Source organism: Pteronotus mesoamericanus, unplaced genomic scaffold (genome assembly GCF_021234165.1).
Source record: "Pteronotus mesoamericanus isolate MK-2021 breed Mesoamerican mustached bat unplaced genomic scaffold, CSHL_Meso_final scaffold_1186, whole genome shotgun sequence".
Taxonomy (NCBI): Eukaryota; Metazoa; Chordata; class Mammalia; order Chiroptera; family Mormoopidae; genus Pteronotus; species Pteronotus mesoamericanus.
In genome coordinates this window covers 3,943,292-4,015,380 of record NW_026555302.1, presented here as the reverse complement: position 1 = coordinate 4,015,380, position 72,089 = coordinate 3,943,292, and the positions used below count along the sequence as shown (strand labels likewise).

At 39.8% G+C, this 72,089-nt stretch overlaps 1 protein-coding gene and 1 non-coding gene across 7 annotated transcripts; both read right to left on the bottom strand.

The window, feature by feature from the left end:
* Window positions 1-16,232: 16,232 nt before the first annotated feature.
* EDEM3 (ER degradation enhancing alpha-mannosidase like protein 3) lies at window positions 16,233-69,306 on the bottom strand. 6 transcript variants are annotated; one of them, XM_054587664.1, is made up of 21 exons: window positions 68,939-69,306; window positions 64,724-64,769; window positions 54,872-54,972; window positions 54,326-54,365; window positions 53,699-53,811; window positions 52,554-52,707; window positions 49,568-49,702; window positions 47,006-47,111; window positions 43,400-43,497; window positions 41,727-41,852; window positions 41,455-41,538; window positions 40,050-40,133; window positions 39,378-39,502; window positions 35,244-35,409; window positions 34,827-34,981; window positions 33,848-33,947; window positions 31,601-31,792; window positions 29,977-30,142; window positions 26,435-26,620; window positions 25,154-25,168; window positions 16,233-19,963 (listed from the first exon to the last, which is right to left on the bottom strand). In XM_054587664.1, the coding sequence occupies exons 1-21, from the start codon at window positions 69,097-69,099 to the stop codon at window positions 19,554-19,556; spliced, it is 2,763 nt and encodes a 920-aa protein (XP_054443639.1). In that variant the 5' UTR covers window positions 69,100-69,306; the 3' UTR covers window positions 16,233-19,553. The 6 variants fall into 6 exon arrangements, with proteins under 6 accessions (XP_054443639.1, XP_054443636.1, XP_054443640.1 ...); XM_054587661.1 differs by having other exon boundaries at window positions 33,791-33,944; XM_054587665.1 differs by having other exon boundaries at window positions 33,848-33,944.
* Window positions 63,300-63,432, bottom strand: LOC129082118 (U11 spliceosomal RNA). The gene has a single exon (XR_008530380.1). It is a non-coding gene; the product is annotated as a U11 spliceosomal RNA (small nuclear RNA).
* Window positions 69,307-72,089: the final 2,783 nt, after the last annotated feature.

Genomic DNA, 72,089 nt, shown 5'->3' with positions numbered 1-72,089 from the left:
TGAGCACCCACAGGCGCTGGCACCAGAGCATCACGGACAGGGCTGTGCCCCCACTCTCCAGGGCACCCCCGGTCAACAGCACCTTGCTCTCACGTTGTCACTGACTGACACAATTTTGTCACTACTGCGCGCTCACCATGGCCCACGCTCTCCTGAGGACATCGCATACCCGATCTCATTTAATCCTCACAAAATCGACGGTCGCTACAGGGGGATTGTCACCCTTCACTGGGCCTCAATGAGACATAAAACACAGGCCACCACACCTGTTGGACGAAGCAGTGTGCCCCTCTCACAGATGTATTTTAACACAATGCAGTTCTTTTTAGCATAATTTCTTTCCATTACAAAAATAATAAACCACTTTGCAAAGACAATTGGAAAGCAACCATTACTTCTTACATGACTTAAGAACTATTTGATGTCATGGTTAACGTCCGTGATGCATTGCATTTTAAAAGTGGGGTATAGTGCCCTGGCTGGGTGGCTCAGTTGGTTGGAGCATCGTTCCATACATCAAAAGTTTGCATGTTCAATCCCTGGTCAGGGCACATACCTAGGGTGCGGGTTTGGTCCCCAGTAGGGATGTATACAGGAGGCAACCAATTGATGTTTCTCTCTCATATCGGCCTCTCTCTCTCTCAAATCAATAAAACATACCCTCAAATGAGGATTTTAAAAAAGTGGGGTATAGTACAGTAGCATGCAATCTGGCACCAACTCTGTTAAAAAGAAAGCAAAAATATTAGGGAAACGCTGGAAATTTAAAAATAATGTTTTGACAACAGTCATCTTTGAACAATGGGAAGTAAAGATTTTCCTTAATTTCTATTTTACATCTTCTGTATTTTCCATAATTAGTGCCTCAACATGTTTTGCAACCATAACAAGAAAAATATAACACACATGATTTTAATTTGGAAAATATAAAAATGAAAACCAAGCCCATGGCCTCATCCTTCAAACTCAACAATTGTTTGATTCAGACTTAAGGTAACATTTTTGAAAGAAATTTAATTTGAGAAAAATAGCACCAATAAGCACGGGCCCAGCGGCCCTCCGTCCACAGAGGAATGGGGGACCCCCTGCTCCGGCGCCCTCCAAGACCTCCCCTGGGGGCCTTCATGTTCTCTCACCTTCACAAAAACCCTGCACATTTAATCCCATGTCAGAGATGCTGAAACTAAGAAACCCATTCTCTGTGCATATGAGGACAGGCACTGTCTCGCGTGTCACGTCCCCACACAAAGCATCCTTCCATGGGAGGCCCAATGGCCAAGGGCTTGGACTGTGGGCGGACAGAATCGAGTTTGAAGCCCAGCGCCGGTGTTCTCTGGGTCTGTCTCCCTGGGCAGGGGTTGAACTAAGCTCCCATTAATTATAAAATAAAGATTAAGGATAATTTTCCTTACAGCGTTGCTGTGAGCATTAAATGACACCATATTTTCCAAGGACCCTAGCTCGAGGCACGGTAACGGTAGCTACAGTCAGCTGCGGAGTGGAGCTTTGAACGTAGGTCTGTCTGGCTACAGAGTCCACACTGTCTCCACACGCAGACGTCTCATTCCACCAGGGCTCCTCTTCTCTGTCCGGGTCAACAGGTTCTCTCCTCAGTGGCAGCACAGGGCCCCCAACAGCCACCAGGCCCATAAACATTTCTGTCTTCCGGAGGTAATGGCCTCCTCTTCAGCAGTGGTGTCTCCCAGGAACCTGCGGCCTCGGGCTCCTTGGGTCCGGCAGGTGCACAGAAGGCCAGGAAAAGCTCTGCCTGTCCCTGCAGGGACTGTTCCCTCTTCACAGGTGAGTCCCCTCCTTGCCGACCCAGCAGCGTGAGCAGCGGGACTTCAGCCTCGTCCCTTCCTCTGGGGGTTATTGCCACCAAGCTGTCAGGACCTGCTTTTCCCTGTTACACCTTCCTCAGGCCCCCACACAGCTTCAGAGCGCAAGCTGGCGACGCAGCCCTCCTGTTGGGGACCAGGCAGCGCCGTGTTCTTTTGTGTGCGGAGCGGCCATGCCAATTAGCTTGCACTCTGCCACCTGCCCGGGGCTCGGAGGGAAAGAGGGAAGCAGGCCAGGCCTACAGAACTAGACAACAGGCTCCCAGAACCCTGAGGGGGCAGCAGCACCTGCCGTTCTCTCCTGTCTGGGCCGAAACTGGGGGTGGAGGGGGAGAGGGAGGGCTTGCAGGGAGGGGTCGAGCTGTGCACTTGCTGCGGGAAGTTCTCCCTCCGAATGCCAGCTGGGGCTCCCGGGGGTGGCCCAGCGGGAAGGCCGAGCTGCGCGGCTGGAGGCCCTCCAGGCCCACAGAGCGCTGGCGTGGACCCCTGGCTGGAGGCTCACTTCTTTCAGGCCAGGACGAATGTCTCCAGGGCGGGGCTGTGGCTCCTCCGTGTTTGTGTCCTGCATCACTTGGCCGCTGTGCTGGCCGCCGGACACGCTTGTGGAGGGCGGTATGGTGCCGGGGTTGAGGAGGACGATTTCTGGAGAGAGGACGACGTGCGTCCTTGTCCCCGCTCCCTGACGCACCCACTCTGTTGATCTCAGCCACTGGGCTTCTCAGTTAGGGTTTCTTTCTCCGAAAGGCAGAGAGAATAAGCATTTCTTCTGCAGAGTGGTCCTGTGAGGGTGAAAGGAAAAGAAATGTTGAGAGACTTGGCACAGAGAAAGCACTCAACACACTTTGGCCATTATTACTCACAGAATCCATACAGCCTGTGTTTACAGAATGACTGGACTCTCTTCTGCGATGAAGAAAATCATAAGCCTGACAAAGGCACTATTTCCTCTCTGGGGTTACCGAGAGCACCAGGCGGTCAGAGGGCAAAGACGACCAGGAGAATGTAAGGAACGTTTCCCAAAGCCCCCAGGTGCCGCACCGGGCTGGACGCCTCGCCCGTGTTAGCTCGTTTTGCATTGAGGGAACATTTCTGAAAGATCAGGCAGTTAGGTTACACAGCTTGCTGGCACGTTAAGGAAACAAAAGAAATGTTCAAGACTGGGATGCCTGCTGCGTCAAGGCTCCTAATTAGAAAACAACGTCATCGTGAATTAGTGGAGCCAAACTCCAGCCCTGCCACAGGGGCTAAGATAGAAGTGCCAACAGGCAAACCACAAAGCAAAGTCGATTAACATCCTGGGGAATCCACGGGCTCCACACACGCGACTCAGATCTGACAGGACTGAGCATGTGTTATGTCTTCATGCCATGCTAACCGGTAGTGCGGCCAGACACGCTTGTCGTATCACCAGGAGAATCCTGTTCCGATGTGAGATTTTCATGTCAGTTGAATTTGTGTTATAATGAGGAAATAGCAAGGTAACTCCAACTACCAAAATAAAATACATTTGGGGATGATGATTAAGCAGCAACAGGGTTGTAGGTTTATATAGAGTTTCCTCAACTCGACAAGACATCTCAAGAAGGAAAACTATAGATTATCTTCAACTTCCATATTGGGGCTGAGCTGTCCGTTGTTACAGTCAGTGCTGTTATCACTCATTCGTTCCTTTATTCATTGGCCCTCTCCCTTATTTTTTCATTCATTCAGCCACATGAGTTGAGTGCTGCATCACCATGGGTAGATACAGGTGCGGTGACATAAAATGCCAAGTAAGAAATGGTACATTCCTTTAAGGGACAGTGTCTGATTGGGAATAATCCAGTGACAAAGACTGGCCGTGATGCAAATACCTGTAACCGAGATTTGGACTAGGAGGGGGCATCTGCACTGGGAAGTTTGGCACGTATCGTGCAGGTGACAATGGCGTTATGGAAGAATTTTGAGCCTGGGGGCGTGTCCTCTAGGAGCAGGTGGTATGCGGGATGGAGTAGAGGCAAGGGAGCCAGTGAGGAGGTGACGGCGATCATCCTTCGTGGAGCCTGGAGCCTATTATCACTGTCCTTGCTACTTCGTTGCCCGTGTCCCCCTCCACCCATGGCATCCAGGCTCCGTCTCCGCCTCTTGGCTGAAACCATTCTTTCCTATGTCATGAATGAACTTCTACCGGCCAAAGCCCAAGAAACACTTCCTAAGTTCAGCTTATCCGACCCCTCTCTTCCACTTGCACGGTTAGCCACTAACGCGAGTTGGCGGCTTTTCCCTGAAATACAACCTCTTGCTGTTTAATCGTCTACTTCCCTGGCGGCTGATGTGCTCTGACCCAGGCTTGTCATGGCCTGCGCACCAATAAATCCTGTGTTCAAAAGGCATGCCTTTAGCCCGGTTCTAACCCTAAACTCTCTCTGAGAAAGGTCTTGCTTACTTGCACCTTGTATAGAAAAAAAAAAAAAAAACCCTCCTCCATAGAAAATCTTTCCATAAAGATAATCGAAAATGAGGACTATGGGGGAAATTTTATCACTGCAGTTTATATCTGCATCATATTATAATAAGCCCATCATTACCTAGCTTAGCGTGAAGATTGGGGGTCAAACAATGTCCCCCTCCTCTCTGCCCTTGTTATAGCTGAGCCAGGGCCTAACTGTGCCCACCCTTGGACTAGTGGGTTGAGTGGTTAAGAAGGACAAGATTCAGAAAGAGGCTGTGTCATCCTCTGTGTGACTTTCTGCCGAATGAAGGTTTGGAAAAACACCATCTCTGGTTCCTCACGCGATGCTCTGCCTGTCTCATCTCCATCAGTAAATGGCCGACCAGCAGGAGAAAGGGGCTCCACGGGGGGGCCGGACTTGGCTGTGCTCATTGCTGTTTCCCCAGGACCCAGCAGGCCGCCTGCTGGCACAGATGAGGCACTGGGTGTGACACTGAATGGGGGGCTCTGTCTGTTTTATGTTCAACGGATGCAGGTTGTACCCACATGTTCCTGTTTTGCTGAAGCAGGAAAAGTAACAGTAACAAACGCTTTAGCTAAACTGTGGAGACTATGGATTAATAGTACGGATTAATAGAATTTGGAAGAGATCACTTTAGTATTTGTTGCTTTTGCATCTTATATACACTTACTACTGCATCCAAAAGACTCAAACGTTGGTGGGAGGCCAAAGGTTTGGTGGTTACAGCTACGACTGGGGTAAGGTTTGGGGACGTAGTCCCCTGGGCATGACGAGTTGGCCACATGTGACGCCGGAGCCCGGATCCAGGCTGGCGCCTTTCCTTTCCTTGGCCTTTGACCTCAGCACAAATGCCGTAACATTCATAGATCGCAGGCTCCTCTCTGATTGCGTTTTGGTCCTGTCTTTTCCTAGAGTTTCCTTTATTTTAAAACCTCCAAAAAATTTGTCATCTAATGATACTTTTTCCCTGAAAGGCTGTTTGGGGGTCTTCTCTGACTGGTAGGGCCCAATGCAACAAACTTACCAATTTGAACCCACTGGAAAGTACAATGAAGGTAGTTACTTCTGTCAGATGAATGTCCGATCAGTTTATTAAAGGTATTTCCTCAGTGCTGTGCGTCTTTCCCTGCTGCAGCGGGCCAGCCTGCGGTGGCCAGGGCCCCTTGGCCTGAGTAGCCTGCACTTCCATCGTCGACTTGGACAGGACTCTCTCTGGACATAGGTACGGTCATCTGCAGTATCTCGGTTGAGCTTTCTTCAACCTTTTATTCTGTGGATTGAAACCAGGTTTTAGATTTAGCCGGGTACATTCAACATCGAAGCTCGACACCTGACCCTTGTAATGAACCAGCATCCTACACCGCCTTCAGAGTTGCAGTCAGCAACGCACGGTTTCTCGAAAACACATGCGGTTTTCTTTTTTTAGTCAAAGAATGGTGCCCAATGGAGCGATGTTTTATGCCCTTTGTTTAATATATGTGCTGATTTATGGCCTCTTTTTGATCCTTACAAAGAGTGCCTGCATGCCCACCTGCTCAGCCCTGGCCGCTGTTGAAAGCAGAGAGGAGAAGTATTGATGTATCAATACCTCTCCATCTTCAGAAAGAATGGTTCATAATCAATGACCGCTAAGCCCAAATCCTTTTTTGGCACATGTTCTTAAAGATGTAATTTATCTATTTACAACTCCAGGTAGCAGGGAAGCTCATTAAATTTCTTAGGGGTTCATTTCACAGCCAATTTTTACTGAAGAGGTCAAAGGAACCAATGCCTTTTAAAATGACATTTGTCACTGGTCTGTTGTTAGGATTTTTCTGTAGATGAAGTACATGTTTGCTACCAGTTCTTCTGGATTTTTCTTCATTGTGCTCTCTGCTGAAAATAGGTAAAGTTGTGTGTGTGTTTCTTTATCTTTTGGAAAAGAGAACAGTTTTACAAAGGCTCTCTTGGCCCCGCCCACACGACGAGCCTCCCTCCATCTTCCTTCTTCTTTCTCCTTATGAAATATTTTTTAACAGCCTATATGAACCAGGCGCTGTGCTAGGCCCAGGAATACAAGAGTGAACAAAATCGGCACTGTTTCCTTCCCCTGGTTAGCCCTCCTCATATTGGAGTGAGAGCCGTGGGTTTGGCTCCTTAATCTGTATCAAAAGATTCGAGCCTGCCTTCCTCCTCGGCTGGTTTTGAGAAGACTCACACCTGCCATCTGCAACGCAGCGTCCACATCTAACCTGACGGCATGTGCTCTCCGTTCCCAAGGCCGTTTCAGACCTACACCTGTTACCCTGAGGCCCGATGGTTCAAACGCTATCAGCGGTTTCTATTTTCTTTAAAATAAAGGACTTCTTTTTTTAATCAGAAAACTGGTCTTGGAGCCAAATACATTGGATTATTTTAAAGCCCCTCGATCTCTATCTAAAATAGTGCGGGATGGTAACTGCCTCGCGGCCTCTCCTACTTCCCCCGGAGCCCTGAGAAGACCCTACGCCCCTGGTCGGACACTGCGGGCCGGCGGCAGGTCGGCTGCCTGGGTGGATCGGCCCTGCAGCGCCGCCCCGCGGCCGCCCTCTCGCCTGAGTCACAATCCCAGGCCTGGAAGCATTTGGCCCTCAGGCTTATTCTGGTTGTTTTCAAGCGGGCTGCCCACCTTTCTCAGAATCAGTGGGCAAAATCACACATCCCCGTGCCCATCTGGCGCCCTGTGTCACGTCCCAGGCTCCCAAAAGTGATGGAACCTGGGACTCCGTTTTGAAAGGAGAGGTGAGCAGAGTGCCACTACTGAACAGGCTTTGGTTCCAATTTCTTTTGCTTTGAGGTGTTTCTGCAGGGAACTCCTTACCCCACTGAGTGTAACTGGTAGGTTCTCACTCCATAGTCAAGAAAAAAGAAAGCACTGGATAAGCAGGCCAGTTCTCTGACATTTGCAAAGAGAGTGTCTTGGGAACATATTGCAGAGAATAAAAAGGATGTGTCTGGTCCAGTGTTTGTATTTCAGGGGGCGGGAGAAGGGGGGAGAGAGAGAGAGAGAGAGAGAGAATAGGAAAGCTTCCTAATTTAGACCTGCAGCACAATTTCACCATCTGCAAGAAAGAGTCCCCAAGTGCCCATGACACAAAATCTGCATCACGCCCCCGCAATGTTCCCGCTGCATCGCTAGGAGAGGTTCCTAGACTCGGAGGCTTTGAAAGCTCTTGGTGGAGTAGTTTTATGTTTTATGCACTACCTCTGGGGCCCCAAACCTTTCCCAGAATTTGGGGGAAAGGAGGGCATGTGCATTTTGGTTTTTGTTCTTGTTTGTTTTAGAAACAGCCTTCTTTTTCCTGAATATAAAAATGATGCATCTGACAATACCCAATGCTGGTCAGGCTACTGAGCCACAGGATCTCCAGTGGTGGGAATTTGAATTATGGAAGATATATGACTGAGGCAGCCACGACGGAAAGCCAGTTTGACACTATCTTTGAAAGTTAAACTTCCTATGCCCTGTGACAAGCATTTCCACCCCCAGGTTTACATCCAGGAGAAATGATTATCCAGGGGCACTGGGAAGATGGACAAGAATGTTCACAGCAGCACTGATCATACAGGAAAAGCCTGGAAACAGTTTCAGTAAAGAATAAACAATAATATAGTCACCATGAAATATTACATAGTTGTCAAAATAAATGAGCCCCAGAGGCATAAATCAATATGGAGAAATCTTAGCAGTACAACATTAAGTTAAAAAAAAAATCCTAGAATATGATATAGAGCATGCTATCCTCTGAAAAAAATTAAAGCCACTAAAGTGAATACACACACACACACACACACACACACACACACCCCTGTTAGGGCTATATGCCAAATTAGATACAGCACTATTAAAGGGAAAACAAGGGAATTATGAGATTACAGAAAGTTGTTACCTTAGGTAGGAAAAAAAGCGACGAATGGCATAGGAGAAGATACACACATTGATGTAAAATTTTGTGGGAATCCTAGCTTTTACATCAAGCATTCGGTTTATAAGTACTTATTACATTATAATAAGCAAACAAATCAATAAATAATGGCCATGCATGGACAAACAAGGAGAGTATGTACTGAACTGAAGACTATGATTAACCCGCTTCAGAGCACGTCTGGGTTCCAAAGGGAAAACCGAAAGCAAAGGTCATACATTCCTTGTGAACAATGTGGAACCCGGCAAAGCATGTGGAGAATCATCCCTCATTGTTATCGCCCGAGATACTCAGTACGAACACTTCGGTATACCCGCTTCCAGCTAATTTTTTCTACCTCATGTTTTTGAATAAAATAATAATCCTGATGTTCTTGTTCTTTACACTTCATATTATATAATGTGATAAAAAAAATCTCTGAATATATGTTTTTAACAGCTGACTGGTATGACATTTTATGCATGCATCACAATTTGTTTGGCAAATCCTTTATGCACATTTATTTTGATTGTTCCAAATTTTTTGTTATTATGAATAAGGCTGCATTATGCATTTTGCACACAAACCTGGTTGCCATCTCTGATGGTTCCTTAGGATAAAAACTGAAGTGTGGAATAAAGGTGTGAAAAAAATGTTTGTAATTGTTACATATTGATAAATTAGAAGGCACCTTTTTATGTAAGAAATAAATCGAATAAGATAGTGCACATAAACGTGCCTAATACATGAGAGGCACTTAATCAATATCAGTTGAATATGAAGCTGCATATTGCAAGGTTAGAGTACCTTGGAAGAGGGTAAAGGACTCTCTGTCTCGTTTGCCGGACTATGAAAATTAGATGACCTGGTATTGTGTCTTAACTTTCAGTAGGAATACAAATGCATGCCATGGGAGTAATTCTTTTTTGTTGCATTAATGATAATAAGTATAATTTAGATATCATGATATTCTTTCAAAATGTTTCCACATGCATTATTTCATATGCTTTCCATGAAAACAACCTTCTAAGGTATATGTTAGCATATTACCCCTAAATTACAGATACGGAAATTGCCACTTGGGTTAGAATACTTAAGATTATAAAGTTTAAAACTGAATTGCAGTTCCAATATTGGTGGAATGGGCTTATATTAGAACACTCTGCAGGTAACACATAAACTATAGACAAAATATTTTACCCAGCTATTTGAAAGACACCTGAGAACAACCGAAAGCAGGCAGGAACAGGAAGGGAAATGTTAAATCCAATAAGCTTAGTTTTCACCAGAAGAAACTAGAAAAATATAAGCAAATTAAACCCAAAAGGTGTATGAGAGATAATAAAAATAAGGAAAAAAATCAATGAAAGAGAAAAAAACTGTAAAAAATTTAACAAATTCCAAAATTTGTTCATGAAAAAAATAAAATAAAATTGCTAAGCCCCTAGTTAGACTGATAAGAAAAAACAAGGGAAACACAGTTCCCCGACATTGAGAATGAGAGAGAGATCACTACAGATTTTATAGACAATAGAAGGATAATAAGGGAGTATTGTTAAAAAAATTATGTCAGTAAATTCAGCAACATAAGTGAACTGTACAAATTCCTTGGAAAACATATTACCAAACACATTACCAAAGGTGCTAAAAGAAGAAATGGAAAATCTGAATATTCATCTTTTTTAGATTGAATTTTTTATCAAAACATTCACACAAAAAGAATGTCATGTCTAAATGGTTTCACTAGTAAATTCTGTCGAACAGTAAGAAGAAATAAACACAAGTCTTCAGTTCTCCCCCAAAATACGGAAAGGGATATTTCCTAGCTTGTGCTGGAATCAGCATAACCCGAATACCAAAGCCTGAAAGTGACATTATAAGAAAATGGAATAACACATATTCCTCATGCATAGCAATGTAAAAATTCTTACCAAAATATTAGTGAGTCAAAGTCAGCAATAGAGAAAACCACATGGGTTTATCCCAGGGGCATAAGATTAGCTTAATTTGAAAATCAATCAGTATAATTTACCATTCGAAATATAAAGGAGAAAAACAACAGAATAATTTCATTTCAAGAGATGCATTAAAAGCATTTTACAAAACTCAATAGATATTTACAATAAAATTGTCAGCAAATTAGAACTAGAAGGGAAGTTACTCAACCTGAAAAAGGGCGTCTCTTAAAAACACAGCTATAACAAAGATATAACAGTGAAAGGTTGAATACTCTCCCTCTGATTTCATGAATAAGGCAGGAATATTACCTCACATCTCCTCCTTCCTGGAGGCTTCAGCCAGCTTTATGTGGCCCAAAAAGTGACAGAAAGGCATCGAGATTAAAAAGGAGTTAAACTATTGTTTATTCACAGACAGCATGACTGTTTACATAAAAAATTGTATAAAATCTATAAAAAAAACTCACTAGAACAAATAAGTGACTCTGACAATGCTGTAATATATAAGAGCAACATACAAAAATCAATGATATGCTAATATATTAGCACCAATAAAATTTTTAAACAATTTCTTATCATCATAAACACAAAACAGTTAAAAAAATTTAAAAACATTAAAAAACTACACTAAAAACTATAAAATATTGCTGAGAGAAATTAAATAAGACCTAATTAAATGAGTAGATTTACCATGTTTATGGAACCAGATGACTCAATGTTGTTAAAAATGTCTATTCTCCCAAATTTGGTCTCTAAATTCAATGCAATCCCAATTAAAATCTTGTCTGACTTTCATGAAGTAATTGGCAAGTCATTCTAAAATTTATATGGAAATGAAAAGGGCCTAGGATAGCCAAAATAATCTTGAAAATAACCAATCAGAAGACTCACACTTCCTGAGTTCAACACTTCCTAAAAAGTTAAAGATAAAGAGAAGGCAAAATTTGCCTAATTGCCCAGAGGTGGCTGTATAAATATTGTCTAAGGTCATCTTCATAAAAACAGAGGCCATATGGCATAACACAGTATTCTCACAGTAAAACTCACATACCCCTGATCTGAAGATAATTTTAAATGCTGCATGGGCAAATGAGTTTGGTTTTTAATAATTGCGTATTTAAGGATTACCCATGCTTAAAGTTACAAAACCCCTTTTCCATGAAACATGATCATATAAAGTTTGCTTCTGAAGTAAATTGAGATTTTAAGATCAGATGGATTGGGGGACTAACGAAAGGATGCTAATGCCTCATTCTGGAAGGAGGCGCACTTGCCTGCCTGGCCTGGCAGAGCGGGGAAACCCAGCCTTCCCTCCATCCACACACTCCTCTTCAGGGGCTGGCCCCCAGCCCACCAAACTGTTTCCACCGGTGAGATACTCCATGTCCACCTCCACTCGGACCAGTAAGAAGCTGAAGGGTGAATCGCTCGGCCAGTGCGGCCACTAGTGATGACCAGAGCTTATTCCCACAGTTAGAATTCATAGATGAAGCTTAAGGATTGCAATCCGCGTGTGGGGGGTACGGGTGGGCTCGAAAGCCCAGCTACATGGCGTTTCAGCTAATGATGGCTATTGTGTTGGGTCCCCACGATGAGTGTGGTGCTGAGCTCCCTGCTTAGACCACAGTCATTCTTTGAGATGGGTTCTATTATTATCCCCACTTTCCAGATGAGGGAACAGAGGGACCCAGGTGAAGGTCACATAAAATAAGTGACGCCAGGATTCTAATCTCATCTCTCAGGCTCCAGAGTCTGTACCCTTAACTTGCACTTTATATGTAATAAAGAAAAAGGTTGGGAAAATAATGCCATCCCCAAGATCCCCCTGGCGCCACCGCTAGAACCTTCCAAGAGACTTTCTCTCCCTCCAGTATCTTCCCTGCACGCTGCTTTCCTTGGCCGGAGTGTTTCTTTGAGTTAAGAACCACAACGGTTAAGCCTTGGTTTTCTCACGGGTGAAACTGGAACAATGACAGTACATATCTCAAACGGTTTTGTAAGTTCTAAGCATATGGTAAACATCCAATAAGTAAACCTTATCATGACGAGCCATGAGGGACTTTAATATGGCCTAGAAAATACTGTCTTAAAAGGAGATGTCTCTGGCCTCATGAGCCCAGAATTCTCCGTTACTGCCTTACCAATCTAGAGATAAAATAGGTTGCCTATCACCAAAGCTCTCTTAGAATGTCAAATTTAGAAATTTCAAGTTGAGTGGTTCAGGTGTACATAGAACCATTTCTGCCATCGTCACCCAGAAAGCCGGGGAACCCTTGGGTTTGGGACCCTCAGGATGGCCCACCCAGCGAAGGATCTGTATCTTGGCCTCCCTGCTTGAGCTGTGCCCACACACGTCCATTCAGCTTAAGAACAGCACAAAAGAAAGTACACAGTGTGTTCTTTGGCTAATGGGGTTATTCACCAGGAAAGGAAGAGAAGAATAAGTGCTGCCAATGGGAATAGCCAGTTTTCAGAGAATTAAAAGACATTTTTGCTTCAATGTGCTCAAAGTCTTAATAAGGAACAATAAATTATCTAAGTCAGTAGCTTTTAAACCGTGTTCAATGGAGCCCTGGAGTTTTGTAAAGGCCCCCCGGAGGCAGCTGTGAAGTTAGTAATTACCCCACTGGCGGAACGTTAACTTGCACAGGAACGGCTGTGCTGTAAGGAATGGCTATCAGGTGCGGGGGCAATGGCTTTGAAACAGAGGCACCAGAACCTCCATGCTCCCAAAGGCATAGTCAATCCTGCATATGTGTGACCTCGGTCAAGTCACTTTCCACCTTGGCTTCTGATTTCTTTTCTATCCAATGAGAGAAGCAGTGATGTGGTGATCACAAAAATCTTTTGCCTCTAAGACACTGAGACCAGTACACGAGTTGCATTCTTTTTAGTGTTTACTTCCAACAAAGACAAAAATATTTCTTAGGATTATCTTCACAGAACAGCGTTTAGGGCTGGTCCATCGTTTCTTTGACTTTCATCAGTGATTACAAATCCTAGGTCTTTCAGGGTACATGTGATTTTTTCAATGTCTGCCTTCTGCATTTGGCTGTAGAAGCCATGAGAACAAGTCCTGGAACTACGGTAAAAATCGTATATCCCAGAACCTGGTTCAGTGCAGGGCGGCAGGAGGGCAGCCTGTCTTTGCTCAATTAATCAGAATTAAAGAGCACGCTCTTAGATATTAAACTTTTTAGAAGCATCATTTTAATGTGCACACTTTTTTTTTTTACTGTGCTATACTTTTCTTAACCATTACCCCATAGACATCTAAATTCTGTCCACATTTTTCCTATTATTTACAACATTAGGATGGAAATCCAAGTCTGTCCCTCTAGTTATTTCTTTAGATTCCTAGTAGTAGGTGACCGAGTTCAAAGTAATTATTTTAAGGTTTTGATGTGTACTGATGAATTGATTTCTACAAGGATTGCACCAATGTATTCTTACTACTAACAGTAGAAACAAAACAAAAATAAACAAATACAAAAGCATAAGGAAAAGAACTTATTACATGAAATTCAGTGAATATTTCATTGCCCAATTTCTCTGAAAGGAACAGAGTGTAAGTCAGTGTGCCTCACAGGTTTGCAGAGACCTAGGTTACCAGATCTTCGATGAGGCATGCGGTACCATTTATTTTTACACCTTCCAGTCATGGAGATAATTTGATGCTCCCTCCAGGGTTAGAATATGCACAATGGCGGGGGGGGGGGGGGAAGGGGTGCGGTCAGGGGGAGGTGTAGTGGATTTTAAGTTTTCAGCTGGATTCTCCTATTTTTCAATCTGTGGGTTCCGCTCTCCAATATCAAGGTTTAAAAAAAAAAGTGGAGGATTGTCTTAGAATACATGCAGGGAAATTTCTATTGTGATAAATGCAAATACAAGCCATGTGGCTTCAGCACAGATAGGTTGGTCGTTGAAGTCGTTATCTGCATCCATTTTTTTTTTTTTGCAATATGGGGTGAAGTCATCAGGCAAGTGCAGGGGAGGATCTGGGGTATTTGAAAAGAAAAATGGTATGAAAGCTGTCTCAGAGTGGGAAAATAAATTAGCTAGAGAAATGTGCTTAGAATTTGGGGAAGTACTGAACCTCACTTGAGATCTATAGTCATGATTTAAATTGAGGCCAGTCAGCAGTAGTGATGGGGGCTATGATTTCATCCGGTCCCAACAGGTATTTAAATTTAGATGCTGAATCAGTGAGTGGTTGGGTTTAATAAGATTTAACGTTTTGCCAAGTTAGTTCAACGGAGAAAGAAAGGTGAATTAACGGTGGCCAAGTTGGGAAGCGAGGCCACCGGAAAGGGTGGTGAATTCGGACAAACTAGGATCAGCGGATCGGATGGAGGGACTGAAACGTGTGAGTGGACAGAGTTGAGAGAACAGGAAGTAATGATTAGAGACTGAGATCACAGAACCTTAGTAGTGTTTTTTTATTGATGCATTAAAACAATGGGGGCTGGAAGACAATTACCATAATGCCTCAGGTGAGGTAGGAGAGTGGCTGGAAGAACAGATAAGCCCTTCTGGGGGAGCAGCTGTCCGGGATTGACTGAGAACTCGGTTTACTCTGCAAACAGAAGGCCTGGAGAAGTAGGAAAGGTGGTGGAAAGACAAGCAAGCTAGCAGTGGCTGTCAGATTGCCTCTTGGGCCTGAGGCCAATGGATTTTCTAAGATGTTCGGAGGAGAGAGAGGCAGGGATTCCTGTGTAAGATGTACCTCATGCTGCTGCGAAACCCCAGCTCCAGCGGGGTGGTGATGTTGGCGGTGAGGGTAGGAGCCAGCTCCTTGGTATTGAGTTCCTCTATCTTTGACTAATCTTTTTAGGTACTTTGGTTCTCTCCTCAGCCATGTGAGGGATGTTTTCACTCTTGTTGATTTAAGAAAACCCTTCTTATTACATCCAGAGTATTTTTTCAGCATTGCCTACTGCTCTTAGTGTCACCAAGACTGAACCAAGGGTAGAAATGTGCTGTATGACACACCATAGGACTTTTAAACTTAAGCATTTCTTGTTATTTGGGAGGGTGAGTGCGTTCTTCGGGGCCTTAAAGACAGCCCCCAAGGGTCTGTCAGAGGCCTCCCAGCCACTTCACTGAGGGCAGATAAAGACTCCAGACCTCCAGGCTCCTTCTGAGGCTCTGAGAAGCGTAAGCCTTCCTAGCAGGCAGCTGCAGACACCTCCTTTTCAATTAACCCTTAGCTTCTCTTAGACACACCTCAAGTGTGCTTCACTCAGAAAAGCAACCTCCTCTTCGAAATCCTCCAAGAGATACTAATGGATCCTTTAACTCTTCCTGAAACAGCGCTCTGCCCTAGGGGACCGAAGGCTCGCTGCCCAGAGAACCTAAGAATGAATGCTATCGTTTCTAAAGGTCAATCCCCGCTGGGAAGGCAGTGGCTGAGCCAAAAAATGGTGAGTAGAAACCGAAACAAAAGCGAAAGGGGTGAGGACTGAAAAAGGAGGGAGAGAACGCCGCCCTGGATGGAGCAAGGGCTCCCGTTCCGTTGCCCAGTCACCAGTTTGCTCGTCTTTAAAGAAAGCAGTTATCCATGAGTAACGGTGACATGCTGAAGTCTTTCAAGAGAGCTGAGCTCAGAAAGGCTGGACAGGGCCGACGAAAAGCAGGGCATCTCAGGATCTGGAAGTGGCTGCTGACAGAGAATGACCTCCCTGGGCCTAACGGGAGAGGTTCGTGCTACTTTTGGTGACAACATTGAAAGGACAACTGATTTAATTAAACACAAGTAAGCTCCAAACATAAACACGCTGGCAACACGACGCTGGATCACTAACTCCACTCTGAGGGTCGCTGGCCCTGGCCGAGGTGTAACGCTGTCGAGCGTATGTCTGCGTGTCTATACCCCAAGACGGCCCCCCATCTGCTCCCCTGGTGTAGAGTGGACTCTAAAGGGAAGATGTGAGAAAATTTCTACCAAAGTATAAACATATGCAAAGTGATGTTAAAAATTCAAATTAAAACTAGACCAGAATATTTACATGTTTTATTAAATCTTTACAATCAGTAATTATAATCAAATACACAATTATATACAAGGATTATATACATTTTGCCCAGACTTTTACATCACAGTACATATCTTCCCCTTAGAAATATTGTTTACATTTATCACCAAACAATAAAATCCAACAACAGTAGTGTTACAGCACCTGTTAGTACAGACATCTTTTTCATAAATTACATCATAAGAAAATATACGGCTGTAAATTGGGCTTTTAAAAATGTCTTTTATAAAATCTGAACATACAATATTTCATTCACAGAATGTTTTTTTCTATGTTCTGACTGAAGCCTTGTGCATAAAACGACCGGTTGGAATATTTACTAAGTCCCCCCACGACACCTCTACATTTTAAGCGCTATTTGAATTACTTATGCCGAGCTTTCCTTACGATGAATTTGGCATGGGGTCTGGTGAGAGAACAAATGCTGGTTTTACTATAACAACAACTGTATTCTTGTCGGAAGCCTAGTAAAGTTGAAAGGAAAAAAGAAAACCTGCCCAACAAAATATCCTACCCCAAACACGCCTAGTAATTACAATTCTTTCACACCTAAAACTTTATGGGAAAAGTGTTGCCAATTAGGGTATATCTTTTCAAAGGACTTTGATAAGCAGAAAAACTACAGCTATTTTTAGTTGGTAAACAAGATTAAGTTTTAAAACTTGAAAATACCTGAATTAAATACTTGTTCTAATATCTCACTTTTAGCTTTCAGATAAAACCCTCCCTTGATTCCAGGTTTGTAAACATTGTATAGATCCTTCTTAGTCAAACAGTTTTATGGCTGTGGTGATCACTTCAGCTCTATTTCTATGCAGTCGACATTTAACTGAGGTAGACCAGATGTTTCTAAAATCCAGGGTAGAAGCCCCTGAATCTTTAGCAAGTAAATAAAAGCCCCCATAGATGGTATTAAAAACAAACAAACAAACAAAAAAAAACTTAAAAAACTCCTAGTGCTGTTGGAATTTTTTAATGATCTCAAAAACAACTTCATGGCAGTATGTCAAATAAGAAATGTAGAGTCAATCACAATGTTGGAGTTTTGAAGCCAAACCTTGTACCTTCTTTTCTTAAATGGGGGAAAAATCAAGTATAATTCCTCCGGGGTGTTGAGTATAATTTGTTAATTTTTTATTCCTTTTTTAAAATATTTAAAAAATATATATATTTTTTTAAGGATTCACTTTTCTAAACAAGTGAGCAATTTGCTTCTAGACCTCAATGAATGGCAACAGCTCCCCCTAATGGCCAGAGGGAGGGAGAGCGGCAGTAAGCTGGCTTTACCTTACATGCCACAAAACCTTTGCTGGAAAAAAAAATTGTTTTGTAACTTTAGAAAAGTGAGATTTAGACAACAATGGCTCTGCACTATAAACAGAAACAAATCACTAAATATAAGGCTTCTGTAATGAAAGTCTCTTAGAGAAACATTTGCTCCTTTTCTCCAAGCCCCAGTCCTATAAATCAAGGCAAGTCAAGTAATTAAGCTTCAGCTATTTTGGCAGCTTTGCAATTAAGGTGAACAAAGCACTATGTCTACCCTTTGTATACTCTGTGTATTATAGTTCTATCTTCTTACACCAGATTTCACATGCAGTGACTAAAAATATCCATTTTGGTGTCAGGTTTAATTGAGGGCCAATGGGGGTCTCGTGTACTACTCTGTCCCCCGCCATCCCCCCACCAAAGTGAATTCTCTATTAGATTGATTACTCACTGACCCAATTAAGTTGAGCTGGATTTCTGAAAGCAGCTATTTATCCCCTTATAAAAGAATATGTTTACCTGGATCTAAGACATACTGTACATGAATATACATAACTACAAGACAGCACTGCCGTTCCTTAACAGCTCCGCACCCACTTGCAGGCCATCAGTACCTCACAGCTGTTTTAGGAGGAGGTCACCATGTATTGTCACGGTGAAGAGGGAGAAAATGAAGTCTCACAAATACTCCTTTAGAACTGATTCAGGTTCAGTCTTTCAAAATAAATAAACTGAATAAAGCCATTATTTCGACTACAGGGCTGCTTACAGATATCAACAACAAAAAATTAAAACTTCAATGTGGCCAGCACCAGACTGCCACCAAAAAAAAAAAAAAAAATTTATTAAACAATATGGCTATATGTTAGTTGCTACTGTGTAAGTTTTTTACACAGGTTACCATAGACTAATTTTCAAGTCCACATCAGAAGACATATTTGTTTCAAAAAAAAAAAAAGGCAAACTTAAAAACCATGATTCAACAGAACATGTGACAGATCCCTTAGGTACAACTTTAGAAACCATAGTTTCAAAAGAGAAAAAATATATATATTACCCCAGAATTTTTAGATCATTACCACAGTTTTAAGATAGCTTCCTAAGATGAAAAATGGAACAAAATGTATTTAGCTTTCAGCTCTATGGGCCTTGCGGCTCAAACTGCACACTAAACGTGGGATGGAGTAAGGCTGAGGACCAGAGGTAATCACCTCTAGGAGAAATGAACTGGACAGATTTACCATTTACCCTACAAGGACATATAACATTAAGTTCCTTCTCAGAGTAGTCACAGCTTTCCCTGTGGAAGGCCCAGTGGCAAGTTCATATTGCAACATTATAGTTTCTCCCTTGCTCCATTTTTCAAAGGTATTAAGTAACCAGTTTCCACAATATATTATATGATCTTTTTACCTGGTCTGAATAATGATTACTCGTTATGCAGAGAGCTCACTGAGGAAGTTCAATGGCTTCACCTTTGGTTTAAATGAAAAGGACCTTGTTAAGAGGGAAAAAAATCAAGTCATCTTGATCTGTTATACAATGAAGCGAGTGAGAGAGAAGAGCAAAGGCTGTTTTCACTGTGAACACATTTGCTTCACAACCGCTTAGGCCACTTCGAGTGTTTTTGTGAAGGCAGCACGACCAGAAGGCCCACAATACACACGTGTTTCCCAAAGGAAGCTGTAAGCCCCAGCCCAAGAAAGCAGAGCTTCCTTTAGTCAGAGAGCAATACAAATTCCTAGTCCCCACGCCACTACCAACCGAATTTGTTTCTCGTCTATCCAGAGCCCGCAGAAACCTGGCTCCTAGGCGAGTCCAGCAGTCTTCTCCCGGCCTGGGGTGCTGCCGTCGGAGGGGGCTGTGAGTCTCCATTTCTCATGGGCCAGTCTCAAACAAGGTCAATTCTAACACAGCGAGCTCCAGGCTCCTCTGATAACCCGCTCTCCCAGCCAGGACGTGGGTGCTCGTCACCATACTCAAAGCCTCCCACTGGAGAGCCTGCTCAGTATGAGGGGTCTGTGAACCACAGTTTACCTTTCCTTTTAAAATACCTACCACCTGATTCTTCAGTGAGTCATAGTTCATCTTTCTCCATCATTTCAAATGCTTCTATATCTTCATTCCAGTCTGCTAATATGGAGTCTATGGGCTGGTCCTTTTTCCCCCAGCTAACGTTGGGATTGGAATCTTCCTCAGTTTCTGATTGTTCTTGAAGTTGGTTATCTAAATCTGTACATTCACCATCAAGACTTGCAGGTTCATGGTTTTCCGGGGGGTTAGAGTTCTGTTCAGAAGGAGACACGCTTGCAGCATCGTCTGCAGCTGCTGCAGATAAGGATTCCGGGTGCGAGTTCAGAGAGCTTTCCTCAGGAGACTCTTGATCACCCAAGTCCACCTCCTGAGAGCCTGAAGTAAGCTGATCAGTGCTCTGATTCTGGGAATCATTTTCAGAGAACGGCTGTTCTTCGCTTTCCATTTCAGGATCTGTATACAAAAGAAACAAGCTTCATGAAACTTTTCCCCTTAAAAATATGTATCACATTCTCAAAAGCACACTGGTTCTTACAATCAAATGAGGAAATAAAAGTTAAATGCAATCACATTTTTCTGTCCATTTATTTTGCAAAATGGGGCATTAGAAAATAAATATTCTTCCAAACTGAAAGGAATGTCTAATAAGTGGTAAGACTGCCTTCAATGGATATTAGTAAGTGCCAAGAAATACACTAAACAGTAATACTATTAAAATGCATATAAATTTGCATTATATGTCAAAAAGTTATTAAATATCTAAATTCTGGGAAGCCTGCACATGAGAACATTAAATAGAATTTTAAATAGCACATACCATTGCTGTATTTTAAGATAATAGTCTTTTGGAAAGTGAAATTCCCCCTCAGTAAGCCATAAAAATGTAGATAATACAAAATTCTGGATGACTTAAGAGCATTAATGTGATTGATTAAATAAAGTATTTACATAAAGATAATAACTGAGATTATTTATAAAACTATTTCATTACTGTTGGTCTATGAATTATTAGCTATAATCATTCAAAAACCCGCTGAAAGGCTGAATAGTAAGTTAAACCCTCTTATAAGGAGTGTACAATAAAACCACTAGAGGCATTTTATGCACAGTTCCAACAAGAAAGTGCTTCCCAAGCATCCACGCCCACATGCTGCATCCTCTACAGTCTCTGAGTCAGTCCGCAAACATCACTTGAGTGTCCACTGTGGGGTATTTGGGATTCAAACGAGGCAAAAACAAACACCAGACCTGCCTCTCTGGGTCTGTAGCCCAGCTGGAGAAAACGACATTGACAAAGGATCACAAAACAAACAGAGGGCTCTGTGACAGTGTTCTGGGGTTAGAAAAGAATAGTAAGGAGAGTGGAGGGTTCCTCAGAAACAGACACTTAAACTGAGATTTAAAAGATGACCGGAGGTAATCAGTCAGACGGGAGGGGAGATGGGCCTACTCTAAAACCAGAAAAAGTGAAGGAAATACAGGCGTGCAGGGAGGTGCGGGGGAGGGGGTGCATGTATGTGCCGCCCCCACATCAGGCAGGACTAGCTGACTAGGGAAGTTTAAGTTCTCAGGGTGTATGTGTTGGGGGAGGGAAAGTAAGGGGAACGAGGGGTGCCCACATATTCTCTCCTCTCAGAAGCTGTGGAAAAGGTACATTTTAGTGAGACAAGTAGGGAAACCATTTTGGGACCCAAAGACGAGAAAGCAGGCAGCTGGCCGCTTACAGCTCACTGATACCCGGGTGTGCTGAATTCAAAGGAGAACAACGACAAATAAAAACCTTCAAGTTTCTTTCTAGATTGCATTCATCTAATTTAGAAGTACAGAACAGGCGTAGTGCTATTTCATCTAGTAGTCAAGACTGTACTTAGGCCAAAAAAAAAAAAAAAAAAAAAATTCACCCTAGGGGTAACCTATTATATGACATTATTTTAGAAATCTAGCTAATACAATAGGATAACTTAAAAGTCGGTATAAATATAGAAAAAGGAAAGATCAAATTGACTTTATTTTCTGATTATGTTATGTATTTAAGCTCAAGACAACTCTTAATTTTTAAAAACACTATTAAGATCAGAAAATTTTATAAGGAAGGTAAAAATAAAATAAAAAGGCATACACCAATAACCCCTCTATAGTAGCAGTACTGGTTAGAAATAAAATTAAGTACCCTTTTCATAATAAAAACAAAAGCTATAAGACATGGAATTGAATTTATTACAAAAGATACAACAGCCATATTGCTTATTACTATAAAATCTTAATGAAAATATAAAACAAGATCTGATTACATTTACAAGTGTACGTTCCTAGATGGAAAGTCTTAACATTTAACAAAATTTTCCCATTTATATGTAAAGCTTGCATTCTAAAATAAATCCCATTTCTACTTATTTTTGTTTACTTTTGGGACCAGATAGAGTTATTTTTAAATTCCTCTGGAAGAATACACATCAAAGGGAAATCAAGAAATTCTGTAAAGAATTAGAGGAGCTGCCTTATCAAATACTTGAATTTTTTCAAAACCGCGCCATGTTCTATTATTGGCACAGGAAGAAACAAATCAGGGGGGAAAAAGAGGCAGTCCAGCCACAGACGAAGTGTATACGAATATTTGACAGGCAGCAAAGAGGCAGCAAGCAGGAAGGGAAAGGCTGCACTTGGAGAGGAAGGAAGGTGAGACAGGCGCTGCCACACGACTTCCTTCTCTGGTGCCTGTTGTCACCGGCACGGAGTTCCACAGTCCTAGGAGCACAGCGACTACTCTGTTAAGTCAGGAACGGTGTACCAGAAACACAGGCGGCAAAGGAGGAATAAAGCAAGTCTCCAGATGCAGAGAAAAGGAAACGAAGTTTTGATAATGAAAGGCCAAGGGAACCTTGGGCAAAGCCGTGGAGACCGATCTTCCATAATCATTCATTCACCTCCACAACCAGCTTTTACTGAAAGCAAGGAAGCCAGAGATGAGAAGCAGGTGGAAAAGCACAATGTAATACAAATGTCAAAGTAGGAGCTCTATCAAATAGGCACCGTTCAATTTTACCAATGAGAATGAGAGCATCTTGTAAAGAAGATGGCAGGAAACTGCATTCGGAATGGCTAAATGTTCTCCTAGAGAAAAAGAACCAAGGGCTTTAAGGGATTAAGAAGGCATTTCCAGAAAGAGCGAGGGGACTTCTGCTAACAAGAAGGATCTGGGTGCTACTTTCCTGGCAATAAGGCCATCTGCGCACACACTGGACTTTTCCCCTCCGAGTCTAATCTTCTGCAGCAGCAACCTAACTTCTACAGTTCAGCTTTGGGTCCCATGCACCCCCACCAACTTCAGGGGGCAGAATCTGAGGGCAGGTGACACCGCCAGAGCAGACCCGGGCACCAGTCTCTTCTCCCGCCATGTCCCTGTCTGCCTCGCATCAGACGACGCAAACGCAGGAGCAGCCCTGGAAACACCTGCCTGCAGCTCCTGTGGCCCCGAGGGCCCACCCTGCAAACTGCAAGCATGAAAATGTACTGAGACACTGACTTCTTTCTCCCCTTGAGAAATAATATTGAGAAAAGGAAACTGATTCTTAATTGTAAACTGTTTCAGCTTAGAGCTAAAGGTAAAAACAGTGTCCTTTGTTCACAGGCACGGGATTAGAATTAGCATTAAGTACATTTCTAAACTGCACATTTAGGGAAGATGGGACACATGAAAGCTATAGTATTAAAATTCCTGTGGATAACAACGTTTTAGAAGTGTGGCTGGTTAGATATGAAGATGCAACAGTTCCCCTTGATAAATGACTTATTCTTTGCTTCTGAAGAAGAATGTGTACAGTAGAGCATTGTTATGTACAAAGGATACATTCCAGGACCACTAGTGGGTGCTTGAAACCAAGGATGGTACCAAACCCTGTATGTGCTATGCATTTTTCCTGTACATACATACCGACAATAAAGTTTACTTTATAAATTAGGCGCAGTAAGAGATTAACAACAATAACTAATAATTAAATAGAACAATTATAACAATATACTGTAATAAAAGTTACTTGAATGTGGTTTCTTGCTCTCAAAATACCTAGTAACTAACCTGGCTACTAAGTGACTAATGGGTGGGGAGTGTAGACAGCACAAATATGCTAGTGACTCACATTCAGAACAGCAGGCCATTTAAAACCTGTCCCTCGTTCATTTCTGAAATCTTCCATTTAGTGTTTTTGGACTGTGGCTGAGCACAGGTAACTGGGGCCGTGGAGGGTGGAACTGCAGGTCAGAGGGGACAGCGGTCGCGAGACAGCCGCTCCCCTGTGGGCAGAGCGCAGGTGTTTCCACGCTGCAGCCTGGGCCTCAGCATCAGAATAGCAAGGTGGGAGTGGGGGCTTGTGCTGGGGCTCCTACTTCTGTGTTACTCTGTGGGAAGAGCTGCTCAATCAAAACTGTGTGACCTCCTCAGGGGAGTATGTATTGGAGGAGTGAGGGTTTTGCAAAGGGCAGTCTGGAGGGCACTTCGTGGTGCCGGTTGTAAGGGTGCCGTTACGTGGTGCGCTTACAACCCTACCGAGCACCCTCGCTGGTACAGCATGCCCGGATACACAGCTGGGAGATAAAAGGGGCTGCCTTCCGGGTCTTGGTCAGTGTTTCTCAAAGTGTGCAATGACCTGGGAGGCTTGTGTAAAGCTTCAGTTCTGACCCTGTGCCTTCAGAGAGTCTGGGTCAACAGGCTGTAGTCGGACTCAGGAATCTACCTGCGTAACAAGCACACCCGCTGACTTCGACGCGGGAGAGAGACAGGGTGCGCACAGCAATGCAGGACCAGTTAACAGGGACCCCTGCAGACCGTAACGTCTTAGTACATTTTCCTGACTGAATAAAGCACTTGGTTTCATAAAACTATTACCACTGATTTTTTTACATTGATAAATATTAACAATTATACTGTAACCTGTTGCTGATTTAGTTACTATAGCTCTACGGTTCTTGAAATAGCTACACAAAAGCGAGTTTTTAAAAACTTTTGGTCAAAAGATCACTCTACTACAGAATCACAGTTCAATAAATTTATAGACCAGCAAAACTTTAAAATATATACTATAGTTTAAATAAAGGCCCTTTACTACCAGGGTCTTAAAGGAACACTATTCAGGTCACTTTTTTTGGTAGTAAAATTTATGTCTTCTTTATACCCTGTCTCTGGTATAGGAAGCACACGCTTTTACATAATCTCATAGTCCTAACCCCATGCACTCTTACAGACATAGGCGGTTTTAAAACAAGTCAATATTTTAAATATTTTACACTGGTTCAAATAAACAGTGATCAAAGTAATACATGCCAAAACAACATCTTTGTTAGTGACTCTTGCATGAACACTGACTAGTGAATTCCTATTATATGGGATATTTAATATAGAGGATTTGTTTTAACAGGATCGATAAAGAATTATTACAGCACACCTGACTAGTCATGAAAATAATCTGATTACATAAAACCAGATACTATCATGGTATCTGCTGAAACAAAATTATATATATATGTACATGTACATGTGCATATATATGTATGCATATTTATACACATATACACATACATATAATAATTTAAGGCTTATTAATGTGAGATACTTACTACTATTAATAATGTAGCTTGGAATCATTTTACCTTTTAATATTGCTGCTGAAATTCCAATGGTAGCACAAAATAGGAGGGGAAAAGCAAAGGCATTAAAGAATTATATGGAATAATAATTTGCCTGTTTGATGTGCCTAAATGTACACATGCAGGAAATAAGATTTGAGTTTAGAAAAAGGGCTCATAACAAACATCAGGTACATAGGAGGATTAAAGAAGATTAGAAATCTTTTCTATTCTGTTTCCATGTATAATATCCTTACATACATATATCCTATTCATTCCACTGATCTTAAACAGCTGACATTTGAAAGGCTCTTAGAGAAGAATAAAGCAATACAGAAAGTCAAGACAAAACACTGGTTCGGATAGCAACGGATTATTGCTAAACTTTCGTTTTTTCTTTTTTTTACTGTTCCACTTGGAAGTTACAATGAACTGAATCAGTTTCCTACATATCTGTCAAACAAACCTCCCACGGGATTCACCCGCCCTGCACAGATTACACGCCTCTACCCACTTCGGAGGGAGGGGAAGCACCGCCCTCTCGCAGGCGTCTCTGCTGGGTCGCACGGACTGCTGCGGGGGCGGGGGGCGGGGGCGCAGTCCGTGTCTGGCGGTCCACTTTCCCTCGTGTCTCCCCTGTTCCTGGGGGCGGAACTACCAAAAACTACTAGTAAGACCTTGCATTTACCCAGTAATTTGGGTTTCGAAGATCTTTCAAATTCCTCACACACACTGCGGCCTAGAGAGGACGATGCGCCCGCCTGAGTACGGCCGGCTGTCTCGCTCTTCAGACAGCAGCCACTGGCGACTCCGGTCACCTACGACCAGACCTCGGCGGAGAGGAGCCGCTGGCTTTCTGCTGCCTCCACCACGACAGTGGTCATTTGGTTACAGGCCGCCAATTTCTATTATACTGTAGACAGCACCGTTCTATACAACCTTTTTACTCCTTATAAAAGAAATGTAAGGTGCACTATCAGTGAAACTGAATGGTGAACGTCCGTGGATGGTAAAATGCCTCTACTGAGGTAATCTCTTGTATTTTTATCACCAGGCAGAATCAAAGCAAAAATGACAAATTAGACATTAAAATAGAATTCTAAAAACATCCTGAGTTGGCAAACAAAGCCAAATAAATATTATTACTCTTATTTCCAAATGAATAATGTATTTTGAAACCATCTTCTAAAAACTGTACTTATTTTACCAGGAAGCCAAATATAAGCTTTTGTCACTCACTTGTGTTACAAAACTAATCAAATTAACGTTAAACTGCATTAAGAAAAGGAATGACTCTACGCTCACCTCGATCTTTTGCTTTGTCAGAAAGAAGCACTTCCACCTCCTCATACTCCCGGATAGCATCCAATATGATACTTCCTTCTTTGCTGAATAAGAACAGCATGGGGATCTTGATGTCATCTGTGTCCTTTCCATCCCCTGCCATCTGGAACAGAGGGGCCGTGTCACTGCTGCTCCCCTCATTGTCATCTAGCCAGGAAAATGAAGACAGCAAGCTCAGTGGAAACAGTCGTCCGTCAGAAAGCTCTCCCCGCCAGCGCCACTGCCCCGTGCCCCGGCAGCACACACCCGGTGCGCCCAGGGCCATGGGAACACGCTGTGGGCTCACTCATGCTATTCCTGGGAATCTATCCTAAGAAAATAATTCGAAAGCAGCAAGATGACCTATGCCCACAGAAGGTTACTCAAGTGCCTGCTGTCTATACTTGTGAAGAACTGTCAACTGTTATACATACATTATAGTGAACTACTTGATGGAACACAGAAAAACAAAATATTACATGAAAAAAGTAGAACATCAAAGTCTACGATTATGACTGTAAAAATTTCATATGCTGATGAAAAGACTAGAAATGGAAAAATTCAAAGACTTGGTTGGATGACAAAGATAGAACTATGAATGAAATTTTATTTTTTAAGATTTCCTCTAATGGCATAGTATTTTTACAAAATTCCAAATTGATAACTGTTTTTTAAATACCATTCACAAAGGATAATTATGACTCCAGAGGCTTTACCTGTGTAAGCAGGATGACGCCCCTGTGTCATCTCGCACCGCCTGAGAGCAGTGGGCCGGGCCTGGTGTGGCTCAGCTGGCTGGGCGTTGTCCCGCAGAGTCAAGGGTCACTGCCTGACTCCCAGTCAGGGCACATGCCTGGGCTGCAGGTTCATCCCCAGATGGGGCACATATGAGAGGCAACGGAGAGATGTTTCTCTCTCACATCAATGTTCCTCTCCCTCTTTCTCCCTCCCTTCCCCTGTGTCTGAAAATAAATCTTTGAAAAAAAAAATAGTAGTAGGACATCTAAATACTGTGGTTTTTTTTTTTGTTTTCTATTTTTAAGATTTTATTTATTTATTTTCAGAGAGAGGGGAAGGAGGGAGAGAGAGAGAGAGAGAAACATCAATGTGTGGTTGCCCCTCACACGCCCCCCAACCAGGAAGTTGGCCCGCAACCCAGGCATGTGCCCTGACTGGGAATTGAACTGGAGACCTTTTGGTTCACAGGCTGGTGCTCAATCCACTGAGCCACACCAGCCAGGGCACTAAATACTGTTTTACTGGTGACACCAGTCATGTCCACCCTTAATCTCACGTGCCAGTCTCCCTGGAGAACCTGCCTGTCCCTTCTCAGAGGGCTTGCTGTGATAGTCCCTCCTAAGTGGAAAACATCATGTAGGATCCACCCGTTAGCGATCTGTGATTAGCAATCACTGATTAGACAAAGGATGGCTCCTGGCCCTCAGTCTCTCCAGGGGACAGGCAAGTGCCACGGAGAAAGGCTGTTCCGGCTGGCAGAGGGAATGGCAATTTGGGGACTGACGAGCAGAGGGAGCAGGCTGGTGAGAAGCTGGAGGATAAAGCAGAACTGCAAAGAGACGCAGACGCAGAGTTCTGCCCCTGTGTCACAGCGAGGACCCAGAGATACAGACAGACATGGGAAAAACATGAGCTCCCATGGTTCCTGATGATTTGTAGTGCCCAATTCCACTTCGTTAGAATGTTTAATTCCATTTCTTACTCTTGGGTTCAATGAAAATTGAAATCTAAATTGTAAACAAACCTCTCTTCCTAAACCAGCTTAAATAAATTGATTCTTGCAGCCAGATGATTTCTAAGATAATTCGCACTTCTGGTACTTGCAATAAAAAACAAGCCTTAATTTGCTCATTTATATACAATTAAAACCACTAAAAACCAAACAAAATACCTTATCAGAAACAAAAAAATACTTAGAGAAAAGAAGTTACAATACAAGAAAGTTCCCCTTCAAAAATTAAATTTTCTGAGAATAAGGATCACTGACTCTTATTTACTCACAGAATTCAGTATAGGATTCTGTAATTAATAAAAAATGTTTGACTTGACAAACCTTACAGAGAATATGTGAGAATTAGAGCCAAAATAGGGGAACTCAAAAACCTTCTACATATGTTCCAGACTTTATTTTTAATACAGTTTTACTCTCAGGAAGAGATGTTCAAAATGATCGTGTTGTCAAGCTATTAAATTCCTCAGTAAAAAAATCTCAGTGTGGAAAACAGCCAAGGATAAGAGAATGAATTAGGTCAGGCACCAGCAAACGTTTCATGTAGTCTGTCAGACGGTGAGTATTTGAGGCTTCTCTTCAGTTCTCTGCTGCAGCCGCCCCAGCGCTGTGGCACGAAAGCAGTCACAGACATGACGTACACCCACGGGCATGGTGTGTTCCAACACACCTTCCTCTCAGAAGCAGGCAGTGAGCCAGCGCTGGCCCGCAGGCTGTCGTTTGTCAACCACCGATTTAAGTTATGAAGCAGAATTCTCCTAATACTTGCTTGACTACTGACATTTATGCATTCATGAAATTACCAACATGGGAGTATCCATATGTGATAAGCAAAAGGAGTAGTAAATACATTTTCGCTGAAATAAATCCTCATGTTTTAAATGTCATAACTTCAATTTACCCTAAATTCAAAAAGGAAATCTATCTCAAACCAAAAAAAATTCAAAATGGATTTCCCCTGTGAGAGAAGCTATGCAAAAGAGCCAAATCTGCAATTAGGATGTAATGTCAGGTCTTAGTTCTTTCTAACTGTAAACTCCTCCCTGCTTAAAGCATAGAAAAATTTCTACTTTCCCTGCTGGTCATGATAAAAGTGATTTTCTATGAAAAATAAAATTAAAGCACTCTGGTTAAAACACATGAGTGAAATGATTTGAAGTTTGTAATTTCAGCAGAAAAAGACCCAAGGAGATAAAAATTTACTAGCAACTAGCGCTTATACCTATGATATGTCAGTTATTATGGTAAGAAATTTTATATATCATCTTCAAACCTTATAACCCCCTAAAAGATATTTATTACCATGTTCACTGGAGCCCGAAAAATATTCTGAATAAACGGATAAACTAAAGGCGGGCCAAGGCGACAACACGATTCCGTGGCAGGACTGGGAGGGGCCCCACCATCCGTCTGACTCCAAAGACTAAATCTTTGTGGCAGAATGGGTATCTCCCATGGCTCCCACTGGAGGTGGCAGGATGTAAGTCTTGCCCTTGGGGGGCTCTGGAGCTTGGGGAAACATTTTCTTATCCCTGATGTTGGGTATTTTTACCACTCCCCTCTACCCACCTTCACACCTGTCCCCAAGAACTTTCAAAAAAGATATAAGACCTATAGAAATTACTGAGAGAGCCACTGGATTACCTAGTCACTGTGCCATCTAGTGAAGCAAAAATATGACAAACTTTTTAGTATGATTTTGGAAAACAGAAGGAAATATCCTAAAAACTACTTCCTTCTCGTCAAGAGAAGGATGGTGATGCGGAGGATGACTTACCGATAACAATGCCGCCGATGGCCCCGGCGTTCTGGATGTTGCGAGCCTTTTCTGCAAACATGCACTGTCCTCTTTGTATCAGAGCAATTTTTCCCATCACTGCCTCAGGGTTAGTAAGCTCTGAACAACCATTGTATGGTTTACTGCTTGCAACAAATCCTCTTGTCTGTCAGAGATAAAATGGACAAATATTTTTTTATCTTCTCAAATCACTGGTCATTTAAAAAGTTCAATATCTAGAGCTTTAGGTAGGCCTCATTTTTTCACAAATGATATCATGTCCCATATACATTTAGCATAAACTTTTGTTTTGAACATTTTGCATATCATAGTACGCAACCAATGTTTCTATTGTGTTTTGAAGTTTATAAGGCATTTCACATAAATTATTAACTACCCGGCATGAAATGATACAGATAATATCTAATTTTACATATGAGGCAACTGAGACTCAGGTTACATACTTTGCTCTAAGACACAATGTTAGTAAGTGGTAAAGTTGGAACCTATAGGCAGATTTACAACATGTCCATGCCAACACAGAAGACTGATTTCAAAGGTGTTAGTGTAAAAATGTTTTAATATTCCTCTAGAAGAGCAATTTTCAACCTTTTTCATCTCATGGCACACATTAATTCCTAAAATTCTGAGGCACATCAAAAAATACATGTTTTTGCTGATCTGACAAAAAATTAGGTATAATTTTGATTCATTCACCCTGGATAGCTTTTGTTTGTGTTGGCTATTGTCACTGTCATTTTTTTATTTGACAATCCAAGGGAAGAGAGGTCAGTGCCCCTGACCAAACAGTCAGGTATTGATTGTATGTTTTAAAAATTCTTGCAGCAACCAGTTGAAAATCGCTGCTCTAGAATGTAGATTTGATGAGGGAGGACACGGATCTCCACAGGTTTTGAAAACTTGATAGACGGTAAACATCTAAAATAGTGCCTAGATATAGTAGCAACTCAGTAAAGAGTTGCTGAATGGATAAATCAACATAAACCTACCTAGCTTTAAAATACACACTGGAATTTGTCTAAATTAGAGGTAACAGAGTTCAAAAAGCAAGTCGTTAGATTATCAGGATACTTGGGTTCTGGTTCCAGCTCTGCACCAATTAGCTTGATGAAACTGTGAACTGTTCAACCATTTAGGTCTTTGTTGCCTATGTTCAAACTAGGGTGGTGAGGTAGCTGAGCGGTCTTCCAACTTGGCTCAGTAGAACCTCAGCTCCTGACACTCTCCACTCACCTGAGCACCTCGGCATCAAGCCTCCGAGTCAGGGTTTTGTCCAAAGAAAGGCTCTAGCAATTGTTAAAAAAAAAAACAAAAAAACCCTAAACACCACTTTAGATAATTAAAGGTGCTAATTTAGAGAAAAGACTGAGAATTGGACAGTATCAGAACATTTTAAGTAAATTCTGTACACTTACTGTATACACTTATGACTCATTATGACTCAGAAATTTCAAAATATGTTTTAACTTTATTTTATTCTGGGATATGGAAGATTTAGGTTTTTTAACTAAAGCTACAAGGTTAGAAAAGAGACCAAGGAGCTAGACAATATTTAACCAATAGTCTTAACTCAACTTCACGAGCGCGTTGTGCGCGCACACACCTCTTTGTGTTTGGACAGGTCCAGGCCGAACTGCGCCGGCCCGGCTGTCAGCACGACTCGGCCGAAGAACGGGTGGGACACGATCTGCACGGCTCGCGGGGGCAGCTGCTGTTCCTTCTGCTGCTGGCTCGACAGCTCGATCATCTCCTGCATGAACCTCAGCCCGTCTTCCGCGTCAATGGAGCTGGCGGCCTAGGAGAGACACCTCGCTGTGTATCCTTTCTGGAAACTTTCAACTCTCTTTATTTATTTTTTTTGGGGGGGAAACATTCAACTTTTTGATTTCTTAAACACTATTGCACTACAATCTTCTACTCCTTTTTTCCTTTCAGTTTGGTCCCTACTAAATATTTATGGACCCAATTCACCCTAAAAAATATTACTTCTAGAAATATTTTCTGAAAATTACATCTGTTTTACCAATATCTTTTACTGCTTTATAAACCACTTTTGATAAAAATTGAGAATTGGACTTCCACCCAATGATCAAATGCTCATTTTGCTTGCTTTTGCCACTGTCTTCCCTTTCAAGAAATAAACCTCATACCCGATCCATACTTCCTTTCCTTGAAATTATGATCCAACAACCAGATTAAATTCAAAGCATATTTATCATGCAACTACTCTAGTCCAGCACTTGACTGGACACTGGGGAAACAATCTTTAACTTTAAAAAGTTTATATCTAGAGGAGAGAGACATGAAAAATTTGCCATGTTAAATTTTTCAAGTGGGAAAGTAGACAAGGAAATGACCAATTCTGCCAATGTGGATCTGAGAAATACTCAGAATGGCATCTGAATGGAGTCTTCACAGAGGAAAACCTGAAGAATGCCTGACTATAGTAGAAAAAAAGATAGATTCCTGCCCCTTTACAAGGAAAGTCAGGGGGCGTGAGAGGAGAGGAAAGAGGAGGCAAGAGAGAAGCTGGGAGACAGAGGGGCTGACGCCTACCCTGAGGTGTCGTGTTTTGGTGACTCAGAGGAGGGTGGCATGTTTACTGAGATGGAGACACAGAGGAGGAGAGATGGACTGCGGAGGGGCAGGAACTGAGAATTCACGTCTGCACAGGGTGAGGCTGAGATGCATAAACATACAGCAGGGAGATTGAAGCTGGGTTTCAGAGTAAACTTAGGAATCAGGGTGGTTAGGAATAACTAAGAAATCAAGCGCACCAAGACCACAGCTGAACTGTAGGAACAGATGAGAGTGCTGAAGAAGAGTACAGGGAGGGAACAGCAGACCCAGGCTCCCTGGCTGTGCCGAGAGAGCGCCAGACATGCACGGACGGAGAAGGGGAAAGCTGTGTGCTACCCGGATTTCCTGGAGGCCAAGGAGAGGGCGTGTTGTAGAAAGGGTCGGTCAACACTTGCAGAACAGTTCAGTCGCATACGGATCAGGGGCCACTGGCTGGCAATTATGTCGTTGGTGGCCTAAATGTCATTAGAGATGCTACTCCCACTGCTCAGGAGCGAGAGGGCGAGTGACACAAGGAAGCAGGCAGAATGTTCTTTAAGAAAGGATAGATGTGGCAAGAACGGAGAGGAGAGAGATCTGAGGGGGAGGAGAGGCTGTGGGAAGTTTGAATGTGAGATTTAAGGATACCTGATTATGGTTCTAGTTGAAATCATTTAGCAAACTATGTAGTTTTCTCAGAGTTAATATACTAATAAGGTGAATAATTTAAAGACCTCATGTTATGAACACTTTTAAAGCAAAAGTCAATAAAAATTTCCCCAAAAGATGTTACCTTTTTAAATGCATAGACAAATGAATGCAAATTTTGATTTCTATAGTGAATAAAATACTTAGATTCAGTGGCTCTTTGGAAACTAAAATAATGTAAAATATAGATATAACTATTAAAATTTATTACTTTTTAAGATTATGCTGTAAATAAAAATAATGGACAGACAAGGGACTGAGAAACAGAGAACTTAGACATGAGTCCTATATTTGACTACTAACTTACGCAAATTACCCAACCTATTAGAGATTTAATTGAACCATACATGCTATGAAGGGGTTGAATTAGATGGCTTCCCAATGTATTTTCAAGTCCTAAAATTCTGGGTGTCTAACTTTAACCCATACATTAAAAGGTTTTTAAAAATCAAATGTCATTATCTTGTTAAAGCTAAAGAGACCAAAAGCAGCAGAGTTGAATCTAATTAGTACAGCAATGTCTTACTTGGATTGCGTGTTGAACCAACTGGACTCGCCCATCTTTCAGGTGAATCAAACTCACCCCCATCTTCTTCAAGATTTCTAAATGCTCGGGGTTAGTGGCCATGAAATCTCTGGCTCTCAGAGGGGGTTTAGCTCCACTCCTGAAACTCTCCTCTCTGCTAAAAGCAATTATAGGCAAGGCTTAAAAAACTACAAATCAGAACTGAGGGAAAACATAAAGCAAATAAAAATGTTAGATACTTGCAAAATTGCTAATTTTAGAAGCAGTGAAAATGGACAAACAGGAAACAGACATTTGCCTGTATATACCTTAGGGTAACAGTAAGTGATGCAGCTTTCACATATAATTATTTTACAGTTGCAAAACCATGTATATCACCCATAAGGTAGTATTAGTCAAGAGAATTATAACCATTTGAAGGCATAGAGCGAGTTGGCCTTGGGATTTGTTAATACTGATTTCTTCCTTAAAGAAACAGATTTTTCTCCCCATATTTTAAAAGAAAAAGAATAGTTGTATCAATGAATGATAAAATTCACTTAAAATTTTTATTTTTCTTTTCCTATTAATGGCCTAAAGTGCTTGAAAGAAAATGACCTCATGAAGGCCAAAATCTTAATTTAACGACTAAGAATAAGTCCCTCGTCAAAAAATAAAATCAAACAAAAGAAAAACTATATTTGAATTACACAAAAACTACAGGTAAAAGGAAAACTATTTTCTACATATACAAAAGATGTGAAATATTTGATGAAACTATTCCGTATAAAAATGAGCTATGCAAGTTGAAATTATATGCTACCCACTGACTATTAAGTTCATTCATCGAAATAGATAGAAAATGTTCATAATAATAAAAGGCACTGCAGAATAAACTCTGCTATTTAACTTTACTAATAGTTTTTATTTTAATCAGCGATAACTACATACCTCAGTATTTTTGGTCTAAGTGATCCACCCTTATATATCCCTTATTTGCTCTGTCATTTACTAAGAATAACTTTGATAGTAAGAAGTATAGAATAAGACATCTTACACTCTGATGATGCCTCTAGGACAGCTCTTATCCACCACATTTTTCAAGGGCTCGCGAATGCTCTGCGCGTACAGTGGATCATTAGGGAAGAGAATCTGAGTATTTGGACAAGTCCAATCAAAATTACTGTCATCCAGTTCTATATACTCTGAAGTCTACAATATAAAAGAATGTTATGTGAATATAAATATTTTACTTAACATTATAGCTTGTTCAAAAGATGCATTAAATAAAATGTAAGTGTATACAGGAATGCAATACAAGAAAACAAAATAAGAAAACATCAAGTGTACTTTTCCTCCTACCATACTACATTTATTGAATTCTAGTCATGGATTACTTTGCACTGGGAAAAATAAAACAAACACAGAGAAGTAAAATACAGAATAAGACATGTGATTAAAAAACATAACCTACTGTGTTCTTCTTAGAGGCGCTTTGATTTGTAGTAGAGAGCCAAAGGGGTAACAGATGAGCTTCTGTGGTGAATATGTAATCTTCTATGTCAAAAATAATATCTTCTTTATCCGCATATAACAGGTAAAGATATTTGAACATTTCAGCCAAGAAGAAAGAATCCATTCTAAAATAAGGGGTCATAGATAAATGTAAGAACATAAAAATATCCTAATGCCAACTACCAGAAAGCCCAAGTCCAGGTGAATCGATCTGTCTATACCAACTCCGATACCCACCGAACTAGAGCGTGTACCTCTCCCCTGGTGCTAACATCCTGGACGCCAAGTATTTTCCAAAGAAATGAGAAAGACCAGTGTGCCTGCCTACCACACAGGTACACTGAATCTTGCCAATACTGGAGACAAGATTTTCCTATTGACCTTCCAATGAGGGAGAGTGTTCCATTTCTTCTATAAAGAACCAATAGTTGGGAGGTAATACAGATAAATGTTACTACTAAGAGCCATATAATCTTTGATTAATATTAACTGAACGGGATGAAGTAATGTAATTTTGATCGAGTTTTATAAGGCAGCCATTTAAGTGATAAACAAAAAGGCTTTAAAAGTAAAGGAATTATTTACAAGTTGCATGAAAAAAGTATAACGCAAAATCACATAGAGTATAGCTTTGGAAATATTTAAATACCTATCAAGGGGAATACAGAAAAATAAGAGGGATAAAAATATATGACATTACAAACTATTTAATGTTATAATGTTTTAATAAACAATTTTTAAAAGCTTTAGTAAAATTAACAGTGTCAGAAGAAGAGCACAGCTGTTAGATGCAGTTACAGTTATATGAAACTTAATGAAAGGACCACCTCCCAAAGCACCCTAGTTTTTGACAGTGATAAATAATGTGCAGTTTGCTGGACGGGTTGCATAGTTTCATACCTCTGGCCAAGCACAATTCCTGGCACACAGTAGGCACTCAATAGACATTTAATAAATTGAATGCAAGTTTAAACAGCATTACTAAAGAATGAACTGGAGAGGTTGTGAAACATAGTGGTAAAGAACATGGGCTTTGTAAATAGAAAAGACCTTATACTGACTACTTGTGTAACCATGGTGGTACCATATAAGAACTGTAAACTTCGGTACATTCTTCTATAGAAAATATAATCATTACCCACCTAACATTAATGTAAAAACTAAATGAGATACTATATGTCCATTATTTAGCATAGGACCCGGCATATTATATATATATGAGCTCAAAAATCGAGCTATCGTAATTTTCCCTACATAAAAATGATGTTTTACTTTGAAATAACTCATCTGTCATGCTTCAAAATCTTTTCAAACATTTTAGATGTTAAATCTTTACAGAACAGATAAAATACTTCCCTATGCAACAAAGCTATGATGATTTAACATTTTCTGAAGGACAGTTTTTATCATGAGCAAAGGCTAGCTCGGGATCTGCAGAGTCATGAGCAGGATGTTGATTTATAACAAATTCTAGAACTGATTACGAAACAGAGAGAAACACTTGGAAAAGAATAAAGACATGGTATGGTCACTACATATGACTTGGGTATCTTATATATCTAATTTGTATTAAAACACACTAAACATGTATACACATGCAAACACACAGGCATTAAAAATGTCTATAAGACTGTTAATCAAATTTCCAATGGTGGTTATCTTAGGGTGGTCAAGTGGGGGAAGTGTCTTAGGAAAGGAAGATTTTCATACTCTTTTGACCATTTAAATTCTTCCCAGTGATCATCTACTATTAGGAAAAAATAGATACAGCCCCTTGGAAAACTGTGCCTGCGGACACTGGGGAGCCAGAGGACGGCAGGGGAGACGTGCCGGGGAGGGGGCGGCCAAGGCGGAGGGCCTGTAAGGAAGGCTCTCAAGTGCCGCGCCGTGAAGCCGTGGCGCTAGCCAACGTTCTTCCCAAAAATTTAGGTGGAGGTTTTTTAAGGCACACTTATCTAAACTGCAGATCACTAAAAACAGGAAGCTTAGCTAATATATTACATGGCTGAGATGAGATTCAAGCTCTCTTTCTGATGTAAAAACACTCCAAAAAATCAAAAAAAAAAGAGAAAGAAAACCCACGTAATTTTGCTAGGATAAGTATAAAATTTTAAGTTTACACTAAAAAAAGCCAGTTGCTCAAGAGCAGGGTGAGAAACACCCATTTGTCACCAGGCCATAGTTAAGCATCTGAGGTCAACTGGCCACAAGTTCACTGGGAGCTGAACATAATGAGGCTGCTTAAAAATCTAAAGCACATCCCGTAACACAACATGATGAAGATCAATAGCTCGCAAGCCTTCCCTGGGCCACAGGCGGCAGAGAGGGGCACACGGCCACGCATGAGTGGAGGAAGCAGCGGCCCTCACCTGCATGGAGGGCATAAGCCCACTGGCCCCTCAGAAGACGGGCAGCCTCGTGCCTGACCCGGACGGTAACAGCGCTGTTGTGGCAGGCACACCTTGAATGTGGTTAATTCTGGACGTGCAATTTTAAGAGACATTGTATGTACTGGAATATAATCAGAATGTAGCAAAGGCAGTGGGGTAAGAGGTCCAGAAACAATGTCACACAGGGAATATTCAGGGGTGGGGGGATATATTAAGTTTTGGAAATTGGAACTCGCTAGAGAGTAAATCATGTCTCCCTCTGTAATACCTCAACCTGCTCCTCCTCCTCCTCCTGCAGCACCTATCACATGTGTAATTAATTCTTTACACACCTATTTTCTTCACTGGCTACAAGTCATGAGAGGACAGGGACTGATTCTAATTTACCTTTCCATCCTCAAGTTCAAGGACAGTGCCTGGCATACAGTAAGTGATTAATTAGCATTGTAGTCAAAGGCCAATCTGCCTTTATTAGAACTGACTCAGCCTTACTAATTGTGTGACCTGAGGCAAGTTCCCTAACCTCTCTGGGCCTTGGTGTCTTCACGTGTAAAATGAAGATTATAACAGAAATTCTACTTCAGAAAGTTGTTGTAAACATCAAAAGTGCTTAGACAGACGAGAGCCTAGAACGCAGGAAGCAGTCGGTAGGCGTTACAGATGAACGCACAGGCCACCTGCTCTCATTCCCTGCTGTTCGTTATCTGTACGCCTGCTTTCAGAAACTCGTCCATTTCTCATCCGTCAGCTGTGAGCAGGGAAGGAGGCTCCGGGACTAACAACTACTACATAACACTCTGAGTGAGGGACCAAGGACAACTCTGAGGAAGGACACAGGGTCTTCCAGAAACCTTTAGGTGACTACCACATCTCAATTTGCACTTCATGTCCCTTTAATACGTTTCACAGCACTTACACAATGTTTTAAAGCCCATTTATCTGCCTGTCCTCAGCAATTCAATGACAGAAAAGACATGTTTCCATATCATTAATCCTCAAAAACTAGTGTAAGTCTGGCACATACGATGCCTTGGTAAATATTTGTGGAGTGAACATTTGCTAACCAAACGAACAAATAAGCATTACTATTCTTTCAGAGGTGCGTTGTTATGTTCTGGACAGTTAAAACAACCAGATAAGTGCTCTTGGAATAACTGAAATGCTACTGACTAACACATTAACAAAACTGTGCTTTTTATTTTTTTATGTCTTGAGTAATTCATGCCATCTTCATCTGTCTAGCATGCAGTGAAACAGAAACTGCTGATCATCTTTCCCAGCCCTCCAAATCAGCAAAAGAGTAAGAAAACAGCATTAACCACGATACTGTTTTTGAGGAATTCATGACTGAACACAAATCATAATCCAGATTATCCATCATTACCTTGATAATTGCTAACAGTTTATATAATATAAAGAAACTATTAACAAAGGAAATATAAAACCTCAGTATTCCTAATACTCCTAATATCAAAGTTCTGATATTTAACAATCATTTATGCTTCTTTTTAAAAATCATTTGAGCATCTACTATATGCCAGGCACTATGATAAAAATAAACTTTTCAAACAATTTAAAATAAGCCTATTCAAGAGAGTCTTAAGAATAAAAACAACAAACTAAGGTTTGCATCTTCACATACCCTTTGCAAAAGATTAAATCGTGCCCAAATTCTAACTGTCATATTTTTGGGAATGTTTTACCTGTCCTCATGACTTCCAGTACGAACATCCTTCATGGCAGCAAATCCGCAAGGCACTCTAGCATATTTATTTAAATTTTCAATAAGTGTTTTCCCTACTTCAAGGTAGTAAGGGTCTCCTGTAGCCTATTAAAAAGGAGAATATATATACATATATATATATAGCTTATATATTACCATACATTCATTTATCAAATATTTATTGAGTACCTACTAGGTGCCAGGCACTGTATCAGGCACTGGAACACAAGTTACATAGAACCTAGCTCTGAAAATAAGCCACGGAATCTGCTTTATGGAATTACTTAAACGCACAATTGGAAAGCCACCCAAATGTATATCTTAGCCTTTACAGTAAGTTTCTAATGCCCAAAAAGGTTTTCTGATTAAAGGAAGATGAGAGACATGCTTTAGAAAGCAGCTCTAAAATATAAAATTTCTCGTTAAAGAAATGATTACATGAATATCATGACAAAGCATAAAACTCAGGGGTCAGTTCTTGCAGCTTTCAGTAACTCTATGAGCTGGATGAATAAGAACCCTGGTATAGTCAACCATTACAGCACCGAACAAGGTCTTTGAAAACCCAACTCCTATTACAAGACAGTGAAATATACAACAGAGAATGGGGGGTGAGGGGCATAAGAGCAAAAAGGAAGGTAAACTAGCTTACTTTATACAGGAAGTAGGTACTTTCTGCAAATTCTGGTCTTAAAGGATGTTGAGCCCAATGTACCCTGAAATCTGTGGTAAATGCCTAAAGAAAAAATATTCAAATAGGCAAAAAAAGATGATTAAAACATAATAAACTAGGTCTAGACTATATAGTAGTATATAAATTAGATCATAAACATGTAAAAATAATTAGAACACTGATAAAAAATTTCCTCTATAAAATAAAAATCTTCATTGCTTAAAATCACAATTCATTTTTGCTAAGGCTATTATTACCACTTAAACAAAATTTAAGTAATCATTCCAGCTGCTCGGAAGCTTAGAAAAAACTATGAAACCGAGTAATGATACTACTTGGGTCCCACATAACTGTGTTTTCTTCTTTTTCCTTATCTTCACTTCCTCTCTTAATTAAGTCCTTAGTCCTCATAGTTCTGTTTTTGCTTATGCTTACTTTTATAACCTCAAATCCTCTGTGGAATAAGGAAGGCATTATTTAAAAATAAATCTAGTCTCGCTTGAAATGTATTCAGTAACAGACCCAGGTGATTTAAAGGCAAACAAAAACCCTTATGAGAACCAAATAAAATTTCATTTGTGATAACATGTATTTAGCTGAGGCCTTAGTTTATTCTGAGGGAAAAGGAACTTCCCACAATGCTCAGCCCTCCTCGCCTGAAGGCCAATAAAATGCTACATTCTAAAGCAAACCCCTGGGAGCACTGTGAAGCACTTGGTGCAGCACCTGGCTTTCCCACAGAGGACAGTGAGAAAGCAGGGACAGAAAAGGCCGCTCGTGAATTTGGAGACTTTTAATGGTACCTTCTGGAAAGCCAAAAAGTATGCTATTAAAATCTTGCCATTTGAAGGTAGTAAGAATATTTACTACTGATGCAATGTACAAAACCCAGGGAGACTAAGCATTCCCCATATTTCCAGGGAGCATGTGTGATCAGCAAGAGTATATTCAATGTACATCATTTTTATAAAATAAGCTTTAGAAAGTAAAAAGTATGGGTCAGCTTTAGCTCAGGCGGTTACTTTGTCATGGCAGCCACTAGAAAATAAAAAGCAAAAAGGTCTCCCTGATGTGTATATGTAAAAGTTAGAATAAAATAATATGGATGTCATGGATTAGCAAAGGCTGAGAAAATCTAATTCAGGATTTTTTTTTTTACATAAAATTAGTAAAGTATAAGAATCACCATAAACTAGACTTTTCTGAATACACGAAGAAAAGAAAAAACATATGCAATACTCTGTAAACCAAAAATAAACTGAACTATTTAATGCAGAAAAAATAAATAGAAAAAAACTGCCAGCCTTGAAGATGGACATTTTCTATCTTTCAATTAGCAATTTATAGCATATGTAAATTAGAATTCCAAAGATAATTTGCTTACCTCTGGTAGAAAATTGTGTTTTTTAATCACCTGATATAACATTTCATGAGTTTCAATAGCAGGTCTAATATCCCCCTTTAAGACCTAGAAGTCAACATAACAACAAAATTACCTGATTTTTTTAAATCTATAATCATTTTATAAACAGGAGGAAGTAGCTTGATACAATTTTAAAATGTGACTCTGGTAATTCAATTTCGGAGATCACAAATGCACTTAGTCACAATCGTTTTACTTTAATATTAGGAAAGCAGAGTTTTGGGTGTTTTTACCTGCAGGCCTGGGAAAAAGGCAAGCAAAGCATCCATCCAGGTCCGCGCGTTCAGCATCGGCTTGTGGATGTGCACGTCGAGGAGCAGCGGGGGCTGGCTGATGTATCGCATGATGGCATCATAGTGCTGAAGGGTCCCAGTGTGCGTTCAGGGAAGGAGACAGAAAGAGGTGAGCGATTCTAAACACAGTGCTTCCTTAAACAGCTCTCTAAAGAAATTAAACCTGAGTTCATATACTATACATAAATGTGTGACACCGTTATTATGTAAATATTTAAATTATTTTAGATGGAAATCTTTCTAAAATATATGGTGTGTACTCCCCTGTGTTCTTTAACTCTGATGCAGAATATGAAGGACTGCAGTTCATACAGGACCTTCCGGGGAAGTAGACCTGCATATGGCTAGCCCGTGGGATTAGCCGTGGGCAGTACACCCTTGTGGCCCAAGGGTGCTCTCATAGCCTCTTGAAATATCGTTACAGGCTTCTAGATTAACAGAATTAGTTGCCTTTCCCCCTGTGCAGGAATTCTGGGCCCTCCGTGGCTAACAATATCCTGGTGCTCATCAGTACTCAAACTACTGCCGCTAGTCTCCACTGCTGGGTCTGCCTTTTAGGCTCCTAAAAACTCTGTTTCCCCTTCTTTTACCTTCTCCTGGTTATTCCTCAGCTGTAACAACAACTTGAGCTGTTAGACTCCATGAAGGATAATGAACCAAAAAAAAAATATCTGTCCTCATTCACCTCAAGAAAGTCTTGTTATAATCCAACTGACTTACTAGTGCTCTGACTAGTTTTTCTTCCTAACTCATCTACTACTTAATCACTCCATATGCATTAACTCATTTAATCCTCCCCAAACTCTATAAATAGTACTAGTACTCACATTTTGTGGAGGTGGAACAGAGGCAAACAGTGTAAAGTTATTTGCCCAAAGTCACAAAACCAGTGATACAACCAGGACTTAAACGCAGGCAGGAAAACTGCTATACCTTTAACCACTATACCATACTGTCTCATAGTAATGTGGGTGAGCTGATCGGTAGGCAAAGAAATGGTAAATCGTTTCAAAAAGAACAGTGATGTAGCTGAGGAGATTGCCTTCTTATTTTCCATTTCTTTCAATTACAGACAAAGGTGATCTAATCCAGTTCGGGAATACTTCCCTCCTCCCCTAAAAATATGCCTGTGGCTCTGATCCAGACTTAAGACTTACAGACCTGCTTTTGAAATATATACCCAGTAGAGTCTCCAAATTTCCAAAGCCCTGCATACTTGATGTGATCGAGGACTATGCCAAACTTCCAAGATTTCAAAAAAAAAAAAGTACCCAAGGAGAAAGCTAACTAGTACCTTATTCCAATGAATTCTCCTCCTTGTACGAAATATTAGGTAAAACTGAAATCTACACATTTTATTACTTACTGGAAGATCTTGAAACCTTCTGATAAGAGATGAAAACAAAATTATTTTATAAACTAATTTTTAGGATGTATGTCACTTTTCCGCTGTCCCTGTCCCACATTATCAGGAAATACTGGCAAAAAAAGAACCCCACTGCATATTTAAAAATAATTATTTTCAGAATGTCACTCAGATAATTGGGTTTCTATCAAAATCTGGTACTCAATGAAGTTGGCTCCAGACTTAATACAAAATTGGATCCACTTACTGTATTAAATCTTTCCAGAAAACTGTCATCTCCAAGCAAGACATAGGCTTTCAATAGATATTCATAATAGGAATCAATGCCCGCTCCAACTCCACTGTCTATGGGAAATACATATAAATGTGAGTCTTTATTTAACTAGGCAAAAATTCTTTTATAGAGTACAAGTGAGGGTACTAGTACACTAAGAATGAAAAATGTGCCTAAACATAAAACTATTTTAAGTAAAAATTACACATTTACAGAAATATTAACCCTACGAGTAACAGTTCCTTTGCTAACAATTTATATATTTAAAAATGCTACTTTGAAAAGTTGCTTACAAAGCTCTCATTTAAAAGCAGGAAATACTAACTTTAAGCTCATTTTCTCAGTGAGGAATTCCAAAGAGGGAGCACTTAATTATGCATTTTTTTGATCAGACCCTTAATATGGAAGACATCGATCTTTAAAGTTGTAACAGGTATTGAAACAAGAGCACTACTATTTGGAATTGCCTGTTCTAATTGCTAAAATTAGCACTGATTGTTGGCTTCTTCCCCCAAGGTCATCACAGAGGTCCTAAGAGAGAAACCAACAAGAAAACGAAGCAGCCGGGTGGCTGGGGGCGGGGCCGGGGGAGAGGGATGCTCCGGCCTGGCGCGGAGGCAGCCAGGCATGGCAGCAACGGGTCAGAAAGCAGGGACGGCGCTGCAGCTCTGCTCCTGCTTCTCTCCTACCGTGGCCTGAGACACAGTCTCCCCCCACACCTGCTCCGGCTCAGATCTCTGCTCCGGGTATTCTCAGGAATACCCGGGTATTCAGGTATTCAGAATCAGAAGCCCTGCAGCAGCAACTGAACAAATGAAGTCGGAACCACCTTTAGACACTCTCTCCCCACCTTTTCCCCTCCAAATGCCTACAGCTGGTGAATTACAATCTAAATTTTAATTGCAGTTACAATCTTAGAAATCCCTATACCCAGGGCACATTCCAGGGCAACCAAATCAGAATCTCCAGGGTTCCAGACACCGACATTTTTTAAAACTTCTTAGAATTCATCCCTAAAATTACAGGGCTGGATAGGAATTGGAATATGACCTTGCCACAAAGTAGGTGACAAGGAAACATGAATTTACTGGCCCAAAATATTTAAGCAGCATGACTTTTAAGTATATTTTACTGATTATGCTATTACAGTTGTCTCAATTTTTTTCTCCCCTTTACCCTCCTCCTCCCTGCACCTGCCACCATCCAGCTTCCCCGCCCCCTTAGTTCATGTTCATGGGTCATACAGTTCTTTGGCTTCTCCATTTCCTATACTATTCTTAACCTCCCCCTGCTTATTTTGTGCCTACCTATTATGCTTATTTCCTGTACCTTCCCCCCCCCCATTATTCCCCTCTCCCCACTGATAACCCTCCATGTGATCTCCATTTCGGTGATTCTGTTCCTGTTCTAGTTGCTTGCTTAAGGGGTTTTTTTGTTTGTTTTTTAGGTTCAGTTGTTGATAGTTGTGAGTTTGTTGTCATTTTACTTAGAAGCATGACTTTTTAAAAAGAAAAAGAAAATACTAGAATAAGCGTTTATCAGAAAACTTAGAACAGGCATGCCAAAAAATTTAAATGGTTCTAATGGGCATATTGAAGTGGTAGGGAAGATATTAGCAATATAAAATAAGAAAAAGCAATTTTAATTGAGCAGAAATATATGGAATAAAAATATAACAGTTAAAATAACATCAAAGATGGGAGATAAAGCTTAGGAATATGTTAGCAAACTGAATGAGCACAGCAGTCTTCTTCCTGAAGGAAAATAGGGCAGGAAATGAGATATATATATAAATTTACATGGAGGGTAGAAATAGAAGTGATTTACATAATAGAAACTACAAAAAGGGAGATAAAGCAAAATGAAAAGGAGAAAATATCTAAATAATAAGGAACAACTTTTCAGCAATTAAAAAAAAGATTTTAAATAGAAAAAGTTCAGAAAATACCAAAAGAAAAAGAAAATTCTACACTTAAAATTATAATATTTTTAGAAACTTTTCTTTGGCTTTGGTACTCTTAATCTTCTAGAGAGAAAGAATAGATCGTATACAAAGGCATAAAAATCAGAATAATATGAGATTTTTAACAGGATGTAAGAAGAACAACAGAGTTGTATTTTTAAGGTGCTGAAAGAACGTAAGATTATTCCAGGCAAACTGTCACTCAAATATGAACACATAATAAAGTTGCTGTTAGGCATATAAGGCCTCAGAAACTATTAAAAGCCACCGAAACAAGTTTGAGATAAATAGTTAAATAAGAAGAGAGTCAAATCTAAGAGATGTTACAAGCAATATATAAGGTACAAGTGACCAAATACCTTGGTGAAGTTTGTTATCTTTAACGAAAGAGGGAGCAAGACCAAAAGGAAAAAGAGAAAACGTATTCAAAACGAATAAAGATGCAGTATCTATAAATCAACATACGGGGGGAGAGGGGTGAGGCCTTTGGGGGAAGGGGCAGCGGGACAAGGGGAGAGGAGAGCACACTCAAGTTCACATCTTACGAGGAGGCAAACACAGAGTTCAATTAAAAACAAATGAATCAGAGAAACAGAAAAGGTGGGACACACTGAACTAATAACGATGGTATAAGTAAGTCAAAATAGAACTGCAGAAGTAGGAAGAGTGAAGGACTATATGCAAAAGTAATAGGTGGTCAACGGGGTTGCTTCTGTAATAGATGGTTCTGTTTGTGGGTGCTTGTTACATATGAAAAATGAGTAAGTAAAATGGGCCATGCATGGGCAATGACAAGAGTGTCATAAGCCAACAATTATAATTGATTTAAAATTAATTATGATTAATTTGCACCTGAGTTTCAAAGCAAGTTAAAAAAAAAAAAGAAAGAAAGCAAAAAAGTTTGTAGAATTCTGAGGCCACGATTCAGATTAGTTTCAGAAACCATTTAGATAAAACTTAGAAAAATTGTATACAATACTGAATAGACAATAATTAAAATATGTTCACGTTAATAATTATATTTTTAATTTATTTAATAACAGGCAGTTTTTTATTTATATGTTACAACATAAGCCTTTTGGGAAATAGAAAAACACATAAGCAAGGTAATCTCACTAGGAATATCTAGTATATTTCCATTCATCTCTGCTTGTTTTATAAGGCATCTTATAAAGATAAAATCACATTCTTTATACAATCCTGTATCCTGTTTGCTCACATAACATTTTTATATGCTTTGTCTCATGATCTGAATTCATTTTAATAAGAATTGGTAATAACATTGCTAAATACAGAGTTCCACTTTATACCTTCATGCGAGTTGGCTGAGGATTCTGCTGACTGAGGACTTCAAAGTCATTAGTTCTACCGTTTCATCCATACCCTCTTTCAATAATGCTATGCCCATTAAGGTATGAAATAGAACACTAAGTGGTCTAGAAAAAGTTTGGCACACCAAGGGAAAAAAAAAGGCTAAATTAGTTATAATTCCAGCAATCTTGTGAGAAATACTGTTTGATACTGTCCCTTAGATTACTTTAACAAATGAAAATCTTTTATTTCCCAACCATTCGGAGGATGTAAAGGCGTGATTTAAAAAAGCCTGACTTACATACCTTTTCGTACCCAGTCTCCAGTATGAATATTTATGGTCACACCCACTAAATTACTACTTCGCTGTCTTTTTTCCCAGAGAAAATCAAGAGCTTTTCTTGCATATTCCTACGATTAAAAAAAAGGAAGAGCATACTTTAATAACTTCATGTCTCTGGCAAACAGGAAACAAAGAAACAAAAATGAAAGGCCCATAGAATATTTTAAGCATTAACTAAAATTTGTAAGATAACCATTAATAATATATGTTACATTTCCTTACAAGTCAAATCTTGGCTCTTTCTCAGCCAATAAAGTCCAGTTAAAAAGAATGACTCTGAAGATGCTGTTCATTGGCTATGATCCCAGTTTGAAACCATCTGGGTTCATCTACTCTTGCAGTCCAAGTTCACATTCACACACACATGTTATTAAATTATGTTAATTGCAGGCATAATTAAATGCCCTTGATAAAATAATTTCTGTCATTTAAATGCAAAGTGACAAATCCCCTTAGATACTCTTATTTAGAAAACAGGAGGAGCTTTGAAAGTTTGTATACCATTTTTGAACACAAACATGCATTTAAGATCCCACTTGTTTTGTTTTGTTTTGTTTTGTTTAGAGAGAGGGAAGGGAGGTAGAAAGAGAGGGAGAGGAACAGCAATGTGTAAGAGATATACACTGATCTGCTGCCTCTCGCATGCCCCCAGCTGGGGACCTGGCCTGCAACTCAGGCACATGCCCTGGCTGGAAAACGAACCAGTGACCTTTCGATCCACAGGCTGGCACTCAATCTCCTGAGCCAAACCAGCCAGGGCAAAGATCCCATTTTTCAACAACTCTTCTTTGTTAGAGAAAGGTCAATAAATCAACTAATATTCATTTGACAACCAAACTTTTAACCTTATGATAACAGTTTCTTTTCTCTTTTTCATTTATTTTTATCCATTAAATTGAAATAATTTCTGATCAAATTCTTGGTTTTGGGCATGTACACGAAAGTATATACATTAAAATTAAGAGCATAAATTGACAGCATTGTAGAGGTTCTAAAAAAGAAAGAAATCATCAAGTCAATGTGTCACTCTGCAGATTTTTAATTCTTGATTCAAACTATTTATGCTGATTTTTTAAAACAAGGCTGATTACAACTTTAATTACATGCTATAATTTCAGAGCTGGAAAGCTTCATAAAGATTGTTTTTTCCTACTCCTCTCCTAGAGCTAAGAAAAGAGGCCTAGTAAAATCAAAGATTTAACCCAAGTGTAAAACTAAATTACAGGACAACTAATATGAGTATTCAGATCTCTTTACAGATTAGACCAAAAGTCAAACTTTTTCTGAGAAGGGCCAGGTAGTAAGTATTTTAGGCACTGCCAGAATTTTTCAACTGTGCCACTATAGCACCAATGCAGCCACAGACAAAAATAAATAAATGAGCCTGGCTGCGTTCCAATAACATTTTATTCACAGAAACAGGCATTGGCTGAATTTGGCTGCAGACTGGAGTCTGCCAATCCTGCGTTACACTGACACTGTATCAACGGCATCAGGCTGCTTCTCTTATAATAATTTAATGACCATTCAAGAAGCTTAAAAAATCATGATTTTCAACAGATTTACTTACGAATGCAAAACAGACTAGCGGAAAGAGCGTGGGCTTTGAATTCAGATAGACATGGATTCTAATTGCACTTCCATTCATTCGCCCACTGGCTGTGCGTCTTACCCTCTTTGAGCCTCCCTTTCCTCATCCGTAAATGCATCAGTATCTCAGAGAGTTTGTAGTTCAAATTACTGCGCAAAAATGTCTTTTAATAGTTAACAAGGTATAGAATAAAAATTAAACCAAACAGGATAAATCTGTCCGTGAGACACTGTATATGCACATACACACACAATTTGTTTTATTTACACTCAGATCCAATGTCTCTAAAGCTGACACATACTCCTTCTTTTTGCTTGTTCTATGTGTACCATTTGATGAATTTTTAAAAAGCCTCCTGTCACACATACTAAAAAAGAGGATGTTCTGTGTTAATATTGCACGCCAATGCCAAGTTTAAAAATTAGATAAAATGTTCTTAAAAAGTGTGAGACATAGCTAGTCCACAGTACACCACTTGGGGGATATTAAGTCTTTTGGATAATAAATAACATTTCCCTTGAAGTAAACAAAGATAAGACTCTCAATCAAGACTTAAGTGCAAAAATTTCATGTTTTAGATTTAGCGAAGTTTTCAGAAATGCATTAGACCAACTAAAAGTCTGACAAATAAAACATGGAGACATCGTATTTCATGTAAGACATTTATGCTATCAAATTCACAGCAATATGGCTAAAAAAACTAAGAATAAACCTAAATTTTATGGTTTGTGAAAAAAATGCAAAGTTGTATTTCATATATTTACCTCTCAACAACTTCTATGTTTCTGACAAAAACTAATGGAATTTACACAACAGTTCACTAAAATAACAGTAATCCTCTGACTGATAATCCTAATAACTGACCAATGGGAAAAAAGATATAAAGTTAATTATGCCCAATACCCACGGGATCAAAGACTTTGAAAAGCAAACCTCAAATATTGTTGCTCCTGTGAATCGACTTAAAGCAGCAAACTCAAGGATCAAGGTACCTGCACACGCTGTACAGGTATCGGTCTCAGTTCCTGTCCGAGCTTCTGGTTTTCTGATACCAAACTTTAAATTAATCTAAATAAAATCAGAAGATGGTTATTAGCAATTAAAGAGATAATGACTCCTGAATGAGAATATTTTTCAGTCAAGACTTATTAGCCCTGGCTGGTGCGGCTCAGTGGATTGAGCGCCGGCCTGCGAACCAAAAGGTCGCCAGTTGTTTCCCAGTCGGGGCAGGCGTCTGGGTTGTGGGCCAGGCCCCCAGCTGGGGGCGTGCGAGAGGCAACAGTTCGCTGTATCTCTCACACGTTGCTGTTTCTCTTCCCTTCACCCTCCCTTCTCCTCTATCAAAGTAAATAAAATCTTTAAAACAAACAAAAACTTAAAAAAAAAAGACTTATTATAACGTGAAAATAATTCACAAAATAACTACTGAAATTCAATCTGATAATCTTTGTGACTTTCCAATTATTATCTAAGGACATATATTCTATGCACACAATATTCATGGAATAAATACGTTTTTATTTAGTTCCTTGATACTGAAATTCAGTATCATTATAAAAATTACATTGAGAAAATAACTTTGATAATAATTCTGTTTTCAGGACAGCTTGAACTAATTAGTACAAGAATAGGGAACTAGATAGACCAACCCTAGAAGAAATTAGGTTTAATCGAGAATTTGTGAAAAACCAGTACCACATTAAATAGTTCTTCATATAGAAAACACTGATTAAGTTATGGTATATATTTAAAAGGAAATTAAATTTTGTTCACAGGTTTAAAAAGTTTTTAAATATGAAGTACATTGCCTTGCTAACGGTCTAACAAATAACACAAAAAAATTTCTTTGAAAGGACTGTTTTGTTTTATAATTAAAAGACAGCCATACTGTCTTTTTATAATACCACAGTATAAACGTGAATTAACCAAACTGACAGAAACTGATTAAAAATAGAGTGTTTTTCTGTAGTCCAAATAAATAACCAAAAACCAAGCATATGCCAAAGATTTAGCATAAAAACAAAAACATCAAATATTAAACATCATGAGTATATTTCCAAATCATTTATTATTTAAACTCTTATAAAGAGAAGCTCAAATAAATTTATTTCTACTTATCTGCAGAAATCAATTGCTGGGTATGCCTATTACCTTAACAAGGTCAATCAACAGACTCTAGGAATATCTGAGCAAGGAGACAGGCAATATCAACAAAAAGCAATGGAAGTGAAATGTAGGTGAGACATGGGTCCCTATGCTGGCTTTGGCACTGCAAAAAATGATTCCATTTTTTCCTCCTAAACTGACAAAAGAATGAGAATACACTATAAAGGCAACAGTACAATGACACATGTTTTTATACAACACTGAGGAACTATAAATGCGGAAACTTTCTAGAGAACAACTGGGCAGTAAGTACCCGAAGTCTTAAAAAGCATTCTCTCTTTCTGTGGCTTTATTTCTTCTTCTGGTTCTATATACTAAGGAAGAAAGAAGTAAAAAGATGTGTATAAAGAAGGGCTATTTAAAATATCAGAAACTAGAAATTTAAACACGAGATTTAACACTAGTCTGTTTCAGGGAAAAAAAAAGTGTTGGTTACAATCCACTAAATAGTGGGACAAAATCAATGGGCTGTGACCTCGAATTTGAAAAGCACTGTTACCTCCAGCCAGAAATGTCCTGACCAAGGAGATGAGTCTTATCTGATTAATATTGATACAGAAGTTATTCCAGATTATAGAGGCGCATGCTTAAAGGCATAGCAATGTGGGGGAAAAAAAACTGAAACAAAAAAATAAAACGTTAGGGGGTTTGAGAGACACTAATAGATTGTTTTGAAATGGGGTGAATACTCATTTGACTGGGGTTCTGGGTATGAGAGACCATCAGAAAGGGAGTTCATTGCCAAACCATAAGGAATTCTGAAAATTAAAAGGTACTTAGGACAACAGGGAGAGTCAGGAAAATTTCTGAGGGCATTTTGATAAAAATGTTTCAGTAAGATTAATTTTTTAAGGCCCGGAACCATACACCAGAGAGCGAAGAGTAAGACAGGAATTTACAATAGCTTCCGAATGAAATTACAACGGTTTCAACTTGCGCAGTAGCAACAAGAAAAGAAAAAACTTAATAAGCGTGGTAATGGCTGAGATGTCTGACTTGGATAAGAGGGAGGGAGTTACAGTGTTAATAAAGAATGAAATAAATCACAAAAGAGAGTTCTTCCTATTTCAATGGCTTCTTTCCCTCTGCTTTAAATCTTTTTTCTTGGGGAGAAAAACACAAAACTCCCTCAAATGACTGCTGCCAACAAGTCTTTAACAGAGAAGAAATCTCCAAACGAACATTCCTACACTTTCACTGATGGAACCTTCTTTCCCCTTTGTTCTACCACATTACATCTTCAAGGCTCTCTTTGCACCTACTTCTAATGTTTTTGAGACTCTCCTGAAGCTTTCTGTTTACGATTTTCATACACTACTTTGTGGTTTTGCTCTATGTTTCTGTTCTCTCCTTCTCACGGCTCCACTTCCTCCCCGCGCCCCTCCGTCCTGGGCCCTCCCTCTAGCCTCTCCTCTGGGCAGCTCACACCTACTCGCGCTGCTTCAACTGCATCTTCTGCACCCATCACTCTGTGCCCAAGCTGTAGCCTGGCACAGCCTCTTCCTTCTGCAGCACAGTCTAACGTGCATGAGTGACATATGAAAGGTTTAAACTCACCTAAATTCTCCCACCACTCAAATCCAAATTAACTGAAGTGCCAATACAAATTTGTTATCTAGCTATGAAGCACTTTTCTCCAGCCACAGGAAGGTGAGGAACAATGGCTCCAATCACAACAGTCTATTGTTGGTTTTTATTTTAAATAGCAAAGGAAGTATATACACACACGTCTGTATTTTCCCGAATTACTTACTCTTGGATAAGGAAGGCCGCTGGTAGTATTGAAAGCTGGTAAGAGCTTGTAACCCAGCTGCTTGGCCATTTGCAGAAGCTCATCGTTGTACCACTGCATGTGCTCGCCCTTCTCTTTCAGCATGATTGCCAGTGAGTGTCCACCCAGAAGACCCCTGCCATCACAGAGACGGAACATTGTCCACATCTTACAGGTGCCCGAAGGCCACCCACTAAAAGATGCACCTTGTTAGCAACAACTTGCCACACATAAGGCAAGACCACAGAAGAACTTAATTTTTTACCTAACTCTGGCTACTCATTTATGGCACACCTTCATAATTGCATAGCCAGTTTGAAAAAGAATACAGATGTTCTACCTGTGTTAAAGTGTTTGGCGTTCTTAAAAAGGTTCTCTTAACGTAAAGAAGATCAAAGAAGTCCCTTATTTGAACAAACCTGACAAATTTAATTTTAACAAAACTTTAACTTTACTTAATTATATCATCATGAAAGCTTTAACTGTTAGTGTAATATTAAAAAAATTTAAAAAAACAACTCCCAACTCGCAATAAATGTAATAGATTAATAAACTCTGAAAAGCTACATAACTATTTCTTAAATTTTTTTAATTTTTAAAAATTATTTCTTAAATTTAATTGAAGAATACTCACTTTGACAAAAGAAAATGCATTATAACAACACGAGAATAACCTTATTAAATATAAAAATAATGTTGAAATTTGAGTTAATAAATCCTGTAATTCCATATTTTTAAATGTTCCAAGAGCACTTCAAATGGTTCAGCTGAAAGGTAACCCTACACACTTACTTTCACTTGGCGTGAGGAGGTGCTGGCAAAGGGTAGCAAACTATATTGCTCGTGAAAAACCTGTGATGCAGCTAATGGGCAAATGTCCCACCGACGGTCCTGTCTCAACGACAGACAGGGATGACCTTCGATTTGAGTCTGCAACTCTGTCCAAAGCCTGCTGCTTTGGTCCCTGATTTAATGGAAGATCCTCCACAGCCTCTGTTTCATAATATCCCAACTTTCATCTTTTAAAGGAAGAAGTGTCTTGCTTTATTAATTAGTATCAAGACAAAAACACTATACCCTAAGCTTTTCTGTTACTAAAATTATAGCCTTTGAGTCTTCAAACTTACCCCAGAACTCTGATGTTTGTTTCAAAGACTGATACAACTACATCATTATCTAAATTAACATCTCTTAAAACTTTTCTCACTGCATCTTCAAATTCTTTAGTTTTATTTAATACCTAGAAGAAAAGACAGACAATAATCCATTAAAAGTAGCTTACCTTTACTTGACCATTTAATCTTTTCATTTGACAATATTTTGTGGTGCTTTTCTGCACTTCATTTAATACTTTCACTAAAAATTCCAACTTAGAAATAATATTCCTTAAGAGTACCTGATTAAAATTCAAGTAAAATTCAGGGTAAGCCCTGAGTAAATTTTAATATGAAACCCAATTTTAAATTGACTGTTTTCCCTTTTAAAGTCGAAGTCTATGTAAATTCTGTAGCAAGAACCTCCCTGATTAAGGTGGCATCATCTAAGCTGACATATCTATAAGTTATGTGAGTACCTCCACGGTTCTCCATAATTTCATTTGGCATTCACATGACATTATTAAATCGATAGAGTGAAAGATTTACTTAGAATCAAAGATCAATACCTCTGAAATTCTGAAGGATTCTATTTTAGACTTGTTGTGTATATATTATGAAATTTATAAAATAAGTAAATTCAAGACGAGTTAAACCTACCACAAGAGTGTCCAAAGAATCGATCAGTGTCAGGGAAAACCTAAGAAACAAGTATAGTAAGATATAAAACATGAGAATTCTGAATATTTTATCAATGAATGCACGAGCAGGTGTATCTGTATCCTACTGGCAGTTTCTGTGCACTAGTACTCACGCATCAATAGTACAATGTAACCTACAAAGCACTGGAAGAACCTCAAGAGCCTTAGCATTACATTTATTTTCAGCTCCGCATCCCTCAAAATGAATAGAAATATTCATTTGCTCTTTTTAAAGCAAATAAAAATATTAAAGCATCAACACTTATATCGTGGGGGTGACTTTATACACATGTTAAAAGAGACATTCATCTTAACTTTCCACTGAGCAAAGAGCTAAACTGATGTTTTTATGAAAGATAAGGGAGGGAATAAAGAAACTTAATGTAATACTTAAAGCAGCCATTAACGTTCAAGCAATCCCCAGGAACACTACTGCCAACCGCCTCTAAGGAGCCTCAGGCTTGGGAGCCTGGCCAAGCCAGGCCACCGCTGTGTTAACACTCACTTCCCCAGGGCATCGTCGACATCACCCCGACTTGGCTCCTGGCCTCTGACACGACCTCTGCAGGTTAAAGGCATGAGTTCATCGGCTGGGTAAGCATGTTCCTGCAAGGATATCAGAGTGAGTCGCCAGGAAAATAAGTGAAAGCACACATCACTTAGGGAATGTAACCTTTCCATAGTCACTTTTTTTTTTTAAAGTAAAATAAAGGTTAGTCAAAAAATTCTAGTATTCCTATGATGTATTGAATCTTTTTTGTTTTTTAAAGTTTAGTCATAAGTGTAATACATGCTTGAAAAAAATATGTAGGAAAACACTTCTTTAAAATCTGATAATCGGCCCTGGTTGGTTTGGGTTCAGTTGGTGGGAACATCATACCATGCACTGAAGGATCATAGGTTCAATTCCCAGTCAGGGCACATACCCAGGTTGCAGGTTTGATCCCTAGTGGGGGCACATATGAGAAGGCAGCCACTTGATGTTTCTCTCCCACATCAATGTCTCTGTCTCCCCCCTTCCTATTGGAATTTTATAGATGTCTTATTCCTCGGTACTCATCGGCTTCAGAACTTGTTAAACGCTGTACTCGTTGCATTTTGACAACAAAAAAACGTTTTGCACTCAGCGCCTGCTTGGGACTCGTCACACTTTCTATGAGCCACGACACCACCCCGCACGAGAAAATGCTCCATCATTTGGCACGCGTCCAGAGTTCCGGAGCGAACCGACGAGTACTGAGGTACACTGGAAGTGCAAAGCCATACTTTCACATAGGCTGATGTTACAGAGTACGTACGTTGTAAGCACTGTTCTTTACTCTTCAGTTCATTTAACTGTCACACAGCCCTCCGAAATCGACCCAATTACCTCTATTCCGAAGATCAGAAAACCGAGGCCCAGCAGAATTAAGTGAGCCCATGTGGTGCAACGGGCAACCGGCAGATGCAGAATTCAAGCCTGACCGCCTGACTGCAGGGCCTCCGGGCCTCGCAGTGCCTTCTCCTCCCTGTATTCCTCAGTACAGACATGCTCAAGTCTGTTTGTTCTTCTGCTGATAAACACATAAGCTGAACTCGATTTTTCACTACATCAGCAACGCTCCAATAAAATTCTACATTCATGTATCTTTTGTACATATGCTTGTACTGCTATGGATTAAATCCGTAGGAACAGGCCCAATGGCTCAAAGGTATGGATATTTAATTTTTGATAGCTACTATCAAACTGAAGACATCAATTTATACTCTTTCGTGTTCCTCCGATACTTGTATGCCCATATGATTCTTAATTGTTTAAGTTCTGCAAAAATATTCCCAATTCCATGTCCAACTCTATCTAACTACCTCTTATTAAACTCAACTACATAATTCTAAACTCACAGCACATCAGCAGCAAAAAACTAGAATCGAGGGCAAGAACACTAAACACACAGTCAACAGAAAAGTCACCCTCCCCCCCAAGTAATCCCCAAAATCAAGTAGGATGAAGAATACAAAAAGCACTGAAGACTGCTACCCTCTAGGTAGTTAAATAAGTTCAGTGCTCTACTAATTCATTTCCCAATTAAAAGATTCCAGGCAACAAATGTTTTGATATAATTAGAATTCACGTGGAGCTATTAAATTTTGAATTCAGTATTTTGTAATTTTAATATTATATATAATTTTCAGTATAAATTAATAATTATTTTAACGTGTCTTTTACATGTCAAGTTGCTACTTTTTCAGTGTTAATTCCAATGGCACTGTCATTCCCACAATACACACTATTTTTATTGTTCTATAATTTTCTATTTAACATATATAAAAACACTTAGAAGCAATTCAAGAAAAGTAACATTTTTTAAACTTGCTGATGTATTTTGAAAGACATTCAAATGTTAATTTGATTTTTAAAAGTTCCTTTAAAATCAAGAGTTACTTACACCACTGTTTAGAAAGCTTCATATCACTATTTTCAAGGTTTTACAACATACACAGACAGACACTAATGTCTGAAATTAAATATGGACCCTAAGCTTAAACCCTCAAACCCTAAGCTTATCCAGATAAGAAAAATATTAATAGCAACTGCAAGCCAGAATAATCAAATAAGGGAGTTTTGAACCTTGTATAAAAATACTTCATGTTCCCGTTTCAATTTAAGAATAAAAAGAAAACCACAGCCTTTTATTTGGGTTAACCACAGAGCAAACTACAGTTGGTTTGCATAAATCCAGACTACTGCATACGTGGCAAATAAACGGCCATATTATGCTTCCAGCATCCTGGTTATCTGAGGTACAGTAATACTTCCCATTCACAATGTAAAGCCAGAACCCGGGATAAGTGATTCACAGTGCTATGACGCAGAGCCATGAAAAACATTTAATAATCATCACTCATAAACAAAACTCAGGTGAAAAAGAGTTCAAAATGAACGAAACTGAATGTGCGCCTAGCTAAAAGCAAGAGGAAAAACATAAAAACATAGTAGACTCTCCACATCAGATTCTAAATTTACCACCACTTTGAAGTGATAAAACTCTCTCTGAAAATACTCAAGTCAAGGCAGCATCAAAACTGACTTTTCATAAAACCAACATCAAAAACTACGCAAAGGGGAGACGCAATAAAAACAATAATAAAACGAAAGCATTATTTATAAAAGTGAGTTATTGAAAATATCAAATTTATTTAATTTCCATTAAAGTTATGTACATTTTTAAATGTTTTATTCTAGACCCTTAAGGACCTCCCTCCTTTGAGGAAGGTAAGATATTCCTTCCTAAAATAAACACTAAATGATATTTAATAAACCATCTATCACATACCAATAGCATATGCTAATTAGTGAGTGAACATGCATAATTTATCAGTTATCTTTTCATCCCAAGTCAAACTTCCCTATTCCTTTTTGACCACTATTTATATTCACTTAGCAAACTATTTTTCGGGTGTTTAAGACTGCATTTATTTGAATTTGATCAATGATCAAATAAATCAACCTCATGAGCTGTTATATGAAATAAATGATAATAAATAATAAAGTTATAATGAAATTAAGATTTTTTTAATATTGTATCAATAGATGCAGAAAAAGTACTTGACAAAATTCAATACCCTGTAATGATGAGAATTATCAGCAAACTAGAAATAGAAAGGAACTTAATCTAGAATGGGGCACCTGGGAAAACCAACAGCTAACGTCCTATTTAATAGTGAAAGTCAACTGCTTTTTCCCAAAGATTGGGAGTAAGGCAAGGATTTCATGTTTTTTCAACATAATACTGAAAGTTCTAGCCACTGCAATAAGAAGAAATGAAAGCCATATAGATTGAAAAGGAAGAAGGAAACATCTCTTTGTTCGTAGAGGACATGACTGACCATATGGAAAATCCTAAGGAATCTACTACAAAAAGCTACTAAAAATATTAAGTGAATTTAGCAAGGTTGCAGGATATAGGGTTGATAGAAAGGTTTTTGTAATTCCCTATAATATTGACGGACAATTGGAAATTAAAGTTTGAAAAAAACTACAATGTATAACATTGTAACAGCATAAATACGAAATATTTATGAATAAATTTAACAAAAGATGTGCAAGACCTGTACAATGAAAACTATGACACGCTGCTGACACAAAATAAGTGAACAGAGGTGCTGTGTTGGATTGGAAGACTGAAAACCGTTAAAGCAATCTCCCAAAATTGATCTACAGAGTCAACATAATCCCAGTCAATCAATGGCTCAACAGACTTTTTTTTTAGAACTTGACAATATGATTCTAAAATTTACATGGAAATGCAAAGAACCTAAAATATTCTAAAAAATTTTAAAAGAGCAAAGCTGAAAGGCTTCACTTCACATTTAAGACACTGTGAGACCAGCGTACAAATAAATATTTAGATCAATGAAAAAAAAATGCAGAGTCTAGAAACAGACCCATGCACTGAAGGGTAACTGATTCTCCACAGGCGCCACAGTAATTCAGTATGGAAAGGGTGCTCTTTTCAACAGACAATGCGGGAACAACTGGGCATCCACATAGAAAAAAAATGCATACAAATCAACTTTTACTTCATACCACATACAAACATTAACTTAAAATGGGTGAGAGATCTAAATACACAAGCTAAAGTTATAAACACCTAAAAAAAAAACCAAGAAAATCTTTATGACTCTGGGCTAGGCAAATATCATTTTGGTAAAATATAAAAGACATGAATCGTAAAAGAAAAAAGGGTAAATGGGACTTGGCCACAATTTAAAACATTTGCACTTCAAAAGACACTGTTAGGAAAATTAAAAGGCAAAGCACAGACTGGGAGTAGGGACTGAACAACAGAAAGTTTACCGTTGCTGAGTATGTGAAAGTTTATTCTTGTATCATTACTTATTAATGATACAAGTATTGTTATTATTATTAACCTACTTTTGCCCATCCCTGTATATGTGATGAAGGACTGACATCCAGAATATATAACTTTTATGACTTAGTAGTAACAAGGCAAATGACCTGATTTTAAAATGGGCAAGAGATTTGAATAGACACTTCAAAAAGAAAAGATATACAAAGCACATGCAAAGACTTTCAACATCATTAGTCATCAGGAAAAATCAAATTAAAATCACAACAAAATACCCCTATACACTCACTAGAATGACTAAAATTAAAAGACTGGAAATACCAAGTGTCAGAGAGGATGTGGAGTAACTGACACTCTTGTTCCCTGCTGGTAGGAAATGCAAACTCTAACAGCCACTTCAGACAAGTTGGGCAGCTTCTTTTAAACCTAAACTTACCCTTCCCATAGACCCAGCAAGCCCATTCCTAGGTGGGAAACACATGAAAATGTATGTCTACAAAAATTTGCATTCACAGATTCACAGCAGTCCTTTTAATAATAGGCAAAGACCAGAAACAAGCCAAAAATGTACCAAGTGTTGAATGGATAAGCAAATTGTGTTTTATCAAATCAACTAAATACTATTGAGCAAAAAATGGAAATGACAATATATCCAACAGCATGGATAAATCTCAAAAGCATCACGCTAAGCAAAAGAACCCAAATCGAAAGATTACATACAATATGATGGCAATTATATGAAATCCTAGAAATGGGGAAAACTATAGTGACAAAAAAAGCCCATCACAATGGTGCCGGAGGTTAAGTTGCGAAAAGGACTGCAAAGGAGGACAAGGAAGCTTTTGGGGTGACGGGAATGTTCTATATCATAAGTGCGAGGGTAAACAACTGTATACAATGGTCAAAGCGCAAAATCTAGTTCAAAATCAGAAAATTCTTATCTGTAAATTATACCTAATCAACAGAAAGACATGGTTCTACTGTGTTAAAATCCTATATGGAGTATCAGAGTGTGATAATAAAACCTTATGAGAGGATACTACAGAACTTTTTTTTTAAGGTTTCATTTATTTTTAGAGAGTGGGGAAGGGAGGGAGAAAGAGAGGGAGAGAAATATCAATGTGTGGTTGCCTCTCACACACCGCCAACTGGGGACCTGGCCCACATCCCAGGCGTGTGTCCTGACAGGGAATCAAACCAGCACCCTTTTGGTTCACAGGCTGGTGCTCAATCCGCTGAGCCACACCAGCCAGGGCCGGAATTTCTTATGTCATTTTGGCAGAGTTTCATGTGTTCTAGAAGTGGAGGCCAAGGAACGATGGTTAAAAACACATAGTCCCATAACTGTCTACACACAAAAAAATGACAAATTTTTATCTTCCCTCCTCTGAGTGTTCGTACCACTTCTAGACTACTTTACTTACAGAATTACTCCTTTTCATGAACAAACTATCAAAGGAAAACATCAGGTACAGATTTTCAAATAGGGAATATAAAGAAATTCCAGAGATAGTGATGGTTACATAATGTCAATGTACTAAATACCACAAAACTGTACACTTAAAAATGGTAAAAATGGTAAATTTTGTTATGTATATTTTACCACACTAAAATACATTTTAAAATAAACATGGCGGGGGGGGGGGAAGTAATTCTAAGAAAACTCACATAAATCCATAACCAAGTTACATTTTAAAACAGTTCCTTTGGCCTGAGTGATAAAAAGGCGCATCTGCGTCTGCAGGAGCGGCCCGTGGGTGCGACTCCCTTAGCTGCAGGGAAGTGTGCCGGCTTTGAGGGCCCCCTGGCGCCGCTCAGAGCTCCGCCGCGTCCACGGGTTAGCTGAGCTGTCTACAGCGCACAGGAAAAACGCTGGAGGCCCAGGGTCAGATCAGAGCTCAGACCCAACTCAGCTCGGCGTTTGGGGGCCCAAAGAGACGTCCTTCTGTTGTCTAAGTCAATCTGCAAACGGACCTCCGCACAGATACTGAAAACATGCTAACAGAAGCCCGAAAGCGCCTGCAGTCTGGGGTTAAGCGAGGGCACGCAAGGATTTTGCCAAAACAATCAGAGTTCATGTTATTTGGGGGAAAGAGAAAGCCATCTGTGCGATTCACTGGGAATAAACTGCAGTCTGACCGGGGCAAGAGGCTTGTCAAACATAGCTGTTCTAGTGTTAATATTTGTGCCCGTAATCGATAAAATCAGCACATTCCTGGGCTGCACCAGGGACGGCAGGATGGAGCAAACTACCTGAAGCCGGCAGAGCACTGTTCTGGAAAACAGCGTTAACAGAGCCCGGGGAACCAAAAAAGGAAAGGAAAAAAACACCCTCAAAAGGTACATGCCTAGAACAGGGAAGGACATGTACGTTTTAAGGAAGTCCTAGGTACAATCTGGGGAACGAGTCGCTGGATTTTAAAAGGGCATTCCAATCTCAGGCCGAGAATGAACAATACAGCAGCAGTGACAGAAGCGGCAGCACTCGGCAGCAGCGGTAAACTCACACAGTGCTTCCCACTCGCCAGACACTAGTTCGAAGCACTTACATGTTGAATCCTTACGACAACACTGTGAGGCAAGCAAAGCATTTCAGAGAGAGGAGGACGGCCACGGGAAGGCTGGAGCCCAGCTGGGAGGTGGCAGAGCCACTCCAGGGTGTCCTGGTCCACGTCCAGAGTTCTTGCTCTTAATCATATTCTACTGCCTGTCTTTGGAAAATACCACTGTTTTCCTGAGAACCGAGAAGGTAAAAAGGAGCTGCTCTAATTGTAGACTAGACTGGAGGGTAATATTAAAAAAAGCTAGTGAGAAATGAAAAGCTTTTCGCATGTATTAAAAGCCCACCGTGTGCCAGGCAGTTTTATGTTTTAGCACAGTAGGCAACTGACTACTAAAAAGTAAATTAAATGTAAAGCTTATATATCCCAAAATTCACCATAAACTTGTATTTTTAATGAAGCTTATTAAATGATTTCTTTGAATTTAAAAGGCAAAGATACACCACAATAACCGAGTGCAAAAAATTAAGCACTATTTGATTGAATCTTCACAAGAATTCAATTAGGACATTTAAAAGATGAATTTATTAAATATCAAATAAAATGGTCCCTGTTTTCAAAAATCTTATACTCTGTAATCTTATACCCTTTGCAATTATCCCCATCTTACACACAAAGACACTGCTCAGAGGATTAAATGACCTGTGCAGGGTCCAAGCTATTAAATAACCCAGATGGGATTTGAACTCAAACCCATCCAACTCCAAAACCCATACACTCTTACCCTTCAGCAAGCTAATAGTGCTTCTGAGTGTAAGAACAAGAAAAAAAATTTCCACAGACTTCACATAACAAATACAGGGCACATGCTCCCTGTTTAATATTTTAGAACTGTTTCATGTTAGTTGAGAACCTGAAAAGGGGAAGTGTAAATTCTAGACTCAATCTTGAGTTACAAAACTCACATAAAATGAGCATAACACAAGTACACTGTAAGAATCACTCATGTTGTAAAACAGCGGAACATTTTAAAATAAGTACTGCACCAACTGCAGATGGGTGTACCTCTACCAGGAAAATGGAGGGGAGCGCTAATGCCAGTAGTTCCCAGTCTCTGGAGCCGAAATTCCTTTCCTCTAGATCCTGTAAGTGGGTAGTTGTAATAGGAAGTCACCCGGTTAGGGTCCGAGAAATAGGAATCAGAACAGGATGTCCCCTCAGGGCTGCCCTCAACACCTGCTCCGTCACAGCCCAGTTGTTAACTGCATTCTGTCACAGGAAAAGTATATCGACAAGCCTTTCTGCTATTTACCTAGTGAAGGGACAAGATATTGAAGATACTGTGCTTTACAAAAAGAAGATCCTCTTCAGAGTGGGATGTATTGAACTGATGCAGCTATTTTATAAATAAAACCATTTTACTTAACTTTGGATCCAAAAGTAGGCATTTGTGAGATGGCTAAGATTTGAGGGTTTAGCATGGATCCACTTGGCCCCGTCAAAACTGCTGGCCTAGACTAGTTAAATTATGCTTTGCCCAAAGTGAATGAACCAGGGATAAATGATTTCTTTCCTTCTCCCCATGGGCACCAGGACCAACAATCGTCAGCTGCCCAGGTACCAAAAATGATGCTTCTGAAACCTCTTGATGTTAATTCTGCTCATGGAGCAATCAAGCTGCCCTACGTGTATCACTCATGACAGAAACCCCTTTTTTAAAGATAAATGATTTTGAAAAAGATATAAAGGAAATGGCTGAGATCCGAAGAAATAAATTTAAGTCTGTGCTTTCAATATAGTTAAAAATACCCAAAACTTCATCACCATTATATTCTATAAACATTTATTAAGAACTCAATATGCACTCTTAAAAATGTACAATATAAAAGGGAATAAGAATCAACAAATATAAAGTATGTTTAGAAAATACAAAAATGGAAAAAGTATGTATACTTAGATATTATAATGTTTATATATGAAGATATTTGAGTACCATATAATGAAAACTGAATTCACAAACTCACCTAAAAAATACTTAAAAGCAAAATAAACTAAAGTTAGTTCTCTGTCAAATCTTTTCCAACTACATTTTTACACGTGTTACTCATAAAAGAAAATATCCTGACATTCTAAAGAATAAAAACAAGGTCATAAGCAATAATTATCAGAATAACTTCACTGAAGTCTTTAAAAAATTACCCATAACATTTTCTTTTGAACTCTAAAATTTGCTTGCTAATTCATCTTTTTAAATATTAAAAAAAGAATTTCAGTTTAAGATCATTTTACTGCAGGGCAAGAAGCTCCCTCTGTACTATGAGGGATAAGATCATTAGCTGTGATAAAAAAAATAAAAATAAAATTTACCATTTTTAAGTGAAAGTTCAGCGGGTTTAAGTATATTAACTGTTGTGCAAAAGATCTCCAGAACCTTTTTATCTTGCAAAGCTAAAACTGCTATTTCATCTCAAGTAAGCACTAAGACACTTTAAAACTGTATGGATCAGAAAGCAAAATATATTTAAATCGTAGCCCACCATGAGCACATAGTTTAGACAGAGAGTACAGGACAGGGACAGAGAGTCTGTCTCTTTTAAGCAATGGTTTTCTTCACAGAGTATATTAAATACTATAAATGGTTTTGTTTTGTTGTTTTACTTAACAAAGTAATTTCTCTTAAGGCCAGAGATAACATCTTATTCATGTTTACATCCACAACATATAGCTACAGAAAGCACTCAATAAACATTGCTGATAGCATCAAAGGAAGCTGTTTAGTTTCATAATCTAATTTGATTTATTCTTATCTATTCAATGAACTGGTTCTCTAACAACCACTACCAGGAATACTCTGTTAGCCTATGCTTGCACTGATTTCTAAAAATTTAAGGTTTCAAAAAGAAAAAAAGGGGGGGGCTATTAATTTAGGTTTCAAAATTCCCAGGACTGTGCTCACATAATAATCAGTTCACACGAATGGTATATAAAGAGAAGCTCTCTACTTACCATATAGTTACCATAAGCATGATCAAACATTTCCAGTACTTGATTCCTAATGTTAAAAGAGAATAAAAAAAGTTAAGTATATTCTATTTATTATCTTCCAAAAAGAAGATGTTTCTTCATAAATATACACCAAGAAAAAAATATATATATATATATTTACTTAAAAAGGACATAAACAGAGTCAGGAAAGACACCAGTGTTAGTCAGCAAGGTTTTGTGAACCACGCAGAATGGGGCCAAACATTTATTATTCCTTCCTAGCAACTCATGTAAAATTCATCTTATAATTTTTCCAAAAAAAATTGATGAATGATGCATGCCACACAGAAAGAAGGAAATCTGATACTGAAAAACAATTACCTCTTAACCAAATTATTTAACATCTGTCCTAAAAGGGAGAAATTGCTAGGGAGCCCCACGCAAATAAATTATTATTGCTTATACTATATATTCTACCAAAAGACAGGTGTGGATATGTGTATATATTGATATGAAATAACAATACTCAACCAAGCCTCTGCCTCTCCTCTTAAACTGAATGGAATCACTAATGTCTAGCTTAGTACATGTTTGTTAATGTTTGTCACATTTTCAGAAGATACATTTGATGGTTTTATGGTGTGCTCTCAGCTCCTTTTAAAGAACTGTCAAAAATCAAATAAAGAGTATTCACCTCCAAAAGGAGAAAACGTATTCTCAAAAAGAGCTATGTGTGTTTTGGCTGTTTTTCTAAATCTCCAGACTAACTGTTTAAAATGGTGGTTTCTGATCCCCACACCAGATTTACTAAATCAAGTCTGCACGACTGGCACCAAGGAATCAGTCTTTCAATTAAACGCTCTCAAGTTGGCTGGAGAACTTGAGAGCTAGCGGAAAAACTATAGAAGTTAATGTTATGGCTAAAATTTCTCAGTAATTAGCAAGGGAAAAAGAGTTTACTAATATCTTATTAACTCTTCCTATTATTCCCAAGTTCCTAATGGTGAGAATGGAGGAAGCGTCGCAGAAAATGACTGGGTGTATTTTTGTTTTGCCTCTTATTATATTGCAACTGTCAGCTTAAAAATTGTAATCATGGATGATAAAATACTGGTAATAATAAAGCTAGCAGACAGAAAAGGACTTATTTCCAGATCCATTAGCCATAATGACCAGTAAAATCAAGTATACTCAAACTTGAGAACTGAGTAAACTAAGTCCTGACAACTTTTTATATTAACCATTTAGCAACACCTAATCACCAAAAACACAATCTTATCCCTTTGCTAAAACAAAATTCTTTGTGTTTATATGTATGATAAGATATAGATCAAGTTATCTCAGGAAATCATTATCTTAAAAATGCCTTCTAGATACTGTCTTGCAGGTGATAAAAGATCTCTCAAATTAGCTAATAAACCAAAAAATATATATAAAAAGCTAAAATTTCCCTTTCAAGCAATGATATCAATAAATGGAATATAGGAATTCTTTTCCCTTTCCCTGAAATAAAATACAAGATTGTTACCAGGAAGTCAAAATTCCCATATCAATGGTTGTACCTAGTCATGTGTATTACAGATAATATAAGCTTGAATCTGTTAACCCAACTTTTCAAGCATTCGAGTTTCAAGATTATGAATATAGTATGAATGGATACAAGGACACATTATTTTTCAATCCTTACATTTGCACATGATCAGCAAATTCCACAACACATACTTCTAAGTAGAGATATTTAATATCCAGTTAACTTTCTCTCTTACCGTAACATAGAAGTACTAACAAAGTCATTTTTAAATACAGAATGGTAGAATAATTACTGTATTAAACAAATAGTATTTCTATAAAGTTGTATACCTATTCAACAAATTAGATTAAAATATACTGGAAATCAGATCCATAGTTCAAAAATTATGTCTCTCTTCATTTCAAAATAATTTCTCTAAGTCAGCTTTTTCTAAAGTTATATTGCCTGCCAATGTGCTATAGAAATTGGATTGTTTTATACATCTTTTTAATGAAAGTTAATACAACTACTGTAACATTTAAAATACAAAAGCAAAAGAGAAGTTATCCCAGGAAGGGTAAGACTACATATGACTAGGTAAATAATTCCAGAAACAATAAACTGCAAGCAACTGTTGCAACTGCTTACAATTTCAGACAATTACAGTCTTTATCATCAGTTTCGTTTGGGTGGAGAAAAGAGGTGGGGCATTCGGCTTTCTATCATAAATTATTGGGACTTTAAAAAAAAAAACCTCACAGGTAAACTTCATGAATCAAGAGTTCATTTTCCTGAAAATTTCCAGAGGGAAGGGCAATCAGGCAACTATGCATTTGTAATTTGTAGCTCTAGACTCTTATTCTATACTTACTCTAGAATAAGGCAATCTAAATCAACATGCCTAAATTATTGTAACCTCACTTTCACAAATGATCTCAAAATTGATCTGAACTGGTTAGACTTTTCCAGTTAAAAATTAACTTCGGTCAAAAAGGACATACCCTTCAACCAGAAAATTTTAATAAAAAAAGGGAGAAAGGGGAGTGGTAGTCAAGTAAGATATTTGCTTGAAGCTTCTTTTTCCAATTTTTATGGGTTTGAATACTGGCTCTTCCCTTTAGTAGCTCATGGACTTTGAACAAGTCAACCCTGAATCTCAATTTCCAAATCTGCAAAACGGGGATCACATCTACCTCATTAAGAAGCAGGGAGGATTACAGAGATAATACGTACAATGCCTAGCACAGAGCAGAGTTTTCAGTAAGTTACCACTGATACATACATTCAATTCACAAAGAGGAAACTGGAAGATACTTATGAGTTTTGTGGTGATTTATTTTAGTAGCTGATATTTTATCTTTTTTCCACCAAGCTCTTTTACTGTTTTACTTAAAAATACAAGTCTTGCAACAATATGAACAATAGGAAGTATATAAAATAAAACCTGATGGTTTCACCTTATCTCCCAACTCCAAAAGGCAGTCACCTTTCCATGTTTTTCTAAGCTTAGACAATTTCAGTTTCTTTTTTTTCAAAACATGGGAAGGTATTATATATATTATTCTACAACTTTTTTTTGGGGGGGGGGTTCTTGGCATAATATATCCTGGATAGACTTCCAATAACCTACTTCCCCCTCAATATTTTAATGTCATCCCATAATATGGTTACTCTAAGGAAGAGTTTTATTCTTTCAAAATGCACGCCCTCGTACCCTTGTGTACCTCTCTCTACATTAACAGTGCTTTTATTTCTACAGGATAGAATCCTGGAGGTGAGATTAATGAATCAAAGAGTACATACAACTTAAATTTTAGTAGTAAAAGCAAGCCACTCCCACCAAGGTTTATTTCTCACACCTCAACTAGCCAAGTGCTCTAACTGCATGTTTTGTTTTTATCAATCTGATGATAAAAAACAGCTATCTCATTGCTTTAAGATGCATCTTTCACATTTATGAGGTTGAGTTACTTTTCATGTTCATTGACCATTTGCATTTCCTCTTGCCTGAATTAAATCTTCAAGCCCTTTGCCCATTTCTACAGGTTCTTGGCTTTTTTAAATACATTTGTGGGACCTAAGGTATGTTAGGGATATTGACTCTGAGATGCCGTAAATGTAACTGATAATTTTGTGACACTTCCAAGGTTGATAAAACTACTTGGAGTAAAGTGCATATGTATACTTAAGTGAGGTTTTTGAAAACACCACCGAATAGTGTCCTGTTATGAAAATGAGGTGCAAGAAATGGTAAAATGTGGCATGTCCAAGTTCCAATGAACACCTTCGTTTCTCCGTAACAGGTGCAAACATTATTTCCTTAACTACCGTGAGATACTCAACATTTTCCCAGCGGGGAGCTCACTTGTGCGAGAAACCTAACCAGATCTCGCAGGACAAACAACCCCAGGATTCTCCCGCGCAGCAACACGAGCTGTAGCCCACTTCACGGGCCACTGACATGGCAGCCGCGTCTACACACCACGGCTGGCCTCAAGGAACCTGCACATGTCACCGACGGCCAAGGCGACACGCCGACAGTCCCCCGAGGTCGCAACTCGGGCGGCGGCCCCCACCTTCCCGGAACCTGTCCAGCCCGCCAGGGTTGTCTCGAGGCCACAGACGTCCCATCGCGACGAGAGGCCACTGAAAGCCTGGCTCGCAATGACAGGCACCTGTGGTCAGGCACACAAGGAAACCCACCCCAGTCTGCCAAGCACCCTTACCCAAGCTTCTGTTTCTCCTCCCTACTCATGGGCGCGGCCCCGGCCGTCCACACGGACGTGGCCGTCACCAGGCAGAGAGCGGCCGTCGTCGCCACCAGGCTCCATGGCGCTCGCTGAGGGACCGGAGACCCACAGCCCCGGCAGCCACCGGCTTCGCTCATGGCCCCGCGGTTCCGCGCACGCGCAGCGGCTACGCCCGGCCGGTGGGACACATTGCCGGACGCGGGTGGCGAGGGGACTGCGAGCCGTGCCGAGGGCGGGATGCCGAGGAAAGCAAGCGGACGCCGTCGCCGGACTGTCTCCCGAAGCCACCGAGCCTGTCCCTAGCGCCAGCGCTGCCGCCACCCTCCGCCCTTACAGCCCGGAGCACCTCCCCTGGCTTTCCGGTGTCGTAGTCTAGGAAACCACCTCCCCCGGCGCTACTTCCGGGTAGGGCCCCCGACGCTGAGCCTCAGGACCAATGGGGACCGGATCGCAGAGGGGCTGGCTCCGCGGGCAGGAGACCGCATTGGCCCGGAGAAATGAGACGTGGACAAAAGGCGGGGCTGGGGAGGGCTCTGTCGCTTGGGCCCTCCTCCGACCCGTGAACTTGCGACCTGGAAACTACCGGTCCCAGCGTGCAGTGCTTCTTCCCTGGCGGTCTGGCACCCCGACTCCGCCTATCTGAGTTTCCACCCTGAGTGGGCGCTCTGCACCCTGGGTCGGGTAGCCCTCCAAGGGTCACGGGCGGCCAGCCGTCCCTCCCGGGAGCTGATCTGCTCTTTATCCCTCTTGCCGCGAATGACGTTTCCCTGACGGCTGGGAGAACTAGGCTCACATGTCCCTGGCTCGATGCCACACTTTAGGGACTAGAATTGTTTGGAGGGATCCTCTGCCCTCGGGGAGATTACAAAACTGTAACAGCAATAAAGAATTGAGCCTCCCGCGGCGGTATGCGGAGAGCTTTACTTGCACTCTCTCATGCACTCTTCCCAACTGCAATAGGTAACACGATCCCCAAACTTGGAAACGAGGAAGCTCATGCTAGAGAAGTTAGGGAACACGCCCTTGGCACACTGCTGGATTAGATAAGAGTCCATCCAGCCTTATGACTCTGGAAGCCCTTGCAAGTAACCACGGCGTAATACCTCGAGGGTGAAGGAGAGCACGTGAGGCCTCGGACTTGATTAATAGTAGTTATCTAAAAAGCTCACTGTAAGGTGAGTGGTGTGAGCTGCAGAGAAAGTTTAATGCAGGAGATTGGAACTCGCAATTTATTTTCGATAACAAGAGTCCCGGGTTAACCACTCGTAAAATGAGGCGTAGGTTCCTCATGAGAAACCACATTGTTTTTCATGTGTGATATAATTCAATAGATATGTGCAGAGTTTGGGAGCTTGGGGGTGAGCTCTGTGACCACAGGAAATCGCTTACTCATCCCTTCAGCCGCATTCAGCTGTCTTTCTGGAAACTTGTCTTCCCTGAATTCTGTCACCGGGCATCATCCATTTCCGTCTCAGACTGACCATGCAGGTGACACCAGTGACTGACTGCTCTCCCTTCCCTTCTTCCCTGCATGTTAAGGTTTTTCGTTTTGTCTTTTTTCTCTTTAGACTCTATTTCTCAGTGATTTCTTCCTCTTATGTGGATTCAACCGTCATATCCCTGTGGTTGATTTCTAAATCAGTGTCCCCTCCTTAGTAGAAATTCCCTTCTGTCTGGACCAAGGGTGGCTCAAGTGTCCTCTGTTTACTGGTTGAAATGAATGTGTCAGAATCATCTCCAACCCATCGTCCTCCTTCATGGTTCATGCCCAATCAGTTGCCAAATTATATTGATTCTGCTTCTCCGATCACTACCGTTCTTTCCACTCCCGCTTCTGCTCAGTTCCAGGCTCCATCGCCTCTTTCCTGAACCATTGCAATGGTCTCCTAAATTATTTCCTTGCCAACCTACTTTTCTGTACGTTGCTGCCACAGTTGGCCTCGAGGGCATCTGTAAACCCTCTGAACACATCAGCTCCCTTCTACCCGTGCCCTGCCCTCAACCTCGATATGATAACGAATAGATTCTCACAGTATAGCCTTTCTATGCCTTTGCTTTTATTCTCCCTTCATCTGTCCTGCCCTCTCTATAGAACGCTCTCTACTCATTAAGCCTCAGACTCCATCTCCAAAAAACCCCAAACCTCCAATCATTACAAGTCATCCTGTCCCCTCTTCTTCCATTGTGTTCTGTGTCTTTATTATTGTTTTTCACAGTCAGCCATGACCACTAGATTGTGACTACGTGGAGGGTATTGACATTAGCTTATTTATATGTATGTTCAAAAACCCAGCACTGCGCCTCTCCTGTTACAGATTCTCAATAAATGTGGGAGATACTTGTTTCCTTATTCCTTCAGGTTCCTTATCTACTTACGTGGCAGTTGTGAAAACACACGAGGTCATTGCTGTACAATATTTAATGTTGTCCTTTTTATGGGCCCGCAACCCTGTGTTGGTTCCGCCCTGGATCCTCTTTGGCAGCTTTAATGATGAAGCTGGCTAAATAAATAATACCTGTGAGTTGTTCTGGGTCCCAGCATAGAGAACACGACAAGCAAAAGGTCAACGCCCATCATCCAGGATTTGAAAACTAGGAAAAAAGAAAACAGAAAAATAATCAGTGACCTTTAGTACTGGTTTTTCGTGTGTAGAATTTTCTCTTTGTTTTCTTCCTTGGCCTATTTGTTTTCAAACTAGCACTGCGTTTTAAAAATGTATAATGAGAACCTAGAATATGTTCTTTGTTGACTTGCTAAATAATAAGCCTCTTTCTCCCCCTTACTGAAATTCAATTTCTTGATTGAGTCCATTTTTCACTAATCTCTGCGAAACCCTAAGAGGAAAGGTTGTGATTGCAGTTTATCAAATCTAAATTGGAGCCCCTGGAAGTGAAAGAAAAATATATTCACACAGCATGTTTCAAAAGGGAATCCATTTTAACCCCTCCATGGAAATAACAAATTCTCAGCTAATGGGCAATTTGCAGACCCTGGGAAGGTTTTACATTCATTATTTTAAAAACCTACACACATTATTTTAGAACCTGTACATTTAGTGATGAAAAGGATATCGAAGTTAAACAAGAGAGACCCTGGCGTGTTATGCAGGGGGAGGAAACACTGGTC

What these genes read in the sequence shown, in the direction of transcription:
- EDEM3 (XM_054587661.1), bottom strand. Translation starts at nt 69,099, where the DNA reads ATGAGCGAAGCCGGTGGCTGCCGGGGCTGTGGGTCTCCGGTCCCTCAG. An exon ending in CAGGAGCAACAATATTTGAG is followed by an intron (nt 47,112 to 49,567) that starts GTTTGCTTTTCA and finishes TTTTAATCGTAG; the next exon opens with GAATATGCAAGAAAAGCTCT. An exon ending in TGGTTCAACACGCAATCCAA is followed by an intron (nt 31,793 to 33,790) that starts GTAAGACATTGC and finishes TGTCTCTCCTAG; the next exon opens with GCCGCCAGCTCCATTGACGC.